This window comes from Podarcis pityusensis, assembly GCF_964106645.2.
Source record: "Podarcis pityusensis genome assembly, chromosome: 10".
NCBI classification, from domain to species: Eukaryota; Metazoa; Chordata; class Lepidosauria; order Squamata; family Lacertidae; genus Podarcis; species Podarcis pityusensis.
Window position 1 is genome coordinate 15,322,623 of NC_138035.1, and position 71,932 is coordinate 15,394,554.

Sequence of the window (71,932 nt, forward strand, 5' to 3'; positions counted from 1 at the left end):
GTTTTGTAAATAGATTGAAGCAAAGAAGTTAAAAGCTAAAGTCTTTGAAAGCTTTTGATAAAGGATTAAATTCCCACCAGACAAAAATATATAACCCCTCTTGGAAGCAGGAGAAGAGAGGGGAAGTTTTATGGATCTAGCAGAAATGCTATAAGAAGTCGGGTGTATATAAATAATCAACCGTTAATGGGAAATAAGGTTAAAGAATATGTTATTTATAATATGACAGAAAATAGAGAAAGATGGAAAGGATTTGCTGAAACAAGTACTAGAAGCAGGATACAAGAAGGGAGGTGTGAGGAAGTCGAGGAAACAAGGGAATGAAGGACAGAGTATGGAAAAGGAGGGATGTTTTTAAATTGTTTTTGTCTTGCTTTGTTCATGTGTTTAGTTCAATGGGTTTAGGGTGGGTTTGTATTGTTTATATATTGTATTGTTTTTCTCTTTCTTTTTTCTTTTTTTCTTTTTTCTCTCTTTTCTCTACTTTTTTGTAACTTTTAAAAGCAATAAATATTATTTTTTTAAAAAATTAATACACTGAATGGCAGTGAGTCTTCCCCCGTCCCAACTGGGCTTTCTTTGTGGTGGCACCTTGGTTGTGAAATCCATTCTCTAGAGAGGCTTGTCTTCGTTTTCAGGATGCAGAAATATTTTTATTTTTAATTTTAATTTCAGGGGCTCTTAATGGGTATCCCCCCCACCTCCCACAGGAGTGTCTTTTCATGTTTCAGTTTTTCTTTAAGTGAACCTGTGTTTGTTTGCTGTAATTCAGTCCTTACCAACCTGGTATCTCACAGACATTTTGGACTATAACTCCCATCAACTCCAGCCAGTTTCATGAAGGTTGCTTGAAGTTCCCCAACTCTTTGTGGAATCAGTGGGGGTTTAAAGAATGGGGTGCAAACTTCTTGAATGTAATGGATGGAGAAATAAAGAAGTGCAGGCAATGTCAACTGCTCTCCTGACAGAGCTGAGGAAGGATTCTGATTCTTCTATAACTAGGACTTGCTCTTCGAAAGAATGGTGAAGACCCTGTAGATGCCTAAATCTCCCCCTCTGCTCCAGCGTACACTTTCAACCCTACCACGTTCGTGGTTTCCATGGCAACTTTCCATCTGTTTTTGACTGTTTTCACAGGCTTTTTAAATTAAAGCTTAACTATGTCAGTGTTCCCAGATTAGCTTTGTCTTTGAATAAACCATATGCCTCTTCGACAAAGCCCGCTATGCCAATAACATGGAGAGGAAATGTTTAAAGTTGGTTTTTCACACATCTCCTCTGATTAAAAACAAAGCGTCTGGGCGAGGGGAAAGATGGGAATGTTTGTACAAAGATCCATTTGTCATCAACCAATAAAGCTCTCATGCCCTGCACATAATTGATCATTGTATCGGCTAAACACGACAAGGGAAGGAGAGAATCGCGGAACAAGCAGACCTCCAGTTGTCCGAAACTTTGCATTTCCTGAAAATCAAAGTGAAGTGACAGTTGTTAGGAGAGTCCTAGAGGTCTCTTGGAATAGTGATTGACTTCCACTGCTTTGGGAACTGTAGTTCTGCGAGGGGGATTGGGGCCTCTCAGCACCCTTAACAAACTACAGTTCCCAGGGTTATTTGGGGGGGGAGGAGAGGGGAAATCAAGGCTGTTTAAAGTGGTGTGATATTGCTTTAAATGTCTAGTGCAGATGGGGGCCAACATTTCTCAGTATTCTATTGGTATAAAGTTCACTTCAGCATGTATTTCCATCCATGTTCTTGATTTGCATATATTTGCATGCGTTTTTGCAACGAACTGATAATAACTCCCCCCCTCCCCCCAAAAAGAAACTTCAGAATCTTTCCAGTGTCCCCTGGAATCTACTTTATCCATCAGTTCACCTTTCAGATCCCAATTCAAATCTCCTGGTAGCAGCCAAGAATGCGCAAAGAAGAGAGACTATCAAAACATTGTGGATGGTAAATGATTAATCGCAAAATGAAAAATAACAGATGTTATAATTAGTGTCTTTGGCCTGATGCTCACAGAGAAAAAACAACAACCAGAGTCGATGGTTCTGCCCACTTCTTTTATGATATACTGGGGATATTCTTGGATTGAAATTCCTTGGAAATATTGTATTACTCCATGCCTTGGCCTCCCATGCCTGGCCTAATAATACATTAGTTTATACCTCAAGGATTCTTTCCATCTTGACATTAGTCAAGATGATCTCTTAGCTTCGCGTGGTGACGAAGGTAAAAGTAATCAAAACCTACAATGAATAAATAAGCCATTAATAAAGGATGGCATAAACTTACAAAAGAGCAGGTATGTTAATGGCAAGAGAGAAATCATGTCGCCAAGTGAGCTTCATTGCTGAACAGGGATTTGAACTCTGGTTCTCCTTAGTTCAAGACCGATACCCTATCCACAATACCACCCTTACTTAATGATTCTATAATAATAATAATATTTATTTATTTATGCATGCATGCATGCATGCTCTCCCGGCCAGAACCGGGCTCAGGGCAGCTAACATCAAAATATAGAATACATTAAGACATAAAATTCAACAATCAACTGAAATACAGCTTAAAATCAGATTAAAATAAAAATAAATTACTCTTTAACCATTTCTGCTATATGGTGTAATCACATTGCACGTGCATTTTACTTGCGCAAATTCAGTTACGGTGGTGACCCTCCCAGCTATGGTTGTAAAAGAGGAAGGGGAGAGACGAAGGCATTAAGTTGAGTGAGGCATCGACCCCAGATAGCTGGGTAGGCATGGAGCGGTGGCAGAATTTTGGAGAATGCAGCTGTATTTAACACATAGCCTGCCCTTGGTTGGAAATCCTGGGTGCCAGGACACACGTTTGGGAAAAGTACTCTTTGGTGAGAGAACCCCAGCAGAGATTTAGCATGGCAAAACATGCAGCAAAGAGAAAAGCGTTGAAATATAGGCTGTAAAATGTGCCCTCACCAGTGAACCCCAGCATATCCCACCTCCCTAGCACACAGATAGACTGCATGTTTAGCAAGTTATGAAATGGTTTACTTACAAAACTCTTCAAAGGTCAAATTCATGTGCTTCTCCATGCAGCAGTGAGGGGGGAAATTGCGCAGGCAGTAAAATGTTGCTGGTTACAACATGGTAAAAGTTCCTAAACTATTAGTATAGGAAAATGTTGGTTTCAGACTCTGTTGTTCTCTCAGACAAAAGAGGCTGGTTAAGGAGCATGGCTGGAAGGAGCAGCTCGGAGCTCCTCACGTACCAAATTAACACGTAGACTGAGCAGAACAAAAGTCTTGGTTGCCCATTTCCCCCTAGGGTGAGGGGAAACGATACAGGCTAAGCAAAAACAGAATCCCTAACCATGTAGGGAAAGGCGACAAACCAGCACATGGTGCACAGGCAAGCTCTGTACAGATATTTGATGGAACTCATAGAAATTGAGGTGTGAGTGCATCAGGGCCAGCCCACCCATTAGCCTCAATGAATTAGCCTCAGGCACTGAAGGAGGAAGAGGAGTGCGGGGGGAGCGCACCGCCCCCGACAGTGCAATCCCGGTGGGGTGCCATTGCGGCTGCCCCCCCGCCAGCGCTGGGCGCCATGCCTCCGCAGGCGGCATGCCATGCCCCTGCGGGTGGTGCACCACACCCCCTGGACATGCGTCAGCCATGCCCCTGCCTGCTCTCCGCTCCCAGTGCCGGAGCATGAAGCTCCGCCACCAACCTCAGGCAGGAGACTGGGGACAGCAGATTTGGGCCCCTGAGGAGCACACAGTGAACCGCCTTCCTGTGCTTGTCACCTGCCCCTGTTGCCTGGGAAGAGAAGGGCCTCTGCTGCTGCCACCTCTGTCCTCCTTTTTGCTCTTCCACCACCTTCAGCACACCAGGGCTTCCTTGGACCGCCTCTGGGCACCCCAGGCAGTAGAGAAAGAGAAGGAGGAGGTGGTGGCAGCAGGCATATTCAAGCTGGAAGATGTCTTGGGCCAGCCTCTGTGTGTGTGTGTGTGTGTGTGTGTGTGTGTGTGTGTGTGTGTCCCTTTCCCTCCATCTCACACACTCCTGGTATCCTGTTTGTCACCTGAACAGGGCTCTCAAGCGTATAGCAATCAAGTACAGTGGTACCTCAGGTTACAAACACTTCAGGTTACAGACTCCGCTAACCCAGAAATAACCTTTGGGTTAAGACCTTTGCTTCAGGATGAGAACAGAAATCGTGCAGCAGCGGCACAGCAGCAGCGGGAGGCCCCATTACCTAAAGTGGTACCTCAAGTTAAGAACAGTTTCAGGTTAAGAACAGACCTCCAGAACAAATTAAGTACTTAACCCAAGGTAAAACTGTATACAGAAAGCCAGTAGCACAAATGCTCGTGTGATTCAGATTCTCTGAGTAAAATGCTGCAGGCTCCCAAGCGCAGGATCTCTCCAAATTTGGTCAGACAGAGACGGCTAGTCAGGTCAGTAGTTAAGACATGAAGCTCAAGTTGCCACCAATCAGCTCAAAGCTACGTTTCAGTTTCTCATTTTCCTCCTAGACATTATTTATAATAATCAGGCCAAAGACAACAACTGCTATATTTTTCCAAGAGGTCTGCCCAAGGCCAATATCTAAAACGCTGTGTGGAAGGCAAATCTCTAAAGACCTAAGGAAGGAAGCTGAAAAAGGCCAAAGGAGAGCGAGAGAGAGAAAGACGGAACAAGACATTTAAGATACAGGGTAAACCTGCACAATTTTGAAGTGCGAGACGAGGAATCGGTGGCCCTTCAGATACTGCTGGACTACAACTCCCATCATCACTGACCATTGGCCATGCTGGCTGCAGCTGATGGGAGTTGGAGTCCTCCATATCTGGAGAGCACCATGTTGTCAATACCGGAATCTATCCCAGCCTGACAACATAGACTGTCAGGAACTTCTTCCCACAGTGCATAGTTAAATTCTGGCACTGGTGAGAGACTTGTGACCCTCCAAGGATTGTTGAACTACATCTCCCATCATCCCTGACATTGGGTGTTGCTGGTTCAGGGTGATGGGATTTGGAGTCCAGCAGCATCTGGGGGTGGGAATCACAGATTCTTCATCCCTGTTTGAAACCCACTAAGCTGGACATACCCCACTCCAGCTATAGAAAGCGGCCTTCTACCAGTCCATATAACCCAGTATTGTCTGCTCTGACTGGTATCACTTTGTCAGGGTCCATTTAAACTGGGCATCACATGGCAGAACAGGAGAAGGCTGGCAGGTGGTGTCTGGCTGTGTGCAGAGTGAGGCAATGCCCCCCTCTGTCCTAATGAACCAGCCTCCGCTTCCTCTGCTGTGTCCGCATTTGCAACTTGTGTTTTGCAGTCGCGCCCCCATCCCAAGGATACAAAAGATTTCAGGTTCTTTGTTTGGATTCTATTAATTGGGAGCTTTGCTGTTCTGAAAAGCTGCTCCAGAAATAACTTGGCAGCCAAGGCAGCAGGTTGAATAAGCCCCTCGGAGGCACTTAAGAACGGCTGCTGATGCAAGAGGCCTCTTAATTGATCCGAATCCATCCAACGTTTGAAATGCACAGGGCAGCTGCGGCCTTGCAGTTTGTGTTCGGAAGAGAAGGAGCAAAGAGAAATTACCGTTTCAGAGGGGAAGGCTCAACCTTGGCTTCTCTAATTGCCCTGACTTGGGGTGCAGGACAGGAGGTGGAAATGACACAAAAACCCTCCAAAAGCTTCTAGATTCAGGTAGGTAGCATAGCTGTCAACTTTTCCCTTTTCTTGCGGGGAATCCTGTTCGGAATAAGGAATTTCCCTTAAAAAAAAGGGAACCGTTGACAGCTATGGTAGGTAGCCCTGTTGGTCTGATGCAGTCAAAGTATATATAAAAAATTAAAAAATGGTCCAGTAGCACCTTAGAGAACAGAAGTCACTCAGTCGTCAACAGGTTTACCATACCCATTGAGTCAATCACCCATCTCCTACTACCCTCCTGAGAAAAACCCCACCCTCCCTCTAGATATAAGGGTCTGGTGACTTCTGTTTCAGTGTATCTGAAGAAGTCTGCATGCACACAAAAGCTTACACCCAGAACAAACTCAGTTGGTCTCTAAGGTGCTACTAGACTATTTCTTTATTTCTTTATATATTCCTCCAAAAAGGTTTTGCAAAGGTGGGGCTAAAGTACATGCCTCAGTATTAACCTTTAGATTGACTGAATAACATTAAAAACAGCCGAAACACCAACTTTCAAGCAGGCAGAACAAAGTTACACTGCATGATGGGCTGATCTGTAAAATGCACACTTCCCTTAACTGTGTAAATGTTCACAATCTTGGTTCGCAGTAGATAAATGAATGAAATAGGTGTGAGGAATCTGGTGCTTTCCAGATGTTGCTGGATTCATAATGTTTTGGGTTGGGTGGGGGTCAAACTGAAAGTTGCCCTGAATTCCTTCCAATTCGTGGGGTCCTGTAACCATGGGGGGGGGTGTTACTGAACTAGTCAGACAAGTTTCCTTGAAAGACAGCAACTTTAGCCGGCCACTTAAGTGTTCTCTTTTGAGCATCTCAAAGGAACGAGCTAGGTTGCAAGAGCTACAATGAGAGATCTGGAGGGTGGCAACACGAGAACGGAGACTTTTCTGCAGTGGCTCCCCTGCATTTTTGAAATGCTCTCCCCAGGGAGTCTCATCTGGCACCTTCATTACATATCTTTAGGCACCAGGGAAGAACATTCCTCTTCTTCATGGCCTTTTTAAACTGTGAGGGGGGTATTGTTTTGTTTTTAATTATGTAGTGCATTTTAATGTTTTTATACTGTAAACTGCCCTGTGATCCTCAGATGAAGGATGATATATGAATGTAACAACACGACCATCTCCACTTTGTGTTCAATAAGTTCAGGTGCAAGCTAATAAATTCTGTACTGCTCCGTCCGATGGGATTTTGGCAGCAGGCACTGAGGGACCCCCCCAAATCCTGAAGCCATCATTGCCAGGAATAAACCTTTCAGACTTAAAAAGGAAAGAAAGAATTTATATAGAATGGCACTTTCGTTTCACTTTTTTAAAAGCACACACATTATGGGGATCCCTTCAAGATGTTTGCAGTGAGTGTCGGCAGCCAGAAGGGAAAGGAACCTACGATGAGATACTTCCCTTTGAAATCCAAGTAGTTGCAGGCCACCGGATCTGGAACGCAGCAAGGAAAATGTCAAACTGAAACTGAATGACTGTGATGATTATAAGTAGAGTAATAGGCCTGGATGCAAGTGAAGTAATCATATTAGTCAGTGTTCATAAGAAACAACATATGTATATATTTCCTCCAAGGCTAGTGGGAGGGGATGAGAATGTCAAAAGCGCTAAGCAATTTTATGCCACTTTTGATATTTGATCAGACACTGATCTTCCAAAGCTCATGGGTGGAAAAGGCCCAGATCTGCCGTCATTGACATATTTCTGGCCCAGTCTTCCTCCAATGACTTTCAGGGTGGTGCACATATAGTATTTGTCAGCATTTTGGCCTCCGGACACTAGTTGCAAAGAGAGGGTGGAAACCACCATCGTGCCCAGTTTCTGCCCACCATAAACAGAGTTCCAATGTCATACTGAAGATCAGGAGGCAGGCAAGGAGCCGCCTTCCAGATGTTGCTCCTTCCATCAGCTCCAGCCAACACAACCAATCGTCAGGGATGATGGGATCTGTAGTCCAGCAATGTGTGGAGGGTCACAGGTTCCCAGCCCCTGATTTGTCAGTTGAGGGGATTGGTCTGAACGTCTTTGGGTCCCCTCCCAGCCTGCTCTATATCTGTAGGGTGGGATTCTGTAGGAAACTGTGGTGGTGATTGGTGTCACCTGAGCCAATGGCAGGTTGATTCGTTTTGCCCCCTCCTTAGGCAACACGGCATTAACTGTAGGCTGCTTGCTTCTTTGTGCTAAATCCCTTGTGTGAACTGCTTCTGCTTTAACACTAACACCGAGGTGGTAAACACAAAGGCCACCATCCTATGTTCAGTTTATGCACACTTAAATCCCATCAAAATGGGCTTAATGCATGTGTCTGATTGCTGAAGTCAGACCCTATTGATTTCAGCAGCACTTGCTTCCACTGAATGCCTGCAGGTCAACTCATTCATGGAGTTCTGCAGAAGTCCTGTTGTTCTCTGAAGAGCAAGGGAGCCCTCCGTGTGTGCCGTGGAGACCTGGCAAACACACTGCAGCATTGCCCTGCACAGAAGACAAAAGGAAGCTCCTGCACACATGGAGCATTTCGACAGTAACTTCAATAGGGTAACTGAAGACTCTTGAAAGCTACAGAGAGTTTATATTATGTGTGTGTCACAGATCCTCAGCTAATGCCATGGTAGCTAAAATTATGGTGAGTGCATGATATTCAGTTGACCTGAAGAGCTAGGATTAATCTGCTTAGCTTGGTTTCGTTCAGTTGACCTTTGTCCTATTGGGCCAGTTAATTTATTGCTACGAATGCCAAGAGTGGTTGATTTCTCTCCGTTTAACTTTCACGTGTGTTTGCTCTCTTCTGCTAATGGATAAAAATGTGTGCTCTTCTGTTTACGTTCGAGTCTGGATTTTAAATAATGTAATCCTTACTCCAGTTTTAATTTTTAAAAGCTTCTATTACAAGCTACCTAATGCGTCTGGAGAAGAACTGTTTTTCTTGAAAAGACCTTCCATGGCTCTGAAGACAGCCAATTGCTAGCACATTTCGGTTCGAAATGAAACAGAGACGCCATTGTCATGCTGCTGTTTCCTTGTTTTCAAAGGAAAAGAAGTGGAGCTTCGTTTGGGTCAAAAGCATTTGCAGCTTAACATCCTCCCTTAACTGCCATCTATTACCTGAAAGGGGTCTGCCAGCGATCCCAGCTCCAAAGTGCCTTGGCTTGCTCCAGGGACAGAGAGCACAAAAAACTCAAATAAATAACTCTGTTGAGCCAGCATAGACCTCCCACGTCATTCTTGCTGGCATCAGTTGCCCCCAGGGTGGGTGGTCCTCACCTCACACACGCTTGCTGCTTGTACGGCGATTCCAAAAAGGACAGACTTGGATCCTTTCAAAGAAAAAACGAGGGGAAGAGATGCATGATGGAATCGAGAAGGAGACAATATGCCAAAGGCAAACAGGTCTTGCCCTCCAGTAGAGATGAGGGAGAAATTCTACTCCGTTTGCGTGGAAAGGCAAATCCACACTTTCCAACTTAATACGCACAGCAACATGCAGCCATCCTTCCGATTTGTACTTCCACCAATTTCGCAGGCAGCTGCCCCGCTCAACTAACATGTACAGAAATGCAATATACTAAGGCAAAGCGTGCGTGAAACTGCATATGTTTGTGAAGATAACAATGGACGTGGGGAAATGTGCATATAGGGCAAAATTGCATACAATAACGTTTGCTAAATAAATGATCTGCACTTATTATTTGCCAAATTCTTCTCTGAGCACTTGTGATTCAGCGCTGCCCTCCTGCAATAATACTGATAAAAATTATATTTTCTAGCTCAATCAGTCTTCTCCGACCTGGTGCCCTGTAGAGGATAAAGCTATCAATGGCTACCAACCCTGATGGCTATACTCTACATAGCCCGGGGGCCGGATCCAGTCCAACCACCTTCTAAATCCAGCCTGTGGATGGTCCGGGAATCAGCGTGTTTTTACATGAGTAGAATGTGTCCTTTTATTTAAAATGCATCTCTGGGTTATTTGTGGGGCAAAGGAATTTGTTCACCCCCCCCCCCAATATATATAGATATAGATATAGATATAGATATAGATATAGATATAGATATAGATATAGATATAGATATAGAGATATAGATATAGATATAGATATAGATATAGATGATATAGATATAGATATAGATATAGATATAGATGATATAGATATAGATATAGATATAGATATAGATATAGATATAGATATAGATATAGATATAGATATAGATGATATAGATATAGATATAGATATAGATATAGATATAGATATAGATATAGATATAGATATAGATATAGATATAGATATAGATGATATAGATATAGATATAGATATAGATATAGATGATATAGATATAGATATAGATATAGATATAGATATAGATATAGATATAGATATAGATATAGATATAGATATATCGTATTTTTCGCTCTATAAGACGCACCAGACCACAAGGCGCACCTAGTTTTTGGAGGAGGAAAACAAGAAAAAAAATATTCTGAATCTCAGAAGCCAGAACAGCAAGAGGGATCGCTGTGCAGTGAAAGCAGCAATCCCTCTTGCTGTTCTGGCTTCTGTGATAGCTGCGCAGCCTGCATTCACTCCATAAGATGCACACACATTTCCCCTTACTTTTTAGGAGCGAAAAAGTGAGTCTTATAGAGCAAAAAATACGGTATATAGTCTGGCCCCCCACAAGGTCTGAGGGACAGTGGATCAGCCCCGTGCTGAAAGTTTGCTGACCCCTGCTCTACATCCACCATTGTAGACAGTGGCTGGAAACTTGGGGGGGGAGTGCTGTTGTGTTCACGTCCTGCTTGCATGCTTCCCACAGGCACCTGATTGTTCAGTGAGAAGAGGATGCTGGACTAGACGGGCCATTGGCCTGATCCAACAGGCTCTTCTTATGTGCTTAGATGTTTTGGAATACAACTCCCATCAGCTGCAGCTGCTTAAAAAAAAGGAGAGTCTACAAGCTCCTTGGGAGTCCATTCAACTGTCAAACAGCTCTGACTCTCGGAAAGCTCTTCCTGATTTTTAGTCATAATTTCCTTTCTTGTAACTTGAAGTCGTTGGTTCGAGTCCTACCCTCCGGAGCAGGAGAAAACAAGCTTGCTTCCTCTTCCATGTGAGATATTTGAAGATGGCTATCATATCTCCTCTCAGTCTCCTCTTTTCCAGGCTAAACATACCCAGCTCCTTCAACCATTCCTCATAAGGCTTGGTTTCCAGACCCTTGATCATCTTGGTCGCCCTCCTCTCCACACATTCCAGCTTGTCAGCATCCTTCTTAAATTGTGGTGCCCAGAACTGGACACAGTATTCCAGGTGTGGTCTGACCAAGGCAGAATAGAGTGGGAGTATTCAATTTCTTTCATTCCACCTGCACCAGTAGTACTTGTATAGTAGCCTTAACCCTAATAATTACAGCCTGTTCCTCTTCTAATGTTCAGTTTCTGCAGTCCTGTCTTTTTCGGGGGGGGGGGAGGAGGGGGGATTCTGCCAAGGAATGGAGCCTGCCCAGGCAGCTGTCAGATTAAGTGGTATTAAGTCAGCGAAGGTCCTGTGTTCATTTGGAGGACAGTGGCAAAGTTACGAAGCACATCAGTTGTGGTTCTTCCTTCCCTCAGGTGCAAGAGCTCTCCGATAAAGGTCATTCCCTAGAAGGAAGTATTTCTCAGAAAAAGACTGAGCACAGATTTCCCAGGAAAGCATTCTCTAGGAATGGATCATAGGTACACACAGCCCAGCCAAAGGCACTGTGGGGCATTGCTCCGAGTCTTTTAAAGGCTGACTGACACAGACTGAACGAAAAAGCCCATGTAAAGGGAGCTCAGTCTCCACCAACACCTCAGCCTCCGGATATTAATAAGAGAGATGGTCTGTGTGGCAGGAGCGAAGCTTTTGCAGTAGATATGTTACTGGTCATATTTCCTTGCTTCTTTTCAGAAACTCCCCAGTGCTGCAAACAGTGAATGTTCTGTTTAATTGTGCTGTTTAAAGGTAAAGGGACCCCTGACCATTAGGTCCATTCGTGGCAGACTCTGGGGTTGCGGCACTCATCTCGCTTTACTGGCCAAGGGAGCCTGCGTACAGCTTCCGGGTCATGTGGCCAGCATGACTAAACCGCTTCTGGCGAACCAGAGCAGCACACGGAAACGGTGTTTACCTTCCCGCCGGAGCGGTACCTATTTATCTACTTGCACTTTGACGTGCTCTCGAACTGCTAGGGAACTGGAGCTCGCCCTGTCGCGGGGATTCAAACCACTGACCTTCTGATCGGCAAGTCCTAGGCTCTGTGGTTTAGCCCACAGCGCCACCCGCGTCCCTTTATTTACCATATAAAAGCCAAAGTTTCTAAAAAGAGACTCTCTCTCTCTCTCTCTCTCTCTCTCTCTCTCTCTGTGTGTGTGTGTGTGTGTGTATTTTAAAAGCATACAATAGATAGGATCAATCAAAAATTATTCTAAGAACAGGGAAACCTTATTAAAATGTCTGCTGAAATAGAGAGGACTTTGCCTTTGTCTTGCGCCTGAAGTTCAACTGGAAGAGAGGCTTGTCTAACAAGGATTCTCTGCTGTAGATATGCTGAGCACCTCTCTCTTGTACTTCCTCACACATATTCCAAAACCAGAAGTCCACTGGACTGAACATGATTACTATTGCTACTACTATTGTTATTGTTGTGGATTCAGTATTATTTTGATATTTCGAGCGGGGCGGAAAATGTTTCATCATTGCTGGTTCATTTGGGGGTTGTGTTTTGCAGAAACTGCTTCCTTTTTTTTTTTAATTGCTATTCTTTTGTTTTTAATTTCTCCCAACCCCTAAAGTAAGCTGTCCTTGAGAGAGATCTGCTCAGAAAGGCAGCCTGAAAAGTCTTTAGATAAATGCAAAAGAATTATTTATTAAATTTATTCATTTCTGCCTCCAAAGGAAAAGTCGGTGAGTGACTTAAAACACTAATGTACCACAAAAAACCCCCACAATGAATCCATTGGAATGCCACCAATTTAACAAGTTGGATTCTACTTCAACGCTGGCAAAGGGATGACGTCCTTCTCTGATGCTGTTGGCCACTGACTAGCTTATTTGGCTCAGGACAAGCATCACAGTACACACAGCTCTCTCCTCTTAACACCTGGCCGCTGCTCCCCCAGCCCAGCCCACCCTCCAGAATTCTCCACCAGAGGCAACTGCCTCACTTTGCCAAATGGGGGGGGGGGCTTGCCCTGTGCCCACATTCCAGGGCTGGAAGGAGCAAGCAGGGAGCGTGGCAAGAGGAAGAGGCAAGCAAATCCCCAAAGCTTTGTACGAGAGGACCCAAACTGGCTTGCTGTAAACCCAGAAAGCAGAAAGGTGCATAGAGGATTTGGTAGCTGTGACAAGCAGCCTTGCCCGCAATCCACTTTGCATCAGGGAAGTGGTCCCGCCGCACATGCCATCCTCCTTAAACGAAGCTGTGGGGAGTGGCCATCAGGAGTTTTGGAGCATAATGGGGGCATCATTTGGCAATGACCCATGGCTCTGTTTCTTCCTAACATCTGAATCAGGAGCTTGAATCCTGGAAAGATGGCGGCTCTGTGGTTAGGTGGTTCCCACCTCTGGAATACAGGCCAGCTGCCTGTTGTGGAAGGGGCTGCACTCCCTCTAAAGCAGCCGTTCTCGGACTTCCGGGGTGGCGCCATCGGTAATGGCGGACTCCCTCTGATCCGGAGGGACTGGCTCCACGGAAAACGGGTCTGTTCCGCTACGGCGAAGCGGGGACCCTTCAAAAAATCACAGGCGGAGGAAGCCTGTGACCATGGGACTCGGCGGGCACCTTTTGCCCCCCCCCAATCCGTAAAGGAACCCAACTACGGGCTCCGGAGCGAAGAGGGGTTAGTGGTGCGATGCTGAGAGTCAACTGCTTCTTCCGTGGAGCGAAGCCGCACAACTGTTGCCGGAGAGCGCTACCTTTTTCCTGGGACAATTCGGTTACAAAAACAACTACCCATGAGCAGATCAAATTTGGACAACTGGACTTTAAACAACGATCTGTGAGTAGAAGGGAAAATTGGATTAGAAATTCTTCTTAATTTGGCACTGAAGCGGGAAGGTCTAAACAGGAAGTCAGCCTTCCGTTTCTTGTAGATAGATTAAAGCAAAGACATGGCAAACTAGAGTTCAGAAAATCGTTTGTAAAGGATCAACTTTCATCATCTAAAACTACTGAACCCCTTTCGGAAGCAGGAGAAGAGGGGGGATTTTTTCCGGATGGTTTAAACTTGCAGGAGAGAGTGTAAAGAAAAGTAATTTTCCACCGTCTTGAACCTGGGAGCGGGATGTCAGGACAGACGTTTTTAGGAAGTTCATTGACTATAGACAAATGTTTTTGACAGATAGTTAAAAGAAGAGAAACATAGTGATTCCATTGTTCTCTTTCGCATTTTAAAGGAACAAATACTGACAAAATATCTGAAAAAGGAAACTTTGTTGTTAGATCCGTTGTTAAAAAAAAGAAAAGAAAGTTCTTCCCCTAGAGGGAGCTTGTGAAACTGTTATTAAACTTGAACTGGGGAGCTTCGCAGCTGCAAACAGATTAAGATTGTGGGAACAGACTTCTGACCTTGTATAACAATGTATTCAGATGCTCTGGTGCGTGCTTTCTGTAAGACAAGTGCTTTATTGGAAGTTACATGAGAAGACGGATTTGATGACTGTTGCGATCAGAAATTTTGGACAGGTAGTGGGTATCTATATAGAACCCACCCAGGAATCAACTCAGGAGTGTGCTCTGACAGATCAGATGAGGGAGGAGATCGTTGTTGGACCTCGGGTGGCAGAGATGGAGGGAGCTGTGGCCCAGCAGGAACATGAGTTGTTGGATTTGACAAATGAACTTGGTAAAAGTCAGATTTGGAGAGATAGAGTTTTGTTGGGCTTGGAGATGGGGGGCTGGATAGACCCCCCTATGCAGGGATGTCTTGACTTTCCAAGTCTGGCAATGGGCCGTGAGGAGTTTGGGATTGTGGGGGTCCTCAACTTTGGAGGGACTTTGAAACATGCTTTTAAATACCACATGGAGTTCAGTGTGGATTATGGAAAAGGGGCTGATCTGTCGAGAAGGGACAAAAATACTGTCAAGTTGGAGTTTCCACGAGTGAAAGGACCAGGAGACAAAGTAAAGTACAGGTATAAATATGAAGAAGATCTGCAGAAGGGACATGGAAGAGACTTAAGGGCCTCAGACATAAGATTACCAGGTTGATGAGCTGAATGGATGAGACAGAAAGGACTGACAAAACCCGGGAGGAAGAGACGTTGGAGGAAGATTGGAAGAAAGTTTTTTTTAAAAATTCTATTTAGGATTGTTTTGTAAAATTAATGAGTATTAGAAAAATGTTGGAACGAAACTATTTGGCTTTAGCAGAAATGTTAAAAAGAACTATGCAAGAATATGTTATGGTTATGAGAAATTGGTATAAATAAGATTTAAGTTTTAAGTTTTAGGGTCTTTTATAGTAAGATAAGGTTAAAATAGATTAAGGTAATTTAATGACAGAATATTATGAAAAATGGGAAGGATTTGCTGTTATAATTAATAACTGGAATACAAAAAAGGGAGGTTTGAGGAGGTCGATGAAATAAGGCAATCACAGTTAAGGATTTGGGAATATTGGATCTGTTTTTAATTGTTTGTGGTTTACTTTTGTTTTTTGGATTTTGATGTGTTTTGTCTTTGTTTTTTTTTCCTCTTTTTTATTTTTATTGATTTGTATGGTTTGACTGCTGTTTGCTTTTCCCTTGTTTTTTTCTTCTTTGTTTCTTTGTGTTTTTTTTTTTGTAACTTTAAAATGCTTAATAAATATCATTTAAAAAAATAAAAATAAAGCAGCCGTTCTCAACCTGTGGGTCCCCAGATGTTGTTGGACTACAACTCCCACCATCCCTAACCACTGGTCATGCTGGCTAGGGATGATGGGAGTTGTAGTTCAACAACATCTGGGGGATCCACAGGTTGAGAAAGGCTGCTCTAAAGGAACTCGTGCATAGCTTGGGAGACTCCTAGATACATCTTTGTCATTGGAGACACAAGTGATCTCTGCAGCTGGGATGTTTGATACGTGAGCTGTAACTGGGATAACGTGCCACCATAAGCCACTTCTCACCACTTTACTCCATGCACTGGTAAACTCGAGATATGGGGCTGCCCTGGAGCCTGGTCCAGACACTCCAACTATTGCAGAATGCAGCAGCTAGACTGCATGCGGTGCCCCTGTTAAAAAATCTACACTGGCTTCCCAGATGCTGCCAAGTTCAAGGCTCTTGTGTTGATGGACCACTTGGGGTCCAGGATACCTTAAGTCCCACCTGAGCCTTTCCATCCCAGCTTCATCACAGAGATCACCCAGAGATGCACTCTGTTGCATTTCTTGATTGTTGCTGGTCCAATGCTGTACTCTTCCACTAGAGATTTGACAGGCTCCCTCACTTTCGACTTCCAGGCATCTCCTAAAGACCTTCTTATGCCAACAGGCCTAGGCAGCTGTTTTTAAAAAACTGTTCTTGACTAGCCGGTCATTTTAATGATTATTTTGTACTCTTAAAATGGTGTTTCGTGTTTTATTGGATACATAGCTTTGTATACCACCTTGATATAAAATATTGGCGGTATACAAATACTTCTTTAAAATAAAAGGGGTCCTCTCATGACTGCTAGATAGGGCTTTATGCTCTAAGCAATGGCTGGGGAAAGGGGTTGGAAGAGTCAGGAAGCCCCCCCCCCCCGGCACCTCTGGCGAATGGAAGGATCCTAGCAAAGGTAAAGTACACCCTCTTGTGGCACTGCTTATGTGAACATGTTGCTCTGTTGTACATAAGCTTTCCGAGTGACTTGCCCATCATTTGGGAACTTTCCCGCAGAGACAACCTATTATTAATGCATACAAGTTGAGTGACACTTGCTTCCTGCCGATCTACTCCTTCCACTTAAGGGATGAAAAAAGGCTATGGTGAATCTTGCCTGCATGTCGGAACTTCAAATTAACCCTCTCCATTCCCATAAAAAAAAAGGTTGAGAGCAATCAGCTATTCTTTTGAGGGTTGGTTATTATTAAAGATTAAATACTCAGCAGAATCATCAGACAGAAGACTGATAAAAAATGTGTACCTGATCATTCATTCGAGAGTAAGATCATTTAGTCTGGCTGTGTACTTGCAGTGCAACACCGTATTTTATTTTGCCAGTCAACGTGGAGATCTATTCCACCAATGATCTAGCCCCATTCAAATGTCCCCTAGAATTTTAAGGGTTTAAATTGGAGAGGGAAATAGGGGGATACAAGCCCTGCCTCCAATGCCCACCCCATCTGACCATCAATCTGAGGAACAATACTGAGACAATATATATGGGCCATTTGTCTGACTTGGAGTAAGGCAGTTTTGTAGGTTCCTATACACACTCCTGGAATCTTCCTTCACCCTGAGTGCAAAAGGAAGCATCTTTCTACAGGGCTGGGTCAATTGTATAGTCCCCAATCTCTCTCCCCCCCCCCCCCCACACGCAGGGGTCTGTGCTGTTATTGTTCCTACTCAGCCTACCCTGTTGCAAGCCTACCCAGACACCTTATTTTATCATGTAGAGCAGTGTTCCCCAAACTTGGGCGTGCAGCTGTTTTTGGACTACAACTCCCATCATGCCTAGCTAGCAGGACCAGTGGTCAGGGATGATGGGAAGTGTAGTCCAGAAACAGCTGCACACCCAAGTTTGGAAAACCCTGATGTAATGCCTAGTTTCCCATTTTATTCTATGCCTTTGACTTAACTATTGAACAACTGGGCTCTCTTGTCTTTGCATAAAGTGGAAAGTCAGGAACTCTTTTGATAATATGGCAATAGGCTGGAGTTAGCAAATATGATCCCTTCAGGCATTCAATTTTTTACTTTTCTTAACTGTAAAGGTAAAGGGAGCCCTGACCAATAGGTCCAGTCATGGCCGACTCTGGGGTTGCAGTGCTCATCTCGTTTATTGGCCAAGGGAGCCAGCGTACAGCTTCCAGGTCATGTGGCCAGCATGACTAAGCCGCTTCTGGTGAACCAGAGCAGCACACTGTTTACCTTCCCGCAGGAGCAGTACCTATTTATCTACTTGCACTTTGATGTGCTTTCAAACTGCTAGGTTGGCAGGAGAAGGAACCAAGCAACGGGAGCTCACCCCATCGCGGGGATTCAAACCGCTGACCTTCTGATTGGCAAGTCCTAGGCTCTGTGATTTAACCCACAGCCCCACCCGCATCCGTTCTTAACTGTAAACTGGCTCAACTGACCCAAACGGAGGGTCCCTGTGGGGTGACCTCCACTGAGGAGCTGCCTGGCCTTGAAGCAAGTTTTTCTAGTATATGTGCTGCCAAAGCAAGCACAGAAGCAAGTTTTCCCAACCCGTCAATAAATACCAAAGGGGCAGCAGAGAGATGTGTGTCCTGTCTGGAGGTGTTATGACATGTAGAGCCAAGGCCCTGAAACAAATAGGAAAAGCAACAGACGACTACTAAGGACCCTCAAGAATCCTACATTTTTGGAGAGAATTCTGAAGAAGAGGAGAGAGACTACCCTTTACTCCACCCTTCCCTACAACCTGGCTATGCTAGCTGGGGCTGACTTGAGGTTGGGAATCCAACATCTGGAACACCACAGGTTCCTATCCCCTGCCTTGATGGGAAATTCACTTTTTCCTCTTTTCTGCTGTTTTTACACAAACTCTGCACCTTTCCTTCTGCTACCCAGGAAGTACACATTTCTAAGTGTAGTAGGATTGATCTGCCGAACTAGGTGTTGAGCTGAACAAGCCATTAGGAAGCTTAGCCTTGATTATTCTCAATTCCTTGGCTGCACATCTCTATGCATGGATAAAAAAGGTAAAGGGACCCCTGACAGTTCAGTCCAGTCACAGACGACTCTAGGGTTGCGGCGCTCATCTAGCTTTACTGGCCGAGGGAGCCGACGTTTGTCTGCAGTTTTTCCGGGTCATGTGGCCAGCATGACTAAGCCGCTTCTGGTGAACCAGAGCAGTGCATGGAAACACCGTTTACCTTCTTGCCAGAGCAACAACTATTAATCTACTTGTACTTTGGCTTGCTTTAGAACTGCTAGGTTGGCAGGAACTGGGACCGAGCAACAGGAGCTCACCCCATCGCGCGGATTCGAACCGCCAACCTTCCAATTGGCAAGCCCAAGGCTCAGTGGTTTAGACCACAGAGCCACCCGCGTCCCTCTCTATGCATGAATAGCTGCCATCAAAACCTTCCTCTTATTATTATTATTATTAATAATAATAATAATAATAATAATACACAAACGGTGCTATCCTAGTGCACAGAACACTTAATCAGACGAAAGCTAGTATTTAATTTGTATCTTTGACGCCAGTTATAAAAAGCCTGTTACAGCAGCTAGAAGAAGAAGAAGAAGAAGAAGAGTTTGGATTTGATATCCCGCCTTTCACTCCCCTTCAGGAGTCTCAAAGCGGCTAACATTCTCCTATTCCCTTCCTCCCCCACAACAAACACTCTGTGAGGTGAGTGGGGCTGAGAGACTTCAAAGAAGTGTGACTGGCCCAAGGTCACCCAGCAGCTGCATGTGGAGGAGCGGAGACGCGAACCCGGTTACCCAGATTACGAGTCTACCGCTCTTAACCACTATACCACACTGTCTCTCAAGCTAACATTTAGACGCTTGAGACATACTTATATTTGCGTTGTTTTATTAGAAAAAATACTCAGGCAGGGTCTACAATCATCTGTCAATTAAGAATGGTATACAATGAATGCAAAAAGAAATAAAATTAAAAAATACAAATACAAACTATATCTGAAAACACCTATTTGGCAATTTTATAACTTTTTTTTTTAAAAAAAGAATCAAAGTAATTGCAGATGACCATATAAGTTTAAGCGGTAACTGAAGTGCTCAAGCAAAATTAAAAAATAAGAAATAAAAATAACGAACTGCATTTTTTTTAAAATAGTAACATTGCTACAGATCTTTATGAAATACCATTATTAAACGACTATTCCAGAACCATTCCATGTTAGTGGTGCCTATAATCCACACATTGATGAGGAATTCAAATGTATATAGACCATTCTAGACTCAATGGGAGCCAAACAAGCATCTCATCTTCATTATGGTATTGGAAAAGCCAAGTTCTCCAAGCAGAGAGTCTAGAGTTTTGTTTTTTGCTATTTAATAATAAAAAAATTAGTGTAAAAACAGCTGGTATTTATATTCACTGTAGTAATGCAAAAAAAACAACAAAAAAAACACCCTCCTAAACATGGAGGGTTAATCATGCAGTTTGACTGCATATAGCCACCATATAATATATTTTTTTTACATTTGTTCCTTCCAACAAGCAAGGAAAAGAATGATTTCATATCCCTTACCAGCAATGAGCGCTGTAAAAATCCGAAGGATTTCTGGAAGGATGTTCAATGTGTTTTTTGTTTTTACAACAGTAGTATATAGGCTCTTAGAAATCCAAGAGACATTTTTTTTAATTATTGTTAGGAAAGGTGCTTGCTTTTAAACAAATTCTTCTGGCAGCACTAATGAATTACAATATCCTTCCATATTATTTCTACCATAATATATACATCTCAACTTCCATGCCTCTAGAAAAAACATCTACAATACATTTCATAATATAAAAATATATTACAAATCTGCAAAATTATTTTACAAGCAATGTCCCATTATCTATCTATTTCTCTCTCTCTCTCTTTTGTCTCTATAAGACGAACATGGTAACACATATTTTTCTATTCCTGTAGGTTAAAAGAAGTCCATAATTTCTTGCTTAGTAAAGCCAGGAAGCAATTTAATTTTCTTTTCATAGCCAACTTTGGTGCATAAACGATTGTATTTTTAAATGCTTCTTTTTTAAAAAATACAATTTTTTTACAACTAGAAAAATTTAGGCCAAAAGGAGGGGGAAGGAGAAGGGAGATTTCTTTAGTAGCAAAGAGGAGTTTTAAAGGCCAAGTAGTAAACAAAACAACATTGCTACCTTCTTCTGTAGAGGTTATTAAAGTTAAGTCTTACTAACATAGAGTAATAGTCCTTATGGAGAGGATCAGATATACAGCAACACTTAACACCGACCTGTTCCTCTTGAACGTATATTCCACCAGAAATGAAAATATGCCACCACCATTTTGCTTAAACATGATACCACCACTTGTTATGCGACGACAAGTTCACGAAAGTGACAATGGATTACTTCGCACCATACTCTTGAGAGAAGAGTTCCCTCTCTAGTGTGTATTTATTTCATTTACCAAATGACAAGATCCCAAGAAGCTTGCTTACAAAAAAACCCAACAACCACCACTACAGGGAGGCTTGTACAGGGCAATGTATTAATTGCCAGTTTGTCTGATACAGGGGGGTGGGGTGGGAGAGGTTGCTAAAATAAAAGCTGCAAGCATGCAAAGCCTTTGAGAACACCCACTATACTGCCAGTATATTTTGCTTTCCTCATCTCCCATCGTACAGATATATAGGATCTGTTCCATGTATATAATATATTCCATAGATGCACCGAATTCATTCACAGAATGGTTTGCCAAGCGTAAATAGTTGGTGGCAGCCGGGCGCAGGGGAAGAACATAAGGTGGAGGGGCTTGACTAATGTGCATTTTCAATTCTAATTCCACCGTCAGTGAATAAGATGATAGATGAGGTGCCCGCGCTGAGCTCGCTTTTACCTCTTCAACCTCTTCTGTGGCATTGTTCTAGGGAGGAAAAGGAAACATTGCATTGGTGGCTTCCCCAAAAAACGTCAAGGAAACTTAACATGCACTGGTTAACGGGTTCACAAATGACACTCTCTTCAATGGCTGTGTCTGCGTGCCACGTTAAATCGCATTCAGCCTGATGTGTGCAAGCTGGAATCATCCATGTGAGCCCTGGGCATGAAAGGCCCGCTTCCTTTTTTCCTGGTCCCATGCAACCAGGAGAAAGGCTTCAGAAATCTTCATTTTGCTTCCCCTGGAACTCAGTTTGCCCTTACGTATGAATTGGGGCTTGTGGTTTTATCACTAATTATTGTGGGTCGTTTTGAAGCCAACCACAGTACGTGATAAACCACAATCCCAAGTTTGGACAAGCAGCCAAGTTTAAGGGAAACTCGGAACAGCAAAGAGCCTCCAGAGTCCATTCTCCAGCTGTGCAGAAATGTCGCACTCTGGTACTAGACAGCTCTTCAGACATGGATGTGTCATGTGAAAATGTTTAATGTGGTTCAGAAATTATGAGCAGTGGCCCCTTAGAAAATGTGCACACTACCCAAATAAAGATCAGGAGTCACAACCTCAATTTTGCAACAGGATTCTCTTTTTCGTTTTTCACGTGGCAGCAATTCATGGCCAGCACAGAATCTCCAGTACATGTCTTCGGTCATGTGTGTTCCCGTTTTATTTCTGATGCTCACCATATTTTTTTTTAATCAAAAGTGAACTTTACCTTGGTTGCGGGAGCCAAAATGTTAAGAAAACACTGTAAACATTTCAAAAAAATATTAGCAAATGTATTTTATGAAGACTGAAAAAGCTGGCAGCAACAACAAAAAGTTTCATTATCCAAGAGTGAGTACATTAACTTGGAAATCTTAATGGCAAGAATCCAGAGAGTCTAGTGCAGGCATAGGCAAAATCGGCCCTCCAGATGTCTTGAGACTACAACTCCCATCATCCCCGACCACTGGTCCTGTTAGCTAGGAATCATGGGAGTTGTAGTCCCAAAACATCTGGAGAGCCGAGTTTGCCTATACCTGGTCTAGTGCACACAGTGTTTCAGTGCTACATTGGGTTTGGGTGATTTTTCCAATTCAGTGGCAGCCCTACACCACATGGGGTGCTGATGCAGGGGGCCCTCCAAGCTGCTGGGAAGCTCTTCAGGAGTTTTAAGAAACTGATACGGGGAGGGTGAGGGGTTGGGTCCTAACCATTTATTGTAATGCCATTTATTTCAAAGCAAGTGTGGTTTGGATTGCAGTTTAAATCTCCTCAAAACAGCTTGAACACATTTCACCACTGCATCATGTACATCTGAAAACCCACAGGGCCAGTGTAACAGGGTAAAACACTCGTGACTGACTGCTTTGTGTTTATATCAGTCATGATTACTTGTGTTGCATAGCGCATTTGATAGCAGCGTGCACTTCCCCAAGGCAAAACTGAAGCTGATTAATCGAAAATATGAGAAATAAAAGGTAAGTGGAAAGGCTTACTGGACATCAACACCCCAACTCACGTGTTCCCCACCTGGCTTGGGGTCCCATACAAATGTCCATTAAAGTATATAGCCTCATATATCAAATTGCGTCAGGGGGAAAGGTGTGGTATAATGATTCGTAAACACATGAAGCTTCCTGATATAGCATCAAGCTACCCTTAAGCTCTAGTGCTGGGCTTGATTGAGTTCTTTAAGGATGGCGTTCTTCCCATGCCTACTAACTGACTCACTGGGGGTTGAACCAAGGGCTTCCAGTATTCAAAAGAAGAAAAAGAAGAAGAAAGGAAGAAGGTATGCTCTTCTGTTAAGCAGTTCCTGCTCTTAATCTTTGATTGACAACAGCAGTTTAAAAAGTGCAGGAACACAGAGGTTTCCTATGACAGGAGAAAGTTTTGTTTTGAATATGCACCATATATTCAATACAACAGTTTTCTTTTAAAACATTTCAGAGTATCTTTGGAGGGGGGGAAATGTACAGAAGATTTAGTGGTGGGCACCTTTAGGCATTAATATAAAGGAAGCAAATCTGCTTTTAAGAAGCAGATTTAGATAGAGAATCAAATCTCAAGCAGCACCTGATGCTCAAAAACAGGTTACAAGAGCTGACCACCCCCTCTCCCCAAAGTGGAAAGAAAGTTATTTTCAAATTTAAAAATTGCACTGAGCACAGATTTCAGAGTAATACCACGTGTATTACAGGCCAAGAGTAATTAGCATATATTTATTAAAATATATATGAGAAGATAAATTTGGACTTTTAAAAGTTGGTATACAAAAATTGGTATACAAACCAGCATGATCTTAACAGAAGTGATCTTTCAGGATTCCACTGTGTGTACCTCCTTTACTAGACTTTCTGTACACCAAGCACAAAAAAGTAAAATACACTTGGTAAATATACACATTCCCTTTTCCTGTCACTACAGTTTAAGAACTGTTAAAATGATCTCAAACCTCAAAACTTAACTTTTTGATGCTGTTTTTGTTGGAAGTTGATGTATTGGTGTATCAAATGCTATTTACTTTCTCTAACTTCTGGCAATAAAACTAAGGTGAAATTAAGAATACTTCGAGGTCTACTTGACTGACTAAAAAGAAACTGAAGACATATGCAGGCATTGAATATTTTTCAATTCTTTTTAGTTGTGTTTTTTATGTTTTATCACTGCTGGGTCTTCCACCCATGGCTCCTTCAGTAGGAAAGTAAGGATATAAATCAAATTAATCAAATGATAAATAAAACTTAAGCTACCAGCATTACTATTTTTGGCATCAGCTTCAAAAAGTCAAGCGAGGCTTAAGGTCATAATGAGAAGAGAACAATCAAAAATTTAGAAGTTACCTGTATATGTTTGGGTCCAGAAGCAAGGCAGCATCTTTTGGTAGTTTTGATAAATGAACTACTTTAGTTTTTAACTGATGTCGCTCACTTTCATTTACCCACACATCAGGAAGACTATGAATTACAAAAAAATTAAAAAAAGTCAACCTTTTCCCCCAAACATAGATGTTCTAAATGACATTTAAAAACAAAATTCTCACCAATGAATGTGAACTACCGTCAGATTAGACAATGAACATGGTCTATGAGTGGAATGGTTTTCAGTAGTAATAGCCTTGCTTAGCTTACACATGAACTAAGGGAACCAATGTTGGATAACCACTCAATGACAATGACAACATGCATATTCTCAGGATTCTACTTAATGCAAAGTGATGGCAGCATTGCCCACGAGGAGGCACTGTATACACCTGATGAAACAGCCATGGACCATTAGAAATTACCAAAAGGATCAGAGTATAGGGCTTTCCTGTTCTCCTTGTCATCCGAAAGATGAGAATACTACTAGATCCTGCACATGACTCTCATAGGTTTTTGAGATGCTAAGCCATAAAGTAGAAATGTTTTAACTTCTTTTGGCAATGAAAATCCTAGCCTGTGCAAGAGCATGGATTCAACCATCAGCATCCATTATAATTCAACTTACCGGTATATCATGATGAGACAACCAATGCAACTACTCTTGGTTTAAGAAGTGCCTCTTCCTCATAGGGGCCATACTTCCATTTGCACACCACAAAAAACTAGCTTTAAACAGAAATAAAAGCTGTCCTGCATCCAATAAGCACAAATAGCTTAGAATATTGCATATAAAATGAATTGCAGTTTCAACAAGTCAGGAGAATTGTAAGGAAATTGCAATCTTCCCAGGCCAGTGTTTTTCATAATGATAGCAAAACACGTGAAACAGCAACGGACGAAGATGCACTAATATACAGTTGACTCTTCAGTGCATGCATGCATGAGCAATCCCACAGCAAAATCTGCTGGGATGATAGACTTGGGATGCAGCAGACCTCTGGCTCAAGTTGGCATCCCCAACCTCAGCTCAGCTGAAGAGACACTGGCATAGTTTGCCAATTTCTAAGTTGCTTCCAGTTTTTAGTCCCCCCAAAGTGGTGTTTCAGGGGCTGGGCTGGATCCTAAGCCTGTTCATGTGAACTGGCAATATGGCATAGAACTCTTTTTCCCCTCTGCCAAGCTTAAGTAGTGCAGCAGCAGCCAGCCCACTGCTAAATGGAGTTTGAATCTGGTGTAGCTTACACCAGCTTGCTTTGCGGCATCTCTTGTGCATAGGCTTGCTCCCATACTCACATATCCTCTGGTGTCCAGTGAAGTAGCAGCTTTATCTTTCCAGACTCCTCTTTTCTCTTAGCTATTACCTAAAAGCAACAGTCAAAATTATTGGGCTAAAATTTGTTGACTGGCACTCATAACCACACATGGAAAGTTTCTTATCACTCTGCAAACAACACTGTACAACTGGAATAAATTAGGCAAATTGAATCAATAAGAACAGAAGTATAGACTGTGCACACACTTTTAATATCTGTAGGCCTGGTATTGTTTTCAAGTCTCTTCATCATGTGAAATACTTGCAGGGGGGAATACATAGGTAAAGGGAAGGGAGGACAGAGCTGTGTCAGGAAATCAAACCTCATGAGGAACAGTTGAGGGAACTGAGTACGTTTAGCATGAGAAAGAGGAGACTAAGAGGAGATATGATAGCCATTTTCAAATTATCTTAAGAGCTGAGACATGGAAGAGGGAACAGGCTTGTTTTCTCCTGCTCCAGAGGGTAAGCACTCGAACCAATGGCTTCAAGTTACAAGAAAGGAGATTCTGACTAAACATCAGGAAGAACTTTCTAACAGTAAGAACTGTTCAACAGTGGAACAGACTCCCTCAGGAGGTTGTGGACTTCCTTGGAGGATTTTAAGCAGAGGCTGGATGTCCAGCTGCCATGGATGCTTTAGTTGAGAGTCCTGCACTGCAGTGGGGTTGGACTGGATTCCTCTAGAGGTCCCTTCCAACTCTACAATTCTATAACCTTTTACCAGAAAATATTCTTTATAATTAATGTTAACTACAAACTTGAAAATGGCAAGGAAGTTATTTATTACATTATTGCAGCCAATTCCTGGGTGCATATGGTGGTGCTGGGCACCACTACTAGCTTCTGCCTTCAGTCTAATGCATTCCAATATTAACACAATGTGGTGTGTTTGTGTTTGTATACGATATATGTATGGGAGTCTTAGACACAAATGAGACGTTACAAAGGAACATGACCCTTGTGGTCCCTTACTAGCGCTACAGCTATTATTCTATGGGGACACTGCTAGACAGCATTTCCTCAGAAAAATAATAGTTGAAAAGACATGTAACATGTCAGTATTGCATTGCTTTCCTACTGCTGCACCAAGGAAATGGTAACACAAGACCATGTGCTTTTATTCCCAATGTTTTTATGCAGTTTGCCTTTTAAATTTCTGTCCAAAGCTTGCTGGTTGTAAGGGATGCACGAGTGCAGAATTGAGAGGGAAGGTGTTTGTCTCATCTCTAGAAGCATGGGGAGACAGCCACAAAACTCTTGTGGAAGAAGAATCACCTCCTTTAGTGAAGCTCTAGAACATTCCTGGAACTGACTCTGAACTGGCTCAAGGGGGAGGTGGGACTGCAAACATCATGAAGAAGAACTGGAGTTCTCCTATGCAAAAGAAACTGTTCAATTTTAAAGCACAGATCTATAAAAGGTCCGCTCCAACTGGGAATTAAGGTTAGACCTAAGTACCGGTAAATGGAATTCTGCTGACCTCTTCTGGAGAAGAGCAGAAATGCAAATGCAGAAACTATAAGAGAGCAGGCATTTTAATTTTTATTTTGAAGTCTGTCATTCTGTTTGTTATATGGCTTAGACCCAGTTATCCTTGTTGACATAATTCTTTCCCCCAAGTTTGTCGTGGTGCACCTCCAAGTTTCCTTTGCAACTGCTACTGCTCTGATCAGGGGAAGTGAACCTCAGACCCAGGAGTCAAATGCAGCCATTCTAAAAGGCTTTCAATGTGTCCCTCCAGACTCTCCCCAGGACATGTCTCTCCCCATCCCACACATCTCACCAGCCATGCTCTGCACCATCCTCAAGTACTTTTGCCTGTCTGGAATGTGTCCTTAAACCATTGGTTAATGGGACCTGGCTAGTGGTCCCCATTGTTATCTCCCCCACCCTCACTTGGGCCAAGTTTGACAGGTAGGTAGACTTGTCAATCACTTGCCATCATAATGACACCAAGTGATCCCCTTTTTCCCTGAACAGTCTGAAATGTAGAGCCCACAAAGCGTGTTTCAAAGTGCTCTGCAAGTCCTAAACTGATCATAGTCTTACAAAGCCTTTTGCACAGGGCTTCTCAAAAAACACAAATCATGTGACTTGCAGTGTCGGCAAATCCCTTTCAGATAAGCCAGGTTTTTAATGAAAACATATGATGTCCACTGCAGGGCAGGTGAGTTTGGTACCTTCACTGCCTAAACCAGGCACCCCCAACCTTCAGCCCTCCAGATGTTTTGGCCTACAACTCCCATGATCCCTAGCTAACAGGACCAGTGGTCAGGGTTGATGGGAACTGTAGTCCAAAACATCTGGAGGGCCAAAGGTTGGGGGTGCCTGGCCTAAACATCTGTCGTTTGCCAGGATAGAGATCAGTGCTCCATGCACCTATGCCATGCAATCCCTGTAAATTTGTCAACAAAGGAATAAGGTCCTCACTGAAAACGATTCCCCGCTCCTGCTCTATTTCCATGTTCTGAAGGCTTGGAACGCGCTGAGGGATCACATACTTAACTCCTCCATTCCCAGATGTCCTCTAACCTCAAGCACTCTTCAGTAATAACTCACATGAAAAAGGAAAGGAGGTACAAAGGGCTGCACTGCTGTAATTGAAGCCACAGCCCCACTGTTGCAATGCTCCGGCTGGTTCATGAAGGCTACTCGCTCACAACTCAGCTGCAACTTCTGTGATGGGAGCTTTTTCTAGTCATGAAGACTCCTGAGTGATTTAGAGCAATGGAAGGTCAGGATTCTGTGTGGTGCAGAGGAGCCTCGGCAAATAGAAAAGGGCTCCCCCCAGTTACAGCTGAACTCATAAGCATCCAGCAGGAGCAGTATAACACAGGGAACAGAGCTAAAGCTTTGTCCCACTGCTACTTTGTAATTTCTTTCCCTCTTCAAATGCAAGCAATGACAGAAGACTATAGTTTCTATGATGTCCATGTTTGGCAAACTGAGAATAGCATTAACCACAGTATGCGAAATTGAGACATCACAGGCAACTGGGTTTGAAGGAAACCTAGAGACCTGAGAAAGCAAAGTTCAAAATCTCGTTTAGCCATGACTCCCATTTAGTGACTTTGGGTCTAAGTCAGTTCCTCTCAGCCTAACCTATTTCACAGGATTGCTGTCAAGAAGTGCAAAATATAACCTCCTGCAAAGTGTCTTACTACCATTCCTGTATAAGGAACATTTTGAGCAATCAAAATGCTGTGAAAATGTAATCTGCCATGAACATGTGGACATGCACATATCTAAGCAGTATTTAAAAGCTGAACATCTTATTAAGGTAAGTACGGAAGAATACTTACAGTACTGTGAAATACGACACTGTGGCCTTTTCCTAAACTTTCTATGTGAGCAGAAAGGTTGAAGCAGATAGCTCGATGTCGTATGGCGTCCAGAGTCTGCGCATCAAAGAAGTCATGTGGTCTTGCTAAAAAAAGAAAAAAAGCCTTCAAAACTAATGGAAGAGAATGTTAAGTATTCAAATATTCAAGCTACAAGGGTCGTATTCTATCATGAACAAAGTTTACCAGTTAAAAATAAATTCTGATCAGCTTCGGAACAACTCCCTAAACCAACTGAAATGTTCAATACATTTGCTTTTGGGATGGGCAAGCATCTTATAGATGTCATCCTATTTGAACTGTGCTTCTCTCTAAATCTATTCTGTCCAAACTTAACACAACCAACACTAAGGAAAATGGTGCTTATAAACTGAAGACAGGCAGTCCCTGTATCTGCACTTCAGTAGCAGTGAGATAGCCTTTGGAAATGAGCAATTTCTTCAGGATAGTACATTCAACTGAAGGTTCTGTCTTATATACAGACTCTTTCAGAAGGTTACAGAAGAACAAAATCATACTAGAATTGCTTCAATTATATTAACTCAAAAGAGCAATAATAACCAAATACTCAGTACAAAAGGTTTTTATTCACATGCAAGCCTTGCCTGCAGGGCATTATATAAATTTAAATTTCTCTATTAAAATTAATATGATGGCTGCCCTTTTGAATTATAAACTTAAAAAGCAGGAAAGCAAAGTAGGCAAAATCAATGTATTTTATGAGCATTATGATGGGGAAAATTTCTTAATCATTTACACCTGGTGGAATCTTGTTAACAATATCTAATCAGCATCAGTTCTTAAAGAAAAGAAAAAGTTATTGACCAATCTCAGAACAGTTGTAATTTGCACAATAAAGACATCAGCAAAGATATACAAGTCATTCATATCCCAAATTCCACTTAAAGCAAAGCAAAACCAAAAGTAACAAAAAACAGGTTTATCACATATACAACCAGCAACATTCTGATTTGCGTAACATTCCAGTATTCTCTCTGCTTCGGGGGCAAACTTAGCAATGAATCTTATAATATATTTCAGATGATATTGTAATAAAAATGTGACCAACAAACCGGCAGATTCATCCAAGAAAATTATAGTTGCTTAAACAGAACACCCCCCTAGAGTATCTTACAATTTACAAAACAGAATACTGTGAACTAAGTCTTCTACATCACATGATACACATAAACAAAAGCAAAATAAGTACCATATTTTTCCGTGTATAAGATGCCCCCATGTATAAGACGCCCCCTATTTTTGTGTACTCCAAATTAAGGAAAACACCCCTCAGCACTACCAGTGTATCAGACGAGCCCCAATTTTAAACCTGAGTTTTTGGTTAAAAAACCTAGGCTTATACATGGAAAAATACGGGATGTGCCAGTTCTTTTCATAAAAACAAGCCTTAAACTTACAGTTTTAGCTGAGGAAGAATCAACATCCTTCTAGGCCTACGAAATCATTAGTTGGCAGTCTATACGAATCAGTGTAATTTGCTTTCATTCATTTTGTACTAAAAGTTATTATTATGGACCACATAATTGTGTTCCACTGACTAAGAGAAAACTTTTGAGCAACCTTGGGAAATGAAATCTTAAAAGATCTAGACAAATCTTTAAATATACATACCTCAAAAACAAGCAATTTAGAACAGTTTAAGATTAAACTTAGATGAGTTCTTACCTATATATAATGTTAACTGCCAAATCTTCGGAACATTTCATTTTAGATGTATAAAAATTATACATCACTAGGAGTGTTTTTAATTATGCAAGTTCTGCCTGAAATACCTTCCATTCACATTATGCTAGTTTGCTTAAAATGCTAGAAATTGAAAATATTCTGAATAGATGGAATAAAAACTGCAGATGACTACTTCAGCACTGTTCAACTGCTACTGATATTCTACTTCAACAGGCTGTACCAATGTCTTAGCGCAATTAAAACAGTTCTCCAAACCATGGTCTGGGAAATCAGAAACTGGAATCACACACTTCTCTTCTTCCCTCCACTTTTAAGTTTAGCTCCAACCATAGTTTGCTGTGACATCAAAACCGGCAAACCATAATTAGTGCTTACCACCCGGACAATTAGAAACCACAATTCAAACTGAAGTTTCATCTTCTGGTTTGGAGGTAGGACAAGCAATTTTAGGCACTACAATTATGCTCAGTGCTAAACTGCAAAAAGAAAGTGAAGAAGATTGTGTGAAGGGGGTAGAGCAGGCCTCTGAATTGAATCTTAGTACTGAGAACAAGAGAATCCGAGGACAGAAATAAGACTGAGCAAATAGGCTTAAAAACTTTCAGGGAAGCAAACATCCATGTGACTGCTTATGTAATTGGGTTATGAAGGTATCTACAGCAAGAAAAAGGAAAAAATACATTTGATTCAACTTTATACATTCACTATACAAGCGAACACATAAATATATTTACTGACTCATTTACTGCAACAGTAAGGGAAACAAAGACGTAAAACTGGGGAATCAAGTTTCAATTCTCTGGATACTACTAATGTAAACACTGGAAACTAATTCTAAACCTTTTGCTTGAGATAGCCTTGATTTTTTGAAATAGGTAGCTTTAAACCCTTATTCATCACCTTGTAGTTTTTTTTAAAGCAAGCTACAGCTTGTTGTTTAGCAAGCTTCCCTCATATTTTCAACAACCGCAAGAGTGGCAAGCTTGCTTTCTCAACCATGCTGCACATCAAGTACTGCTGGTTTATATAACATAACTATGCAATAGTTCAATGCCAAGAAGTCAAAACTCGTATAATGAAATTAATCGAAACTATAGGAACAAACTTTACTCTGCAGTTTTGTTTGCAACAGAAGCAACACTTGAAATTATAATTAACAAGAAATTAATAGGTTCTGCAGTAAAATGAAGTGCTGCAATTGTATTTCCCATATTATTATTTTTTTAAGTACCTTCCATTTCAGCAAATAAGCTATGGTAGTTTCAGTATTACTAAAATTCCAGCAGAAAAAAAATGGTAAAATTCTTCTGCAAAGGAGGACAGAACTGCACTTTACTATGTTTGTAAACCTAAAATTTTAAGTCTTAGTCAGGGTGATGGTTCATCACTATCAAGTTTCATCTAAAGTCAAATGCAAAAAAAAAAAAAAAAAAAAAAAAAGGAAAGAAGGTTCCGGTGGCCTCCAAACTTGGGCTAGAGATTGGCCTGAAGCTGCAACTGGTGCAAAATGCAGTGGCTCAGCTGTTCACTGGAGCAGGATATCGCTGGCAATTTACCCCACAGTTGAAGAATTGCACTGGCTGCCAATTAGCCACTGGTGCTGCTTTTGGCATATAAAATCCTGTATGGCTTGGGACCAGGATACCTGAAAGATCATCTCACCCCTTATATACCCAACTGATCACTGCACACTGCAGGTGAGGGCCTCCTGCTAATACCATCTCATCAGGAGGTCTGTTCCACACAATGTAGGAATCCGGCCTTTAGTGTTGTGGCACAACCCCACCCCCGGAATTCCCTCCCCTTAAATAGTAGACAGGCGCCGTCTCAGTCTTTACAGTGCCTACTGAAGACAACAAGACTTTTAAGTTAAGCTCTTTCCCAGTCTGCATCTTGTATTGGAATTGTTTTTTAAGGTAGTGTTTCTCAAATTTCTGTCCCCAGCTGTTGCTGGACTGCAATTCCCATCTAGCTATGGATGATGGGATGTTTAGTCCAACAACAGCTTGGGACCCTGGATTGAGAAACACTGTTTCAAGGGGTATTTATTGTTGCTTGCCACCCTGGGCTGCTATGGGAGGAAGAGCAGGATATGCCTTCAATAAATAAAATATACTGTAAAGGAGAAAATGGAACACGATGTAGTGGTGCAGTTGATTGTGTATCACATTCAGCTGGTAAAAGTGGATGACATATGCTTTCTCTTTTTAAAAATGCTTGATTTAACGAGTTTGATCACATATACATATATACTGCTTTCAGTCAAATGTGCAAACTCAGTTCCAATGCTGCCATATATTACGTTGACATTAGGGGATAGGAAAACCCTACTTGTGGCACTGATTTGTGATGGTCAGCTAATGCATGCAAATCATCACTTGAAGCTGCAGGTGAAGAATGCCGAACATATGAACCGGCCCCACAGCCTGACAGTTTGTCCAGAGACCATGTTACAATTATTTAGGTCTAGCTTTCCCCAACTGGGTGCCCTTCAGGTGTCACTGAGCATAACCCCCATCAACTCTATCTAGCCAGTGCAGCCCTGTTTGTGGCTTGTGCTAATGGGAGTTGTAGTTCAAAATGCCTGGAGGACATAAGAATGGGAAAAGTTGAAATGAGCACAAATAGGAAGAAGAGCCATTTTAGTTTTTAATTTATGACGTAGTAGTATTAAATTAGTTCCCAAAATAGATTAACCATGTTGGGATTCTGAATAAAGGAGGAGCCCATAAGAACATTTATTCAAGCTTAGTTCTGTTTTTGTTTTTTAAAGGAAGATGAACCAAACAAGAAGGGATGGAGCTGATTGGAAGGTGTTTGGCTGCAATGGTACTCCTGATTGAGGCTGCTTCATCTCCCTCCCTTCCCAGGTTATGTAGGGCTTGCACCTTGGCACAAGAGCACAAGGGTTCTCGTTTTGCCACTCTCAGCTAAGGATGAACAGTCACTGGGAGACAGGAACAACAGTGGGAGCGTGAGAAGACAGAAGGCTGGGTTATTGTGAGTCAGAAGGGTTTCCACCAGTTAATGCATTTAAACTGGGCTTCAGGTGCATGAGTTTGGGAGTGCTCTCCCCACCTCCCATTGAGTTTCACATGCCTTGAGGATCACTGAGAATATGGATTGGTACAGGCACAATGGTGAACTTGTCTTGTCTATGGCTAAGACAGCAAGAGCATGGAGGCACAGTATTGTGCTCCCTACCATCAGCTCCCTGTCCAGAATGAATTCCCCATGCCCCTTTCTTGCTAGTTTTAACCATGCTTAAACTTTACATCAGCACTGGCCTTATCTATTTGCGGCTCAGTCTTTTAGCAGTGGTTAAATGTTCCCCAACATAGTGTGGCATCAGCCCTATAAGAGAGCAGAGTCCAAAATCTTCACACATCCAACCTCCTTAAACCTAACAATACTGTGAAGTCAGTGGCACATAAAGTATGGTACAGCTACCATCTATGAAATTGTGGTGCACCCAATTTCTGGACTTAGACAATATTATGATTATAGACACACATTAGTCTAGATAACTGCTCCGAGTCCAGAAAAGAACAGATCCCTTCTGTTTTTCAGGAGGCCCACAGAATGTTCCCCTCTACTGTGAAGTACTTGCATCTATTCTGGCTGGCCGGGTTGTGGAAATGGACCAGCTGATATAAGCATCTTTATCACCCTGTACCTTACATAAAAGATCTTAAATCAAAAGTTGAAAACAATGGAATTTATAGGCTAGCAAAAAACCAATAACTAAAAAGTAGACAAGTAGTCAAGAAAGGCAGTTTTTAAAGTTTATGCTGCTTATTACAGAACTGTAGAAGTTTCATGTGCTTACGTAAAGAGCGCCTCCGCTTGTTCTTTAACTTCCTTCTTTTGTTCATTCCAGCTTTAGAAGGAGATTCTTCTTTAGCCTTTGGCTGGTTGGTAACTTTTGAAGAATTCTGCTGGCTGAAGTGTGTTGGCACGTGACGAGCCAACCCACTCTGAGAGGCAAAGCTCGCATTGCACCCTCCAACGACACACTACGAAATACAAAATCAGAAATGCTCAATTAAGACATCATAAGGAAGCTACCGATTCATTCTCACTTTGCACTGCTGCTCCTTTAACAAAGGAACAACAAATTCAGGCAACATATTAAAAACTGCTTATTTCAAAAAGAATTTCCTCTTCCCTGGATGTCCCTAATGCAGATCTCTGTGTGTTAACAAGGAATGATAGTTGAATCAAAGCTGACCTCCAAATACTCGAGCACTCAATCCATTCCAATTATACCATGCAAACATACGCCTTGTTCTAATTTTAAAAATCCTGAAATCACATCACATGCAAGGGAAAATTTTCTTGCTACACAACCACCACCCATTCCTATGAGTATTTCACATGGGTAAAATACTTGTTCTCCTGACCAAGAAAGAAACCTTAAAGAAAACTATTATAGAAAATTTTATTACAATCAATTTAAGGCTCCTTTCTACACATTTCCTTCAGTACTGTGGTTAAAGTGGATTAGGTGGTAATGTTCCAAACAAGCAACATGAGCCAGCTCCAACAATATGCATCAAAAATTGCAGACATTACAAAGACCAGTATGAGCGAACAGACTACGTCAAGCAGTCTGCTGTTCAAGGATATTGAGGGCATGTTGCCCTTGAATAGCATCAAGCTGCTGAGAAGAAACGTCAATACAGTAGATAAGTAAAAGCTGCTACGCATATCCTTACTACTCCCTGAAGGTTTCTCAGTAAGGGATATTTTGAATTCTCATCTGTGCTGAAATGTTTTCTTTGGATAGAAGCATGTACTTTGTAACCCAGTTTATCAAAATATAATTTTGTCTGCTTGGGTTCCAAAAGTGACATTGTTAGGAGAACTTCAAATCTAGTATCATACTTAGTATTATACCAGCCCCCACACCCTAACCTGCTCCTAACTTTATATGCATTTAATATACCATCTCACACACAAGCTAAGTTTATATATCCTGATCAGAGGACCCCAACGATAGAAGATGAAAGCCACAATAGCATGTGCTATCTACCTACTAACTGAAAATCATTTTATACTGAAAACTAAATCAAGGCTGAAGGTTTTGCTAAGCCGAATTTTCCTGTAGCTTAGTTTTGGGGTATCGTCCAACATTACAGATTTCCTAGCACAAGCATTTTCAGCTGTGCAAAGGAACTTCCCCTCCCCCAAAATCTGTTATGGGTTTCCCAACAACCCTCCAGAACAGATTCAGGGGGCATGTGGGGAGAAGGAAGGGAAGTACCATTGTACATCCCAAAGTGCCTGAACTAGCAAAACTGTTTAGCTGGATACTGCCCTTAGCCTACAGCAGCATATTTTTGCTCCTCCCAAACTGGATATTGATGTTTTTAGACCTGAAGGTTAACAAAACACCACCCCAAATTGGTTTGGACAATAATCTTTTGGCTTAAAACACAAATATGAATGAATCTTGTGGGCATGCACATAGCTCCTTCACTGCTCCCTTTGTGGAGGAAGCCAACAATTCCATCAACCACATTTTCATACCACTTCACTATTAAGAAAACCTTGAAGAGGTTCAATATTTGAAAAAATATACATTAAAAGCATTCCAAAAAGAGTAGAAATATCAGGAAGTTCAAGAATACTTTCTCATTTCATTTGAATCAGAAAACTGTATTTAACAGCTCCACATCAAGCCAAACTATTAAGACAACTTCAAACCATGACTTCATATCCAAAACCCTTAACCATAGTTGCCTTGTTCAAATTAAACAGGAAGCAGTACTTAACAGAAGACTTCTTGGTTTGCTCACTTGCTCATGTGAACAAAAGAAGAAATGGGCTGTGGCCAAAAGACTTGTTCGTATCTTTGCTTATCAAGCCAATATGATCATCAAAACATGGTTGCTTGTGAAGATGAGTGTCTGCATTTAAGACGTATCTTTTACAAAGCTCTCGCTTTAAGTTAGACAGCTAAACACAAACATCTTTACATTCTTAGAACATTTTTGTAAAAAAAAACACCCACCATTGTACGCTTATCCTAAATTGAACACTTAATCTAAATGAGAACAAGAGTAAGTCTGAAAGTGGGTTCAATTCCTGTTCTAGAAATGGCATCTGAGTAATCTAGTCTGACTGAATAATCCCCAAACTGCAAAATCACATGAGTTAAGTGGCCTGATTAGATAGGCTGCAAATGAGTGGCTGCATGTGGTGCCCATGGTAGTGATACACACAGCTACTGGGAAATGTAGTCATGAAATAAAAAAGGATAAAGATCTTCTGAAATGTGTCTTTTCCACCCTCAGGGCTATCTGCACAGGCAGAACTGCATGAATAGGACTACGTAGGGAGAACTGGGCAATTAAATTTAAGAGAAATTAAGACTGTAGAAGAGATATTGGTTCTACTCGAATCAAACCAAAATAGAAACTTTTCATGGAATCAAATGGTCGGAAGGATCTGGTTCAGAATATCATGGGCTGGGGTGAGGATTTGGATGTTGACTGCCCTCAAACTGAGATCAGAAGTTGATGAGTACACAGGCAATCGACAGCCACCAAATTTAAACTAGTTAGGATTATTAGGAGTTACCGACAATATTCCAAAAGCCATCTTACCTTAAATGGTTTGTCACCACTGTGCGTCAGCATATGCCGCTGCAACCAGCTCTGACTTGTTGACGGGGTGTTATAGACTTTGCAGCCTTTCCATAAGCAGACAAATACCTAGTAAAAGAAAACACAACCATTAAGGTAGGGTGAATGTTCACCTATTGCATGATTTTAATATCCAAACTCAAGTACACTCCCAGTTCAACTGTTAAAACTCTCAAGTGAAGTGTGAAATTGTTTCCTCTAATGTTTTCTACAGCTGTAATTCAATTTGGTGTTAGAAAACATGATAGATTTCTGTTGGGAAAGAATGTGCATTTTTTTTGAAAAAACACTTTTGAGCTAAGAGAACAGAAAACATGCAAACAGAAGAGAACCACCAGCAGGTTATAAAGACTAAGGATGCTGGTAAATTTTTAGTTTGAGGACTGGACAATCACAATCCAAGGAAGTGACACAGTACACTATCAACAGCTTTATTAAAAAGACACGTAAAACCCTCTAGAGCTGATTTTGAGGGTGCACAAAGGGCTGCATGGGGGACAAAAGGAAGACTGAGATCCAAGCTAAGTCTGTTCCAACAATGTATGGACAGCATACAACTCAGTTCCTTATGAAAGGCTTTTGAGGAAGTTTGGTAACTTGAGTTCATGAAAACTGATGCCGTAATAAATCATTAGTATTTAAGGTGTCACAGGATTGATGGTTTTTGTTGCAAGAGACTAATACTTGTGTCAGCCACATGGCTAAATCATGATACATGGAATGAACTCCTTTAAAATGGGAAGAATATAAAAATCAAAATCAAGAAATTAACATCGGGACCCTAAATATTCATCATTAGAGGAAGCAAATATTTGTGGTGGTCATTACCTCTAAAATTCAATTAGCAATTATGTGAAAAATCATGGGATTAAGGACAACTTTAAAAAGATATAAATCATGGGTGGCTAGCCCTAGAGTGAAGGGTACGTAATAATCACCCTTTTTTTTTTTGAGCCAAGGGCATCAAGACTCTCAGGGCCACATCAAAGTGAAAGTGCCTCCCCTTTTAATAATAATAATAATAATAATAATAATAATAATAATAATAAATTTTATTTATATCCCGCCCTCCCCAGCCAAAGCCAGGCTCAGGGCGGCTAACAACAATCAAATAATCAAATAATCCAACATTCTAAAACATTTCATTATAAAAATTAATTAAAATCAAATTAATGGCAACCGTTAAGCAAACTTCTGTGCAGGTTGCCAGAGGAGGGAGTCAGGCTGGGCCCTGACCAAAGGCCTGGTGGAACAACTCTGTCTTGCAGGCCTTGCGGAAAGATGTCAGGTCCAGCAGGGCCCTAGTCTCTTGTGACAGAGCGTTCCACCAGATTGGAGCCGCAGCCGAGAAAGCCCTGGCTCTAGTTGAGGCCAGCCTAACCTCTCTGAGGCCTGGGACCTTCAGGATGTTTTTATTTGCAGACCGTAGGTTCCTCTGTGGGGCATACCAGGAGAGGCGGTCCCGTAGGGACCTTAAAAAAGGAAACTGGGGGTGGGGAGTCCTTAGAGAGCACAAAATCCTTTTAGCATCACAGAATCAACAGCAGGGGACTTGCAGGAGAGGTCTATCAAAAATTCACACACAAGTGTATGTGTGTGTGTAAATGTATATGTATGACAAATTTTGGGAGGCCATATACAGCCTGCTGATTAGCCACCTCTTAACTAAATTAAGCAAACACAGGTCTGTTGCTGGTTACCATGAAAGATACTGAAAAAACCTGTGTGCCCATATTTAGGCAGTACCTTGCTAGCTGTAAGATGATCCTGGGGTGGGGGCAGAACTCTACGAAGAACACACAATTCCTGGACCCAGAAACCATCAAGCTACAACTTTCAGACTTACCAGGATTCAGCTTCAGTTAGGTAAGACTGCTGATCTGGCTAAGAATGGCATGACTTACATTCTTAACAGCAGTCCTGAGAAAGGGATACAGTGTATTTCATAGAACTGTGGGATACTTGGGGTGTATTTAGGGAGAAACGTTCTTTTCTATTTGATAACAGTCTCCTTGTTCCATCACAGAAACTGCAGATAGCTACCATTTTATTTGTGTGGAGACCTCTGCCATTGGTGCGGCTGAAGTCCAAAAGCCTTATACTAGAAAAGGATTCTATGCTTTAATTATTCAGGTTATGAAGACAGCTGTTTTTCCTCTTTTAAAGTGAGCGTTTTGCTTTTCATTTATTCTTCCACTTCTATGTATGCTATGTTGAAAACAGGTTGCCTCGTCTCCAAACTCCAAGTTACAAAACCAAAGTCTAAACTGCTGATGCAAAAGAAGAAAAGCTACATTAAGGAACACAAACTAACTTGAAAGAGAACCAGTCCTAAACACTACTCCCGGCCTTCTCTTTATCAAGCTGCAAAATTCCAAATTAGATAAGTCACCTCTTAACTTCAGACATCTACAAATCTTCCTTGCTAGCGACAAGTGTCAGTTTATATCTCTTCTCCCAATTCTCTCATTCAGTGGTCTGGAGGCAGCAAGAAACAACAGCAGGCATTTCTCCAAGTGTTTCTTACTTTCCACACACCAAAGTGAGAGTGAGAAAAATAAAGAGTCGGTGGAAGAAGACTGAAAAAGTTTAAAGACTATTTACAGAAATACTGTAAAATTAATGAATGTTAGAAAAATGTTGGAATGAAGATATATGGCTTTAGTAGAAATGTTACAAGGAATTAATTATGAATAGATTAATAGAGTATTAAAGGGAAAAATAAGGTTAGAATCTGTTAAGATAATTAAAAGATAGAAAGCAGAGGCAGATGGAAAGGAATTGCTGAAACAATTAACAGAAGTGGAATACAAAAAGGGAGGTGTGAGGAGGTCATTGAAATAAGTGAATGAAATATAAGATATTGAAATTGTTTGATGTGTTTTAAATTGTTTTTGTTTTGTTAGTTTAATGTGTTTAATGTGTTAGTGTTATGTAGTGTTTTTGTATTGTATTGTATTGTTTTTGTAGTGTTTAAATTGTTGGAAAAGTAATAAATATTATTTTCAAAAAAAAAGAGAGTGAGAAAAATCCCCACCTCTCTCAAAAAGACAGGAAGCTGAATAAAGGCAAGATGGAGGCAATGCTGATGGACGGCTGGCATTTCCAGGAATTGGGAATTCAGCCTGCTCTAGACAAAATGGCACTCCCTCTGAAGGAAGAGGTCTGTCATCTGGTGGTCTCCTGGATCCAGCATTGTCACTAGAGGACCAGGTGGCTTCCAAAAACGATTGGCATTTTATTGAGCAGCAGCAGTTATTAACTCTCAATGCACACAGTACAAATATCATGGAAGAGCAATGAAAAAGTAAACCAACCCCTCCTCGCTGGCCGTCTACATGTATGGAGCGAATGTGGTCTGCCAGATCTGGGCTTGAGTTGAAGCAAGAATGGCACTGGTCCCAACAGCAGTTATAAGCAATACTTTTTGCTGATGAAGCTGTAACTCCTTGTCCATTCATCATAACTGGAGTTGAGCGTCCACTGGAAATTGTGCTGTCTACATCCATTATGGTACTGCTGATGCTACAGGAAGGGAAGAGAGAGAAATGAGTTAATTATGAACCTTCTTGTGTTTTCAAGCAGATTTATATTTCAATATAAATGGCAACACTCGAAATCCCAGCATGCAAATTAACAAATCTCAATACACAAATAAATGAGGCAAATGTTGGTTCTGACTCAATATGGGCCAAAACTAGTTGTGATTCATTAAAACTGCTCAAAAGTCCCCATTTCACTACTCCCTGGCTCCATGTCAGGAGTTAGCAAACCTTGGCTTGTCATTACATGCAAACCCAAGATCATGGCTTGTTTTGCTTCACACAGACCAGGAGTGTAACAAAGGAACTCCATGCAGGTGGGTTGGCATAGAAGGGATGGAGTAGTTCTATGCCCAGCATAGAAACAAAATGGGCTGCCAGAGGAAGGGAGCCCTCCTCTGAACACAGAAAATGATATTTTTTGCCCTTTCTCTGCTGGTCTCCAATAGGCTATTAAAAACTGTTGGGATTCTTTGCAAAACTGATGTACACATAATATACATCACAGCCATTTCTGGAAATATGTAAACAACTGCACACTGGCTCAGTCTTTGAGCACATAGAAAAGAACGACTGTGATTGCAGGCAATGGCCAGTTCCCCGTTCTTCCCTCTTCTGGGTCCAAAAGGACCCACATGTCAGTTATCACACAACATTAGAACATGCCTAAAATGTTCACCACCTGTACTAAGACCCAGCATGGGTTTCTGAAAAAGAAGTCAAGCCAGGCGGATCTCTTAATTTATTTATTTATTTTTTTAGTTGCAAGCATGGTGAATCATGGGAATGCTGTGGACTTAGAGTATCAAAGTAAGTCTTTGACAAATTCCCCAATGATATTCTTGTAAGAAGCTAGTAAAATGTGTACTGGACGATATAACTGTTAGGTGGATTTGTAGCTGGTTGACTGACTGAACACAAAGAGTGCTTGCTAACAGTTCATTGTCATCTGGGAAATAAGTAAAAAGTGGAGTGCTGCAGGGTTCTATCCCATGCCCATTTTTGTTCAACATCTTTATAAATTACTTGGATGGAGGTATTGAGGGGAACCTTGTCAAATTTGCAGGTGACACTAAACTGGGAGAGATAGCTAATGCCGCTGAAGACACAATCGGGATTCAAAATGACCTTAGCAGATTGGAGAACTGCTCCCCAACTAACAAAGTGAATTTCACTAGAGACAAATGTAAAGTTCTACACTCAGGAAGGAAGAACTAGCTGCACAAATATAAGATGGGGGGACACCTAGATGGCCAGTACTACATGTGAAATGGATGTAGGAGTTCTCAGTAGCTTAGCATGAGTCAACAGTTGATGCAGCAGGAGGGGAAAGCTAATGCTATTCTAGGCTGCATCAACAGGTATCTCTAAGCAACCAAATACCATTCCAGGCACTTCAGAAATCGTATTAATTTAACTTAGGCTGGACTAAAATTGCAGAAACACTTAACAGAGAGTAAACACTACTATCACCATGGAGCTTACTTCCAAGTACAAAGAAACAGGACTGTACTGCAGGTGCCTTCTTGTGCACCTTCTCCCCACCCCCTTATGCAAGACTGTAAAAGCTTTTGGGCATGTTTTGGTGATTGTTGCTTTTATGCTTTATATCACATAACACCTTGCTTTATTTTGGACACATAAGAAATAAGAAACAGTATTGCTACATCTACTGTATTTTATTCTATTAAAGATCTGCAGTTCATTCCTTCAAGGGATGAGATTTCATCATTATTACTAGCAATCCCTTTTGGCAAATGTAATGAAAAGGCCTGCCATCTAAAAATCTGCCTGTATTGCATTTGTTAAAATTGTAATGGCTAGGTCAGTCAAAAACAAATACAAAAATATTCAATGTACAGTGGTACCTCTGGATGTAAACGGGATCCGTTCCAGAGCCCTGTTCGCATCCTGAAGCGAATGCAACCCGCATCTGCGTGGGTCGTCATTTTGAGCGTCTGCACATGCGGCGAAACCCGGAAGTAACGTGCTCCGTTACTTCCGGGTCGCCGCAGAGCGCAACCCAAAAATGCTCAACCTGAAACTACTTCAACCCGAGGTATGACTGTAGTGTTCATCAAATAAATGCTGTGACAGCTGATTAGACAAAACATTGCAAAACAATGCCAGATAAATACAAAAAACCTAAATAACCTTTAAGTATTTTTGTGCTCTGCCTTTAAACCTTCCTTCCTAAAGTGTTTGACCAGGACAGCTTTCCCTAAGGCACACTTCAGATCTAACAGATGGATCATTACACCAGCGGCCCTGGAGGTCAACATGCAGGCTGGATTTGTTCATAGAACTGTTATTTCTGAGGTGCAAACCTTCCATTGGGCACACACACAACTATTTGCAACCAAAGTGTATCTTGGCTGGTTAGGGGGAGCCAACACAGAATTGCACTAACCTAATTCAAAGCTGATGTAGATTTTGGGATTCACAAAATATCTGCCTATACTAAGAAGCATATGGTCTCCCTTAGCCCAGTTCTGTACATGCTCCAATGGGGTCAAGGGGCAGCATACAGACCTCCGCTTCAGATCTACCATCCACTTGCAATCACCGTAATGCTGACAAAGGTATGGACTTTTTTTGTATTATTGATGTCTGCTAGGATTCAGGTGGATTTGTAGCTGGTTCCGCATCCTCCTGGAAAAAAGTAACAAGTGGGGTGCCGCAGGATTCTGTCCTGAGCTCATTGCTAGTTTGTCTTTATAAATTACTTAGGCAGGCATGGCCAAACCTGGCCCTCCAGCTGTTTTGGGAATACCCATCATCCCTGACCGCTGGTCCTGTTAGCTAGGGGTGATGGGAGTTGTAGTCCCAAAACAGCTGGAGGGCCAAGTTTGGCCATGCTTGAACTAAGGGAGTGCTCATCAAATCTGCAGATGACACCAAACTGGGAGGGATAGCTAATGCCGTAGAAGACAGAATTGGGATTCAAGGAGACCTTAACAGATTGGAGAACTGAGCCCAAACAAACAAATGAATTTCAATAGGGACAAATGTCAGGTTCTACACTTAGGCAGGAAGAACAAGCTGCACTATTATAAGATGGGGACACTTGGCTTGCCAGTTCTACACATGAAAAGGATCTAGAGAGTCTGAGAGATCTGCACTGGCTGCCAATTTGCTACAAGGCCAAGTTCAAAGTTTTGATACTAACATATACAGCCCTATACAGCTTGGGAACAGCTTATTTGAATGATTGCCCTATCTTTTGCATACCCAGCAGGTCAGTACACTCCTTCAAGTTCCAAAGATATTAGTAGCCCTTCTATGGAAACCTGAAGTATGGTTTTCAGCGTAGATGCCCCATTCTGTAGAACAGCATGCCTACTGGGGCAATTATCTGCATTTTCAAAAAACAACTGAAGACATGTTTGTTCTGACAAGCTTGCCCAGCTGGATGAATTCGTCTCTGGCGCATGTGTCCATTTTGTATTGTTTGAAATTCATTTTGATTTTATTTGTGCTGATTAGTTGCTGTTGTATCAGATTCCATAGAACGCCTTGGAACATATGTGGAAGGCAATGAACAACAACACATAGAGCACTATTGTACTCCCCCCCCCCCAGCTCAAGTCCTAGACATTAGTCACTGCTCAGACAGAGCCCCTCAAAGACAGGGCACAGCTCAGGTTAAGTTCCCCACTAATCTGAGCTAAGACTGGTACTATCATAGGACATGTGCGGAGGGTGTAGCTTACAAGCAGCATATAAAATAATCTATCTAAAAGTTTTAATTCAGTCTAGTAGTGGAATAGCTTTCCCAAACACAGCTGGGAATTCACACTTAGAAACTGCCCTGTACCCACCCACCCCCTGGTAAGGGTCAGCTCAGCAGTTTATAGCATAACAGCAGCTAAACTATAATATTCCACACACTTGTTTTGTAGAGCCCAAGGCTCAGGAGCTTCTCTTCAAAGCCATCCTTTGGGAGTTCTGCTTACTTTCTTCTGGTGTCCAGTGCTTAAATGACAACCAGATGAAATGTCAAGGGAGTGGTCAAATGCACACCAAAAATAAGTTATTAGGGAGGAAAGAAAAAAGAAACAAGACTGTTTTGGAGCTGTATTAGAATCCAGGATTCCATTCCCATTTGGTCCCACTTTAAGATTTAACTGCATTTTAAGTAAAGCTCTCCAAACAGCAATTGACAAACTTGTCTGCGACCCTTCAGTTCTAAGACTTCCAAGGCAGTAAACAAATAAAACTCATAAAATGCGTACAATTAAATTCAACCTGATATAAGAAAACAAATGGAGGAAATCAACAGTACAACCAGGATCACCTCAACTCCAGTCAACCTAACAAACTTCAGAAAATATGTGGGTCTCGGATTATTGCCTTTGAAGACGACCTGTGCTGGTTCATGTGGAAGGAAGCAGCACAACAGATACGTAGAGCACAAGCCATTTAAGACTTCAGAGGTTCGCACCAAATTTCTGGTTTCAGCTGTTCCCAGAAACAGACAAATAGTTCAGGATAGCTGTTCAAGGACAGGGTAGAGATTAGAGATCCTATTAGCCAGTCCCAGCTGGGTTTTGAACTGAGTGAAGTTTCCAACCACTTGTCTTTTCTGGTATAATGTACACAATCAGATAGTGAGTTAAGAAAATCTTGGAGCTTGACTTGTACACTAATGAAGACAGTTATCTCCTCCCTTGGTAACAGCCAATCCTCTCCGCATTCCTTTGAATGTTCCCTTTGAAGGGAAGCAAAGAATTTGTCCTCCCACCATCTCCACACTGTTGACAGCATTTGCAGGCCTCTATGAATTTGGATTTTGCTTATTCATGGCCAGTGACAACCACTGCCCTCCCTTCAGTTCTCCCTTTGCTCTTAGGAATTGGAGAAAACAGCAAGAATAATTCCAACCACTTTCCCCCTTCTCCAAAGCAGAGTGCAAAATTACAGAAAACATTCTGTCCTCTCCTATACATGTCACATAATTCATAGGAGTGGCACATGTTTAATTCACTTCACACTGGTCCTTTCCAGAAACTGTGTGTCTATATTGATGTTTTTACAGTGTGAAGCTAAATGTAAATGTTATTGAGAAAGGAACAAGGTTTGAGGAGATAACAGCCTCTGCTGAAGACATCAGATTGCTGCAAGCTGATGGCACCAGAGCTTCTTTGCACTCCATGGTCTCTAAACCAGTTAGCCAAAAGGATTAAGGTTGGTTAAGACAGCAGCTTACATTCATGTCACTCTGCTCAAGCACTCAAATGTAGATTCAAAAAGGATGAACATTACTTCTTAGCTGGTAGAGCATGAAACTCTTAGGTTCATGGGTTTGAGCCCCATGGTAGGTGAAAGATTCCTGCATTGCAGAGGGTTTGACTCACTAGACAGTTCTGATTCTTACATATAAGTACATTTCACATATGTGTCATCAAAAAAGCCCCAAAACTTTTCCCCACCTGGTCATATGCATAGACATATTCATCACAAATGTGTACACCTCAGAACGCTCAAAGTTCCCTCATATTGCTATTACATATCCTCAGATAGCTCAGTTTTGCAGATCATAAGACTCAATCTCAGGGTCAAGGGTTCGAACCTCACATTGGGCAAAAGATTACTGCATTGTAGAGAGTTGAACTAGATGGCCCTCGTGGTCCCTTCCAACTCTAAAATTCCGTGATTCTAATAATTCATTATCATGTGGTAATGAACACCACTGTGAAAATCACAGGTTTACAAACTGAAGAGACAAAGTTCTTTTAGTCTTAAATCTATTTTATGCTCCTGTATATACTTAGCTCTTAGCTAACTGGTCTTTGGGTTTTTTGGATTAGTACATATGACATTTGCTTTATATGAGTACTGTTGAACATACAAGAAAAAGCATTTAAAAACTACATAAAACATGAGTTTTATGCTAAATCTTCATCGTCAAATAAATTAAGGTTCCGATTCTTCAAATGGACAATTTGAAGCACAAGAAAGATACTTTGGTGTAGGAAATGTCAGGCCAATCTGTATACATTTTCATTGAAAACTAAAGCTGGTACTAACAATGGAAGTTAAAAAATAAAAAAATTACTTTCTACTTCAGTATACCGTACTTTCCATCTATAAGAGGCCCCCATGTATAAGATGCCCTTATTTAGGGAGGCCTCAAATTTAAGAAAATGAGCAAGGGTGGGGGGGAGAGTGCCGAACCAACTATCACTCACCCAACTAGCAAACGCTAACAATCTCAAGCAATGCAAGCCAAATTGCCAAAGCAGCAGCCAATCCAAAGCAGCCCTTGCCACATCCACAAATAATCCACCCAATTGACAAAGCAGCAGCCAATACAAAGCAGCCCTTGCAGCAGACACCATTCACCCACCCAATCGCTAGATCCTGCTGGTGGATACAACCAATCACCCGTTCCCCCTCTGTACTACCTACGTATAAGACGAACTCCACCCATTTTAAACTTTATTTTGGAGTAAAAAAAAAAAACCTTGTCTAATACACGGAAAAGTACATTATTTAAGTATCTTGCTTCATTATCTATATTCCTGACATTTTAAAGGCAATTTATTCATTGTTCACTGTTAAGAATAAGTAAGTTTTTGCTGCATGACTGACACTGGTCCCCAAATGGTAGATTCCCCGACTCCCTCACTCCACAGAGAAAGTAACAGTAGCATCAGGAGAAAAGTTAATTAAAATAAATGTGACACCACTCATGTAGTCGATGTCTTTTCTAAGGGAGAACATGAACCTTTGACCACTCTTGCTACATACAAGGTCTGAGAGCAACAGCAGTATCTCTAAAGGCCCTTGAATGAGAACGACTAAGGTATAAATCCATTCCCAGTTCTTCCATGAATGCACTGGGGCAACGATTGCCATTTATTACTGTGAAGATGCAATGGATAAGGATTGTATGCCATTTTAACCACAGATAGAGAAATGATAGTACAGTAGCCTCTGCAAATGATTATGGTAACTCATAATCATTTTAGGCTCAGTTGTGCTAAGTTATGTTTTTGTATTTGGAATCAGTTCACTTACAGGAAAACATTCAGCTCAAACCAAAAAGTTTCAGGGAGGCCCAGAAGTAAAGTGGGCCTACAGGGAAGATTAGTTCAGAGAATACAAACCAATGATTCTTATTCAAGCAGTCTGAACTGCTTCAGGGAACTCCAAGCTATACTGCAGCATAACCTAAGTTTCCCCAAAACGTAGTAAGCTGTTTTTGACGGGGTTGTGGCACATATAAAGGCTAAAAGATTCAGAGCCATGTATACTACTTTTATCTGAAATACTGAGACACCAAGCTGCCACACATCAGAGCTTTCAATGTCTATAATAAAGTTAACTTTCATGACTTCCGGGTTGGCGCCATCGCCGAATGGCGGACTCCCTCCGAGCTCCGGAGGGAGCCTGCTCGGCAGGGGCTGGGTCCTACCGCACCGGCGATGCGGGGACCCTTAAAAACCACGGCCACGAGGGCCGTGGACATGGAGACTCGGCTGGCACCGTCAGCGCCCTCCCGACTCGTGAAGGAGCCTTTTTAAAGGCTACGGATCGGGTGCCGGGGAGAAGCGTGGTGCTTTGAGTCCTCTGCTATCCCTGCCGAGCGCAGCCGCATGCCATCCGGCGGAGAGCGCTGACTTCTTCCATTGAAAATTCGGACTTTTTAACAACAACCCGTGAGTAATTTGGAAACTGGGTTTAAAAGGAGGGGAAAAAAAAGAATTTCCTTTCGATTTGGACATGAGCGGGGGGGGATCCAAAAAGGAAGTCAGTCCCCCCCCCCTATTGTAAACCTTCTAAGACAAGGACGGGGAAACCAAGGTCCAAAAAGATTTGTATTGCTGATAAAAACTAAGAATTCCACGATGGGAAATTATAAGAACTGTGCTGGAGGACGAATTGAGGGAGAAGAAACGTAACCCCCCCCCCCCCTGGGAACCGGGGTGATTGAAGAGAGAGCCTGGTGAAAAGAGTCGGAGATTTTGACAGCTGTCAAAGTAGCTGTCAAAGTCGGAAAGCAGAGAGGATTTTATTATGAGAACTTTGCTGGCTAAATTTGTTACAATTTGCTACAACTTTTTAAAACTTGGATACAAAATGGCGAAAACATGGATAACAATCGGACTTTTGGACTAGAGAAAACAAAGTTACAACAATCCCCCTAGAGGAGTTTCGGGACATTACAAAGATGGTCGTAAGTGGAAAAATACCATTGGAATTTTATAGAACTGGTTATCTTCTGGGAAAGCTGCAAAACGGAAATAATATTTTGTCTACAGGGTGTACAGCTAAAGGAGACAATAGAATTTTCTATTGAAGAAAGGAAGGGACTGAACGCAAGTTTTTGTTCCTGAATAACAATAATCCCTGCAGACTTACTAAGCTTCTGAATTAGAACGTTTCAGCAGCGGAACAAGAGGAAACTGGACTACAATTTGGAAAGAACAATGGGGGGAGCTTTATTAAAGATCTGAAGCTAAGTGTTTTAAAAAAATAATTATGAAAGGAAAAAAAACAAAAAAAAAACCAGCAAGGAGTTGGGGAAAATAGGCGATTTATGGATTGTAAGAATTCCAGGCGGATAACATGGTTTGGTGGTCAGGGGGAAATTAAACCGGGGACAGAGGGGGAGAACTAAAATCCAAAGGCTTGTCAATTTCTTTTTTTGAACTGGTTTTGTTCCATCTATTATATCTTTTATTTCTTATTTCTGATATTTCTATTATGTGGGGTGTCTTTATTATTAAAAAAAAAAGGGAAATTGTGGAATAAAAATGGGGTGGGCCCTGGGAAAGAAATTTTTGGCTTTTTATTAAGGGTATTGATGAGGAGTGTAGAAATTTTAAATTCGAACAATGGTCTAAACAAATAAAGTTTTTAATCAGAATTGAGAGCTTGTGGAGCCAACAATATGAAACAGGAATATGATAGGGGTGGGGGAAGGGGGGAGTCCCAGAAAGTGGATATATGAAAATAAGGTTCTGAATGTATTTTAACTTTTTACTTTCTGTATTTTTGAAAATTTTAATAAACATTATTTAAAAAAAAAAAATAAAGTTAACTTTCATTAAGATCTAGAAGTGGAAATTAGATTATTAATGAAGAGCAAGTGAAGCTCAGAAGGCATGTGGGTAAGCTACTTACATTAATAACTTACCCTCTGCATCTGAGTTTTTTTTTTTTAATTTGTAGTTTCAAAAAAGTTTAATGCTTTTTTTAAAGGCACATGTTTGTACATGCACTTGAAGTATACATAAAACACATGAAGAAGCCTTCATTTTTACAGCAATCTCCATCTGCTAGTCTGTAACCACTGTACATTCGTACCTTGGATCTCGAATGCCTTGTGACTCGAACGTTTTGGCTCCTGAATGCCGCAAACCTGTAAGTGAGCGCTCTGGTTTGCAAACGTTCTTTGGAACCCAAACATCCGACACGGATTCCGATTAACTGCAGAAAGCTCCTGCAGTCAATCGGAAGCCGCGCCTTGGTTGTCGAACGTTTTCGGAAGTCGAACCGACTGTATGACTGTCATACCGTAGAACATAATGAAAACTTTAAGAAGTTAAAGACAGATGAGGAAAAACAGATGGAACAGCACATGGAGTTTTTTTTTAACTTTATCACAACAAATGTTCAATGAAGATTGGAATATGTGCAGGAATATGTGCAGGATAAAGATGAGCTGCTGAATGCCATGTTGAGTTTCTCACAGTTATAAAGCAAAACCCACCTAGCTGTCAGCTGCATCAAAAATGGCTCACGTATAAAGGCACAGGGATATGAGGAACGTCAAAAGATCGGGATGAGTACACCAAGCATATTTAATCTGCTGAACATTCATTATGTGATTTGTTGCCCTATGGGGCTTTTATGAAGTCATAAATGTGTGTTTAAAGCACATTAAACAAGCAAGCTGTTTTAGCAGATTTTAGTGCCCACTTAGTAGCTGCTTCTTATAAAAAAAAAAAATTATACCTTAAAACGGATTGCTGATACTACACTTGATCTTAGCCAAAAGGCCGAGAAGCGGTTAAATTTATACCTTAAAACGGATTGCTGACTTTAGATAAATGCAGCATTAAAAACTTCCAAAGGCAATTGCTGACTCCATATCACCCAGGGAAGAATGCAACATTTATAATCAGAACATTAACCAAAATGAAAATAGAAAAAATAATGATGGAATTTAACTTGGCTCAATTTTTTAGTATTTGGGATCAATATTAAAGTTCTGTATTTAAGATGAGGTATTATTAATTTTAACAGAATAGGACATGCTCTTCTGCTTTCAGCAACTCCATTCCTGGGAAATACTGGAAATTGCCTCCACTACTGGCACTGACCAGATATAGTGCCTCAGCCATCCTGAGCTATCACACAAACGTGGCAAGAAGAGACAAGTGTTCCCAAATGCAGTATTGAGCAGTAAGTCATCAATGCCCCCAAGGAGCTGCTACCCTCCACTCTTATTTAGACCAAGGGGCACATCATGCATTATATTTCCATCAGAGAGAGCTGAAGTACACAAGAGTAAATTTTGAAAGATTTCCAACTTACAGAAATGTGAAGGTGGGAAAAATTCAAGGGAGGGGGAACCATCTTGTGAACTGCCCTGAGATCTTCAGATGAAGGGTGTATATAAAAATTTAATAAATCACCATCACCACTATCACCCCTGCCCCATCCCCAAGGGCTTTTTCTTTCATTCAGTATTTGCAAATGGTAAAACTGGAAATTTGAGGGGAAATATTAAATACTTTTCCTTTTGAATAACAAAATGCTTTTGAGACACAGTTTTACTTATTCAGAATGTGCTCTATGTATTACTACTATATTTATTACCCACCTTTCATCCAAGGGTTTCAGGGTGGGATACAACAACTGAAACTTAGTGTGGGAAATGGTTTAAAACAACCTACATCACAGAAATAAGGTAGGTCCTAAAAAATATACATCTCAAGTGACAAATGTGTAAAGAAATGTGCAAAACAGCAAGAACTAAGATGTGCGTTCTCAGCAGTTTGTACTGCTCTTTCTGTCTACTATTGGGTATATCCACAATTTGGAATTTACAAACCAATGTCATTGAAGCAGTTGTGCTTTGAAGCAGCAGTCCTATGCAAGCTAACCAGGAGGTATATTCACCATTAAATAGAGTGGGCTCTACTTCTGAGTAAATATGAAAAGGATTCCTCTGCAAAATTCATAAATACTGAAAACAGTAAGTACATAGCTATGCACTAAGTAAGTTTGCATTTTATATTGTAACAATATTAAAAGGAAAACTTGCTTACACTTCAACTTCCCCCAAGGATTTCCATGTCCCCACCTCGATGTAGCCCAACAAAAAAGGGGGGTTCCTGTTGCAGGCACCCCAGTGATGAGCCAAAGCACCTATCCCTGTACTCACAATGACACTGTTAACTTAATTTCTATGTACTAATTGATTGGGGAAACAGGGAAAACTTTAAAAAATGATTGTGGAATTATACTTTATCAGCATTATCTAAGATAAGCTTTAGTATCTCATAATAAATTCCTCCTTTACTCAACAATTCAATGTGATTTTATCATTTTATAGATGGAATCTAGAGGCTAGCAAATTCTGGCTTGCAGGGACTTGGGCCAAGTAATTTTTTTAAGGAACTTTAATATTTCAGGACTATATTATTTTTTAAATGCAAACTATTTTGCATCTAATAAGCTTCAAGTTTTCTTCTAGTCAGCAACTGTCTCCTAGGAACTGAACTAGCCTTAAGAATTCAAATACTGGCTCAACACTGCAAGTTGCATGTTTGCATGAAATCGATCTGCCTTCAGTTACTAGTCATTTAATAGAGTGACTGAATAAAAAACAGGTGTAAGTTAAAATAGTATAGTCACTAGAACTAGTTTAACAAAATCCCAACAGATTGTAACTATCTGCTGCATACACTTGTGAGAACACAACTAAGAACCATTGGTCATGCAGAAGCTTGTTGTGCCAATATAAGCATTTCTTACACACATACCCTTTTGTTCAGAAGCACAACTGGGTTTTCATAAGCTGCATAAACCCACTTGTGTTAGTAAATTTTACAAGATATGCTTGTTAGTTACACGGCTGATACACACAATTAGGTGTTTGCTGCTCCCTTAAAGGGCGAGTAAAGGAGAAGAGGAACCAGTGCAAACCATTCCCCCACTTCCCAAGCTAAGCTGCTTTTTGAGGAGGACTTTAGAGAGGAGTGTAAAAAAACGTAAAAAGCTCCAGAGCTAAGACAGCCATGTTTGCTAGAACAGGGTGTGGTAAAAAAGGTAGGAGTTGGGGGGGGGGGAATGAGGGGAGAGATTACAACAAGATGAGCGTCTAAGACTCTCTAAACCAACTCCTCCCAAACCAGCAATGGATTACATGGGGCCTGGCTTCTAGCCAGATGGGGGAAAGGAGGATTTGTGTAGTAACAGGCCACAACCATCCCAACAAACAGAAAAACCAAAGAAAGTTCCTCTCACTGACAGATGAGGATATGCAATACATAAAGTCCCAGTTGCCTTGGAAGAACAGGAAAAGGCGTTTTAGGGTGGAGTCTTGTTGGTGCTACCTTACTATGGGCACACATGAAACCTTTTAATACTTTTGACACACCTGGGGCGGCAAGTAGCAATTCTTTTGCAGGAATTAGTCTACATCAGTGTTTCCCAAACTTGGGTCTCCAGCTGTTTTTGGATTACAACTCTCATCATGCCTAGCAAAGCAGTGGTCAGGGATGATGGGAACTGTGGTCCTAAAAGAGCTAGAGACCCAACTTTGGGCAACACTGCTGTACATGCCTAGGAAGAAAAAGAGGGGGGGGTGAAAAGCCCCCTCCCTGTCCAAGATGGAGGAGCCATGCTCAGGCCAAGGGCAAGTCCTGCCAAGTGAAGCAGCAGCAACTTAACTTCTGGAACTTTTGAACCTGGAACAAAGATGGGAGACGATGCAGATTGGAAGGGGGCATCGCCAAAAACGGAGCGGGGTGGGGTGGAAGCGGAAAGATGCTGAGGGTTGGCGTTGGGCCGGGGGCGCAATCCGTTTTTAAGAGAGTTTGCGTCCTGATTTTTAAAGGCTAAATTAACATTTCAAGGGGCTGGGGCACACACCAACACCCTGCCCCGGCCTTTACCACGAGTCCCCACTGTGATAACTTGCACCCCGGGGGCCCCTAAACTTGAGAGAGGCGCACCCTCTCGCCCCAACCGACCTGTCTTCGGAGTCCATGCGGCTGAGCGGCTCCCCGTCGGAGGAGATCTCGAGGCTGCCCCTCCGGCCTGTCGACGAGGCGCTGCAGGTGCTGCTGCCGCCGCTCCCTCCTCCTCCACCTCCTCCGCTCCCGGTGCTGTAACCTTCGTCTCCTCCGCCCGCGCTGGAGCTGCTGTTGCACCCGCCGCCGCCGCTCGGGCCTCCGCCTCCAGCCGCCGCTCCGGCCGCTGCCGGGCCTCCGCCTCCTCCGCTGCTCCCGGGCCCGTCGCCGCCGCCTCCGCCCGCGCTCCCTCCGCCTCCTGCTCCTCCTCCCGGGCCGGCCTTGGCGTCGGCCTCGCTGCCTCCGGGGCTGAGCGAGCGGGTCTCGTCGCTGCAGCAGCCGCTGGAGGAGGAGGAGGAGGACCCGGCGCTGCTGCCGGCCTCGGCCTCCTCGTCGTCGTCGTCCTCGTCGTCCTCCTCCTCGTCGTCGCCCTCGTCTTCGTCGTCGCCGTCGCCCGCCTGGCTGGCGCTCTGAGGGCTCGGCTCCGACATGCTCTCCGCGCCTTCGCCGCCGCTCAGGAGGGGCTGAGGCGGCGGCAGCAGCAGCGGCGGCGACGGCGACGGCTCGGCCTCCATCTCGGCCGAAGGGGAGGCTTCGCTCTCGGCCTCCTCAGCGCCCGATGAAGAGGGAGGGGGAGGCGGCGGCGGCGGCGGCACCCCCAGCGGGGGAGGCTCCGCCATGTCGCTCAGCTCGGCCGCCATGGCGCGTCGGGAGTCTCAGCGTTGCTCGGCCCTCCGCTCTCCTCTCGCGCCTACGCAGCCCGACGCTCGCTCGCTAGCTGACGGGGCTGACGGACCGATTCACCGGCCAGATGCCGCCGCGGGCGAGGGGAGGGAGGAGGAGGAGGAGGAAGGGAAGTGGGAGGAGCTTCCGCTGCGGTGGTGGTGGCGGCGCCAGGCACGCGCGCGCCCCGCTCGCTACGGCAGCCGCCTGCGGACAAAAGCGCGAAGCGGGCTCCGAGGACGCAACCGCAGGAGGACGGGGTGGGCGGGAGGAGGAGGGGTTGCCGGGCGAAGGGATTGGCTGAGATGGAACCGGGGGTGCGGCGGGGGAGGGGAGCCCGTGCTGGTACCTCTCGTCAGAGTGATGCTGCGCAGGGAGCCGGGTTCAAATCCCTCCCTTTAATCCCCGGGAAGCTGGATATGGGTATCTGTGTGAGCCCCAGCCTACCTCGCAAGGGAGTTGTGTTTTTTTTCCGTTTCATATAATATTTATTTATTTCATGCAATTTAATACCCGGCTCGGTTGTTTGTTTGTTTGTTTTAAAAAAACTACACACACACACAGACCTGAAAGGTCACGCTGTAAAATGATAAATAAGTGCATATCTCTTTCCTCTTGGTTGTAATGTATTCGGTCGGGGAGGTCATTGTCTGTATGTTTCTTTGGCTGCGAGTAAAGCAACTAAGAAATGTAATAAATAATAATGGTAATGATAAAATGTGGGGAATTCATGGCCCTACTTCAAAACATACAAAACTTAAAATACTAGCATTAAGATCACCTCGATTTTATTTTATTTTAATGCATTTTATTCTTGCAAATGTAACAGGGGTGGTGATGGGAAGAATCATCATAATCTGACATATGCTATAAAAATAATGGTATTCCAACCGTCTTCAGTCAGTGCGTAGTGGTTAAGAGCGGTAGACTCATAATCTGGGGAACCGGGTTCGCGTCTCTGCTCCTCCACATGCAGCTGCTGGGTGACCTTGGGCCAGTCACACTTCTCTGAAGTCTCTCAGCCCCACTCACCTCACAGAGTGTTTGTTGTGGGGGAGGAAGTCAAAGGAGAATGTTAGCTGCTTTGAGACTCCTTCGGGTAGTGATAAAGCAGGGTATCAAATCCAAGCTCCTCTTCACTTGAGTTCCCTGGGAAGAGGGATTGATTGGTTCTAGTACTCTGAGAATTTCAGCTTCAGGATGGGGTGTCTCCTAACGGGATGAATGCTCTAGACTCTGAATTTCTTGCAGCAAGCAGCAAGTTGGATTAGACAACCCATCCCACTCCTCCACAGGGCCAGCCCAAGCCATTTCCAACAGGGGGTTCTGCAGGTGCAGCTTGAAGACTTCCAGCGAGGGAAAGCACATACACACACACACACACACACACACACACACTCCGGTTAATTGTTGAACTGCCCTTACTGTAAAGAGGTTCTTCCTAATGTTCAACTAAAATCTGCTCTGCTTTCACTCAAGCCCATTAGATCTAGTCATGCCCATTGGGACAGCAGAGGAAAAGTCTCACCCATTTGGGAGGACGGCATCTATACATTTGAAGCAGCACCATAACACTTTAAACAAAGAATCATGGGGACTGTAGTTGCTGGGACGTAGTAACAGGGTCAGTGCTGTTGCGCTGAGGGTCCTGCTTGTGGGCTTCCTCTAGGCATCTGCTTGGCCGCTGTGGTTGCAGGATCCTGAAGTTGAGGGCTTCCATGTGCCTTTGGCCTGACCCAGCCAACAGCACTCTTCTTAGGAAAGGGAGCAGCAGCTGGTGGAGAAGGACGAAGTTAAGGAAGAAGGTGGAACCAATGGTGATTAATTGTTAACATCCAGACAAGAAGAGATTTGGAATGGGAAGGTAATCTCCCTGGAAATACACTTCCATGGGGTTAACTGCAGGCGAGGGAGAAATCATACTTTATTGCTCCCTCTCTCCCACATCCACCAGCAAAAGAGAACAACTGGGGCATCTTAAAACTGTTCTCAGCGAAAGTCAACCTAGCGTAAAACTTCAAGCTGGGGAATCGGAGTAAGTGCTCAGCTTTCCAAAGCGCTTTCCCAGTTTTGAAAGGAAAGGAGCAAATATATGCAGCCCACAATAAAGTCATTCCCAAAAATGAGTTGACATCGCAAACTCATCCATTCTCCAGGACGGCAGAGACATCAGTGGCCCTAAAACCAACTGGCTACCCTCATCTGAGGGGCTGATAGAAAGTGTGCAGCTGCTGTTCTAAAAGCTGGTTTGTGTGTTTCAATACAAACAAGCTAGAAACCGATACTTTGACTGTACAAACTTCAAGCAGCAGCAGCAGCAGCAGCAGCAGCAGCAGCTGTGGAGCAGAACTAAGCCAGCACAATCTGATTTGAAATAGCTGAGAAGTATGCCATTAGAACTATGAAATTTGATCACAGGAACATTATCGTGAGCCAGGCCATTGGTCCATCCATCTAGCTCAGTATTGTCTACAACAGAGATGGGGGCGCCAGCTGCCCTCCAGAAGTTGCTGGACTACAACTCCCATCATCCCTCATGATTGACCATGCTGGCTGAGGCTGATGAGAGTTGGAGTCCATCAACATCTGGAGGGCCATGGGTTTCCCACTCCTGGTCTGCACTAACCTGTAGTAATACACACATATAAATCTGTCACCTTGAGCCAATTACAACCTCTCGCCCTAACCTACCTCACAATATTGTTGTAAATCAAAAATGTGTGAGGGAAGGGATCATGTACAACACCTTCAACAGATAAATGGAACTGATTTTTTAGCTGTAAGCTGCCTTGAGTCCCTATCAGGGAAAAAGGTTGGTAACAAACAACAACAGTGAGAATTATCAGGAATTTACCAGAGAGTAAATCCTATTCAACTCAGTGGGAGTGAGTAAAAATGCTTAGGATGGCAGTGTAAGGCTGCACAGTCTTTACCCAGTTGCCTGGGAGTAAGCTCCATTGAATACAATGGGACTTACTTGAGAGTGCACAATGTAAGGCTCCATCTGCACTAAAGGAATAAGCACTCCACACATTTCCTAAGAAATGGCCAGCTGCTGAAGCATTGCAATTAAAGAATCTAAGGTGGATTGGTGACCTTTTCCTTCAGAATTAGGAAGGGCTTCATATGCCAGCTTCACCATTTCCTCCATTGGGTGCAGGCATTTTATTTCCAGCATAAACAGGACTCTGTTTTTGTACCTACACACCCCACCACTTGTAACTGTTCTCTGAGATGGGATGGGGGGGGAGGAGAACCGGGACATTCTGGGATCAAATCAGAAACTGGGACGAATTCTGTAATTCTGGGATTGTCCCTGGAAAATTGGGACCCTTGGGGGGTATATGTCAATAGGCAGGGAGTTCCAAAGTGCAAGTGCTGCAAGACCAGATCAATTTCTTACAAATGTGGAACAAGTATTACATGGCACATTAAAGGTAAAGGGACCCCTGACCATTAGGTCCAGTTGTGACCGACTCTGGGGTTGCGGCGCTCATCTCGCTTTATTGGCCGAGGGAGCCAGCGTACAGCTTCCGGGTCATGTGGCCAGCATGACTAAGCCGCTTCTGGCGAACCAGAGCAGCACACAGAAACGCCGTTTACCTTCCCGCCGGAGCGGTACCTATTTATCTACTTGCACTTTGAGGTGCTTTCAAACTGCTAGGTTGGCAGGAGCAGGGACTGAACAACGGGAGCTCACCCCGTTGCGGGGATTCAAACCGCCGACCTTCTGATTGGCAAGTCCTAGGCTCTGTGGTTTAACCCACAGCGCCACCCGCGTTAGATAGTGCCAGTTCCATAGGTCGAAGTGGCTGCGTCGGCACATGTGGGGGCAAGGCGATCCTGCAAGTAAACTGGTCCCAAGTTGTTAAGGGCTTTATATACTGAGAGTAAGACCTTGAAGCAGCACAGGTCTCTGAGCAGAGGCGTTCTATGCTGAAAGGGTCTCAGGTAAATGGAACATATCCTGTCTAGACTGATACTAACGCCTACAGACAACTCTCTTTCCTGTCTCTTGCTGGTGCAACAAATAGGTCATTCTACACCATATCCGTGGAGCCTTCTAGAATATTCTGTGCTGCATGTGGTTCTGCAGCCATCACCCCCTACACGTTAATTGGATCCCGTACAGAGTCTCAGTGGTGTCAGGTTTCCCCCCCCCCCAGCCTGTTGAAATTGGCCCTTGTCAGCAGCCTTGAACTCCCCGTGACCTCCATCACAGAAGCTTCGCTCTGTCTACACAGATTACTGTGCAAAACTCATGACGGGTTTGGATTTTTTTCAACACGTCGTCCAATGCAGTGGGAGTGCCCCAAGAGCTTAAACCTCGAATATCTGGGAGCTGTTAAGAACAGAACGAAATATTCTAGTAAAGGAGGGAAATGAGGAGTCTAGATCAGTTACACTGCAACCTTAGCAATCTAGGGAAAGTTCGCACAATAGCGTTTCTGTACAATCATGTTCAATAACACGAAAACATAGTGAATGCTAATAGGTGCTCTGCGTGAGGGAAGGAGGACAATTGTTAAGGATCTTCTTTCTGAGAAGAGAAAAGGGGGAAAGCCTCAGAGCACATTTTTGTATAACAATGCCAAGATATTTTACAGCACAATCGCTAGACATGCCTGCTCAGGAATAAGCGCCACTGATTTCAATAGGACTCACTCCCAGCTAAGCGTGTATAAGATTTCATTCTTATTATGCTTTGCTTTCAAAAATAGCAGCTATTCTTCTTTCCATAATTTTGCTCTGACATTGTAAAAGCAATCTTTTTAAAAGTCTTTTTACCGCAAATACTCTCTTCAGATTCAAGGGAATTGTTAGCAGGAGCTAAGCCAGGAAGAGTTGCAAAGTAATGAACTCTGAATTTTTCCAGCTGCTCTGCCCCATGCTCTGTCTTGGAGTCTTATTAAACTGCTGATGCTTTTAGGCAGCTGCTCAAGAGGCTGCAACTGTTTTTTTGGATGGGGATGCCAAGGTACATGTTCTGCAGCAAGTCTCCACCACCCTGGCAGCTTTTGTCCAGGAGGCAGATATTCATGTATGTTCATTCATACATGTATGTTCATATGTACATCACACTGAATTGCCCCAACATCCCTGCTGCCTTTCTACCTGAACAATGGCTATTCTCCTCCAGAAAGGTGCTGGTCTCCTTGGTCTGCTGCCTAACTCACTTGTTACCTTGACGCTCCATCAGTAGACCAGTGAGACTTCCTGATGTTCACAGGATATTTTTATTCGTTTACTATGTTTGCTGTGAAAGTTCCTGGCATTTTGTGTAGCTGATACTTGTACAAAACGTTTGTATATAGCAATACGAATGAGGATGCTCTGCTTGGTTGTTAATTCTGCTTTAAAGAATGTAGAAATAATGATGATGATGATGATGATGATGAATTATTTATTATTTATACGCTGCCCATCTGGGCAGCTTCCCACAAAAGATTAAAAATACATTAAAACATCAGTCTTTAAAAACTTCCCTAAACAGGGCTGCTTTCAGATGTCTTCTAAATGTCAGATAGTTGTTTATTTCCTTGACATTTGATGGGAGGCCGTTCCACAGGGTGGGCACCACCACTGAGAAGGCCCTCTGCCTAGTTCCCTGTAACCTTGCTTCTCGCAGTGAGGGAACCGCCAGAAGACCCTTGGAGCTGGACCTCAGTGTCCAGGTTGAATGATGGGGGTGGAGACACTTCTTCAGTATTCTGTTGGTTATTTGTTGTTGATTTCTCCCATGCCTTTGCCTAGCTGAAAATGTTTCCCTTAGCTTATTTAATTTGCCTATGATTGTATTTTGTGCTTTGACATGAAAATTGCAGTTTAATTTTCCTTTGCCGATTCTGGGGTCTGTCCGACTTAGGAGACATGTCTTGTCTTCTATTGATACTGCCTTAAGGTCTGTGTGGCGGCCTTTACTTTTGAGCTTGAACCTTCATCTGGTTTTATGAGGCCTCAGCATTCCTTGGGAAACAGAGTTCCTTAATTTAGCGTGCAAAGGTCTGATCTGTGGTATTATTTGGTTATTTGCTGTTTATTTCCGTATTTGGTATTTTGCGTATTTGCTGTTTATTTCAGATGCTTTAAAGCTATGTTGTAAACCGCTGGGAGTTTTGCTTAAATATAAGCAGCATATAAATTGTCCCAGTAAATAGAAATTCAAGTTGCATGATGTCAGAATCTAGTTGGACACTGAGAAGTGGTGGGAGGAACAAGCTGGGGAACCCCCAAGGAAGAAGGTTCAGGGCCTGGGGAGGGACAGCAATGAGTGGTCAGAGGGAGAAGAGGGGGCAGACTCTGGGGGAGGTGTCGGAAGCTGAAGAGGTAACAGGGTTTAGTGAGCTGGGAGCGTCTGTGGCAGAGAGAGGTCCAGAATCAAAGACAGAAGTTGAAGCAGGAGAGGAGGGAGGCCAAAAGGCAGAGATGAGTCAGATGAGACAAGGGTGTCTTCCCCTCCTGCTTCAACAAACTCTCCTCCTCCCTGGGTTCCAAGGACCAGGAGAGGTATGAAGTGGGAGGAAGAAAAGCAGTTGCGTGGTGAGTCCCACCCCCCCACCGTTGAAAAAGTGACACAATTATTAAGGTTAATGGGCTAAACAAGGCCACAAATTTATTGGTTACAGGTGATGAGCTGTATTGGCTTAGGCATTGGTCCTAACCGACTATATCCGACTTCAGCCCGTCTGCTAGAAGTCCGGGAAGGGTTAACCACCAGTAGGGGGAGTCCTGCTGATGCACATCAACTAGGAACTCCCCCGGGGTCACCGATAGGGGGCGTGCCTTAGGCCCTCACCTCCCCAGGCTTCAGACAGGGCCACGCCCCCAGAATCCTTTATCGGACTACCCTTCAATATGCGGGGTAGGTGATGGCGCTACCTCCCCTCTTCCATCTACAGAACTGTACCAATGCCTAACCACCAACACCAAGAAAGTTGTGATGATTTGCTACAAGGTAGGCGAAAACCAAGTGGCTGGTGCCAATTTGCCAAGTGGAAAAATTCCTACCAGGCCCCTCAACGGAGACCAACCGCGGTCCATAGCAAGGTCAAGGAACAAAAACCTTATAGGGCGGGAGGGTGGGGAAAGCAGGAACAGCTGGTAGTCGGCAAAGAGGGAGATCCCCAGCCTCCTCCTGCTTTAAATAAGGCAGGCCACACCCCCAGAACCAGCCGATTGGCTGGCCAGGAGGTGACGCAGCCGGGAATCCCCCCAATCATGCGGGGGCTGGGTTCCAACCGCCACGGTGTGATGGGGCCATGAAGCCTGTAACCCCACCTCCTCCGAAGGGCGGAAGTGGCTATGTAGTCTCAGATTGCTTGGGAAAGACCTGAGCTGTGAGCTGCTGCCCCCCACCATTCCCATGTGTCCAGCCAGTCCATGACACTGGTCTTATTTCTCTGAGGCTGTGTTTTGATGTGTTCAGACTCTTCTATCCCAGAACGACAAAGAGCATAGGGTAGAAAGAGAGAGAGAGAGAAAAGGAAGGAGTGAGGTTTCTTAACAGATTATGATGATTCCTAGTTGCTAAAGTGAAATGAATAATCCTTTAGACTCAAGATGGGCTTAAGAATGAAAGACAAAATACTCCTCCTCCTGTATGGCTGTCAGGATCTGGGTGGTATGATAAATGGCTTAAGATGTCTGAGGCAGGGTAAATTGCCCTAAAAATACCCTGTTAGTATGCTTCTTTCTGATAGCTGTTGGATGTTAAAAAAATAATAAATGGTGGTGGGAAAGTGGAGTTTGTCCTAAATCTCCTAGAAATGGCTTCTACAAATGCATCTTCATTCTGCTGTCCAAAAAGAGGGAAGGGAAAGAGATTAACAGATATTTTCTAGTGGGAGCCTCAGGTCATCAAAACTTCTTGATTAGTCACTGTGGGGAAGGGAGGAGTGAGGTTTTGTTGTCCATATAATGGGTTAACATTTCTGGAAGGAATTTTATGTTATTTTAACTTTAAATTTACAAGGGACAAAAGATCGCAAAGATTTACAGTCAATGAGGCAGCAGTCAATGGAAGTATTGTAGCTTGCTTGAACATGCCCAACTCAACCCTTCCCCGGAACAGACTGCAATCCTTATTGCAAAAGCTGGATTGTGGGGCTATTCCATAACACCTTTCTAGAAGTGTTTTCTCCACCTGAAGAGCTGCTCACCACATAAACACCACACATTTAAAAGCACATGCCCCGTCCCAAGAATCCTGGGAACCGTAGTTTACCCACCACACACCTACAATTCCCAGCTGTAGTTCAACAAACTACAGCTCCCAGGATTATTTGAGGAAAGTTGTGTGCTTTTAGTATATGGTGTGTTCTCAGCTGAAGAGCATAGCTGAAAAGTGAGGCACTTCCAAGTGTCCAGTTTATTAACCACCCCTCTAGATTTGTTTGTGGGTAGGTATACAGTGGTACCTCGGGTTAAGTACTTAATTCGTTCCGGAGGTCCGTTCTTAACCTTAAACTGTTCTTAACCTGAAGCACCACTTTAGCTAATGGGGCCTCCTGCTGCCGGCGTGCAGTCGCTGCGCAATTTCTGTTCTCATCCTGAAGCAAAGTTCTTAACCTGAGGTAATATTTCTGGGTTAGCGGAGTCTGTAACCTGAAGCGTACGTAAACCAAGGTACCACTGTACTATTTAATTCATCCTGACTTGTTTGCAGGGAGGCTAGATGACACTGCATCAAAGCAAGCGTTACTTCACACTTTCCACTGCACCTCCCCATCACTTTTCTTGTCGATCTTTTGAGGAAGCCGGTTTGTTACGTGAGACCTCGCTAGTAAGTCACACGAAGGAAGTGGAGTTAACTCTTTATTAGAAAAAAATAGGATCTGCACAGGAGTGTCAGGTGTAATGAGCACGGCAACTCCTCTTCTTTGATAAGTCTTGCCCCTATGAAGCAGCTGCGGAGACTGAAGTTCCTCACAGCTATCTAAGTTTCCTTCTCTTCAGCTCCCCCCCCCAGCAATGAGAGACTGCACCTGCATGGCTGTCTTTGCTCCTCTCACTTCATGCCTCTTCTGGTGCTCATGGCAGCAAGATTTGGCTGCTAAGTTCACTTCCCTTCTGGGTGTGTATCTTGTTCGTTGCCTCAACTAGGAACAGAGGAAGCTGCCTTAGGCTGAGACAGACCATTGGTCCAACTAGCTCAGTACCGTTCACACTGACTGGCAGCAGCTCTCAGGGTTTCAGACTAGGGAGCTTTTCCCGGTCTTACCTGGAGATGGGAGCTTCTGCATGCCAGGCACACTGCTGAGCTATGGCCTGGCCCAATAGCAAAATGTCCTGGGGCAGCCCTATCTCAACAAAGTAAAGGTAAAGGGACCCCTGACCATTAGGTCCAGTCGCGGACGACTCTGGGGTTGCGGCGTTCATCTTGCTTTATTGGCCAAGGGAGCTGGCGTACAGCTTCCGGGTCATGTGGCCAGCATGGCTAAGCCACTTCTGGCGAACCAGAGCAGCGCACTGAAACGCCGTTTACCTTCCCACCGGAGCAGTACCTATTTATCTACTTGCACTTTGACGTGCTTTCGAACTGCTAGGTTGGTAGGAGCAGGGACTGAGTAACGGGAGCTCACGCCATCACGGGGATTCGAACCGCCGACCTTCTGATCGGCAAGTCCTAGGCTCTGTGGTTTAACCCACAGCGGCACCCGTGTCCCTATCTCGACAAACCTTGCCATAAAAAAACCTGGGCAGAAACGTGTCCTCTAAAAAAAAACCCAGCGAAAATGTTCAAAAATGGGTCAAAGGAGCGCAGGAAGAAATCCACTTTCCCGCTTTCCCAGCCCTCCTTCCAAAATGGTCATTTCTGAGCAGTGACAAAACACAACCTCTTTTGTCAGCTGCTTGCGTTCCTGGCTGACAGTCCTCTGGGGTTCCATTGTGCCGCCTCCTCAGGCTGTTGTTGGAGCAGCTCCTGGGAGCCAATCTCCATTCCTATGCAAGGTGCCATCCTGTCAATCACCAGCTTTCATTTCTCAAACTCCTGGACAATAGCAAACAGCGGGAGGACAAAAAGCTGTTGGGGAGGGAGGAGGAGAAGGGGTCGGAAGCAGAGCGCTGGAAGGAAGCAGCTGCAATTGCTGTTGAAAACCAACCTCCGTCCTTACGGCCCTTTCAGCTTCGATTTCTTCAACGGAGCAACTCCTCTCCCCCTCACTTCCAAAACTCCAGCCGCCCCATCACTTCCCCACCTTTGGTTCTGGTGTCGCTAATCTCCCTGGCGTCCCAAACTGGAAACAGGCCTCTCCTGTGCAACGGGTCACCAGCAGACCGTAACTTGCAAATAAAACTTTCTGGAAAGCAGCCTTCCAAGGACTGCTAAGACAAGCCAGAGAATAATACGGATAAAAAGTCATGGGGTTGCAAATTTAGAGCAACGGAGGGTCTAAATCCAGTGCAATTTCCTCCTAGCGTAAGGAGTGTGCACGCAGGAAATTAAACAAGCCTGGTTAGGTGCAGGAGTGGGGAATAAGGGACCTTCAACTTGTACAAATGAAAGGGTTTTTGCATCTTTCAGAGAAGGCAGCTCTGCAGTGCTTGCCAGAGGTGGCAAAGTTTAATATGGCACTGTGGGGCAGCCTTCTCTTGCCCACTCGACTATGGCTCAAATGGGGGATTCCTTCCCAACCTAAAGTATCTTATCCCCCACCCCCAGTGCAATCCAATACATGGCTACAGGAAGGTAAGACCCACTGAATTCAAGGGGGGGGGGCTTACTCCCAGGTAAATGGATAGAAGAGTGCAGGCCCCTTATTTTCCTTTTTCCGTACATGAAGCAGCATCCCCCCCCCATAGCTGTCAACTTTTTCCTTTTCTTGCGAGGAATCCTATTCAGAATAAGGGAATTTCCCTTAAAAAAAGGGAAACGTTGACAGCTATGCCCCCTCCCACCCATGGCTTCTGTAAAGACACACCTTTTTGCTCAGGATTTGCTTGCCCCCTAAGATCACACCTTTTTTTTATTTAAGTCCCCATTACGATGTTTTATGGTATGCCTTTATACATCTGTTTTACTGGCTTTATGCATTTTTAAAAGGACACTATTTATAGTTCTCATGTTGTACACAGGGCTTTTTTTTCTTCTCCAGCTGGAGCTCAGGTCTGGCACCTATCAGGTGGGTTCCATTGCCATTTGAAGAGAACAAGGGAGAAGAGAAGTTCATGGTGAGCTCCAGCACCTCTTTTTCTATAAAAATGGCACTGGTTGTACACCAGTTTAAAAAAATTAAAATTTTAAACGGCTTAAGGTAAAGGGACCCCTGACCATTAGGTCCAGTCGTGGCCGACTCTGGGGTTGCGGTGCTCATCTCGCTTTATTGGCCGAGGGAGCCGGCATACAGCTTCCGGGTCATGTGGCCAGCATGACTAAGCCGCTTCTGGCGAACCAGAGCAGCGCATGGGAACGCCGTTTACCTTCCCGCCGGAGCAGTACCTATTCATCTACTTGCACTTTGACGTGCTTTCAAACTGCTAGGTTGGCAGGAGCAGGGACTGAGCAACGGGAGCTCACCCCATTGCGGGGACCCAAACCGCCGACCGTGGTTTAACCCACAGCCTTAAATAAGAAACACTGTGTTTGGTTTGTCTTCTTTTCCTAATACTTTTAAAACAAGGTGGTCTCAGCATCTTGTGAAACAGGCTTTGCAGGAGAAATGCTTCCTACAGCTACTGTTTATATAGTGCCACCAAGCAGTGCTAGCTGTTGATAGACAGAAAACACCCAGATCTTGCTGGAGAACTGAGTAGGGAAGTTGTGGCCTTCCAGACATTGCTGAATTTCATCTCCCATCAGCCCCAGCCAGCAAGGCCAGTGGTTTTTGGATACATCATAACAATGTCCCAATGGGAAAATCTCTGGAAGAACAATTGGAAATTTACTACCTGTTATGCCATCAGGGAGGGACGCGGGTAGCGCTGTGGGTTAAACCACAGAGCCTAGGACTTGCCGATCAGAAGGTCGGTGGTTCGAATCCCCATGATGGGGTGAGCTCCCGTTGCTCAGTCCCTGCTCCTGCCCACCTAGCAGTTCAAAAGCATGTCGAAGTGTAAGTAGATAAATAGGTACCGCTCCGGCAGGAAGGTAAATGGCATTTCCTATGCTGAATTAGCCTATCCGAAAAATTAAAGAACAAACCAAGGAAAGAATATATTTCAAAATGGGAAGCATTTAAAATATACTTGAAAATTAATAATACTGACTTAAAATCCGTAGCGGCATTTGAATAATACCAGCAATATCGTTCACTAGTTATATGATATAACATATTCTGAAGTGATTTGAGATAATAGCAATAACAAGTATTGACAGCAAAGAATGGTAATTTGATTTATGGAGTAGATGGGAAGTCAGACTTAAAAGGAAGAGACCATTACAGTTTATGGATTATGAAATTTATATTAATCCTTTATGTAAGATGTGACTGATGATATTCTTATTATGATGTAATTTGTCTTTTGTTGTTATGTGTTGAGCAAATAAAATAAAGAATTATTAAAAAAAGAAAAAAGGGAATGAGGTTTCTTTCTTTCTTTTTATTAAGGGGCCTTGCTTGTGTGAGGGATATGAAAAGAGCACGTTCACCAGCCTTCTCAGAACAATGGCTCCAGATGGAAGATGTAATTGATTTTGAAGAGCATGAACATCTGTAGAGCATGTGTCCCACTATCCCAATGGGTCGCTCATTTGGAAAAGAAAACCCCCTTCTCCTTGTGTATATGGTGTGCAGAAACCAAGGAAACAGTCAGTCACTTCCTTACAGTAAAGACAATCCTGCACTTGCATGCACAGAGGGGCACAGAGTAAGTGCTTTCTTACTCTCCAAAGCCTGGCTTGACTGCCGATAGGTATGTTCAAGAACACTCAAAAGGAAAGGGATTTCAAGCGGGTGAAATAAGCCGAGGGGACAGCTTCTGTGCAGCAGCCAGACTGGTGACTGGGAACGGCCGCCGAGACCATATAACACCGGTCTTGAAAGACCTACATTGGCTCCCAGTACGTTTCCGAGCACAATTCAAAGTGTTGGTGCTGACCTTTAAAGCCCTAAACGGCCTAGGTCCAGTATATCTGAAGGAGCATCTCCACCTCCATCGTTCTACCCGGACACTGAGGTCCAGCACCGAGGGCCTTCTGGCGGTTCCCTCACTACGAGAAGCCAAGTTACAGGGAACCAGGCAGAGGGCCTTCTCGGTAGTGGCGCCCTCCCTGTGGAACGCCCTCCCACCAGATGTCAAAGAGAACAACAACTACCAGACTTTTAGAAGACATCTGAAGGCAGCCCTGTTTAGGGAAGCTTTTAATGTTTGATGTATCATTGTATTTTAATATTCTTTTGGAAGCCGCCCAGAGTGGCTGGGGAAACCCAGCCAGATGGGCGGGGTATAAATAATAAATTATTATTATTATTATTAAGCAACAAGCCAGCAATTTTTCACTGTAAATTGTTTTTGAGAGCATCAGCATGGGACTTTTAAGAATGCTTACAGAAACAGAGATGGTCGCAAACCATGCTGAATCCAAGGCAGCAGTTTTGCAAGAAAAGGCCACAGTTCATTCCAGTGAAGTGGCTTTTCTCGGGATTAACTGATGACCGATATCAAGGTGAACTACCAAGGGATCAGCAGAACCTCATTTAAATTGGCTAAGTGAAATCAATCGCACCCTGCTCTTGGAATTCATTAACTACAAATGCAACAAGCAACAAAATGTTGCAGTGTGGAGTGCTCCCTGCTTGGGATGCCAGATACACCTCCGCCTCACTGAGTGCATCTATTTTGCTTCTAGGCAGTCTTCCCTGCCACTCAATTTATTAGTTTGCATGATACCTCTCCATGCCCGGTGCCTTTATGGGCACAGAAGCAATGGCACTCAGAACCTGGAAATAGAGGGGACGGTCATCATTCTTCACTTCTTCATTTGGACGATTCAGTGATGCATTGTCTATTACTTACCATTTTTCCATTGGAGGAGTTGGCCAGGACTGCAGCCAAGAGTGGAAGTCATGAACTACAGAGCCTCCCATTCAACCCTTTCCAGCTATGATTGCATGATCTCAGACAAGCTGCGATTTCTCATTCACAGCCCTCCAAGCCTCTGAAATACAGTGGTACCTCGGGTTAAGAACTTAATTCGTTCTGGAGGTCTGTTTTTAATCTGAAACTGTTCTTAACCTGAGGTACCACTTTAGCTAATGGGGCCTCCCACTGCTGCAGTGCTACCACTGCACGATTTCTGTTCTCATCCTGAAGTTCTTAACCAGAGGTACTATTTCTGGATTAGCGGAGTCTGTAACCTATGGTTACCAGATTTTTTTCAGTGAATCCGGAGACACTTTTTTTTTTTTTTGAAGCTGAGTAGTAACAGGGAGTCAGTAGTGAGGATGGTGAGGCAAAAGACCCTGGGCCCAGGCACATATGCATATTGTATAAAGGTGCAAAGCTCTTCTTTTGCACCCTGTGAAACATAAATGCCCAGAGTTTTTAAAAAACTGAGCAATGCCCACCCTGCGACTCCCAAGCCCCCCCCCAAAAAACAGTCAAAACAAAGGGGGAAGGGGGCAGGAGATGGGGGGGGGGCTCAGGAGTCACAGTTGCCCAGTTTTTAAAAACCTCTGCGCATTTTTGTTTCACAGGGTGCGAAAAAAGGGCTTTGCACCTTGCCCGGCAGAGAAGCCACGTGCCTTGCACCCCACCTGGGGAATGGTGTGCCGCATGCCTGTGACTCCCAAGGCTTCCCTGATCTCCTGCCCTCTTCCCCCTTTGTTTTGACAGATTGGGGGAGGCTCAGGAGTCGCAGGCGGGCAGCCGTTGCCCAGGAGGTTATGCAACATAATAGTTATGCAACATCTGAGCTGTAAGATCTCCACAGCACTGTTCTCTATCTCTCTACTTTTGTATCAAGATCTTTCTGTGCTCATGGCCTTTTCTCTTCAAGCCTCACCACCCTCAGTGTTGCGCACAAGACACATCATTTGGGGACTTCCGGCGAGGAAAAATGGCGGGTGCCACAGCAGTGAGCAGCTCCTGAAGCCAGCCAGAGCCAACTGCACTACCAGGCTGGCTCCGGGCTGCTGAGGCTGCCACTGCCAGGTTTCCCAGGGACAGATCTGTAAATCTGGGGACATTCCGGGGACGGAATTTGTCCAGGGACAGATTTGCAAATCTGGCGAGTGTCCCTGGGAACCAGAACCCTACTATAACCTGAAGCGTCTGTAACCCAAGGTACCACTGTATGGGAATAGGATTGACCTGCCTTACTGGGTGGCTGTTAAAATGTTGCTTCAGATAATAAGTGAAGCACTTTGGATGACATAGTATTACTAGCCACCAGAGACTACATTATTTGTTTATAAGCACATACCTAAAATTACTATAAAAAAATAGAAATGGAGGGGTCCTGCCTGCAGACTTCTAATTTAATATACATGATTTAAAAAAAGAAAGAATGGAGAGGGAACAGGAAGATAAGTAAAATCAGATACTAATTCTTGCTAGGGTGGGAAGGTCCCAGAGGGAGCTGATACTGGAAGTTCCCGGTGGCAGTTTGTGGCAGCTGAGCCAATGGAAGGAGCCTTGCTGTTTCACTTCGCCCTCTAGTGCTGCCAGGTAAAAATGCTCCAATGAAGACAGTTCTGGGAGAGAAGCCAACAGCTCTTTAATAGGAGGCTTCAGATCAGAATCTCTTAATTATAATTCCCCTTGCCAAATTATTCCTGTTTTTGTATTTATTGCAACAGTATACTTATCAGGGGCACAATCTAGTGAAAATTCCATTGATTACAATTCAGTGCAAACTTACTGTAGATGTGCTTAAACCACGGGCTGAAATGGGCCTTGAGTTTTAAAGTTTGTGTGTGTGTGTGTGTGTATATCTCCAGCATCTGTATAAAGTCCAACACCTGCGATTCCAGTTCTCTTTATCAAGCATTTATATTTGATGAATCAGCTTATTTATTGCCTTTCACTACAGCCTTGATATCTATTGCGTCAATTTGACATATGCTTTTGTTTTCAATGTCCCAAAAATATTCATGGAAAACTATACTTTCAAAGCTAGACTGATTTTACCCTTTTGACTGTGTGTTCTTGCTCTGCCCACAAACTGCTGAAAATGTTTTGGTTTTGCGATTTTTTAAAGAAAATTAGTTTGATTCAGTACTGGTCATTTGCTCTGTATTTAATGATTTTATAATGCTTTAATTATCTTATTACACACCACCAATATATATATTTTTTAAATTCAGTTGGTGTCTTATAAAGACATCCTCCTGTCCTTGATAAAGGTAGAATGTCACATATTAAAGGAGACAGTAAAATATCCACCGGAACTAACACTGAGGGCCAATCCAAAGCTGTTACTTTTATTGTGCATTTGGCAAACTTTTAAAAATGTAGTCCTCAACTGGTGGAGGAAGCGGTCCTGATTTTCACTGGGACCCCAGCACACAGGGGAAAGAAACCCTTTGTGCCCCAAACAAGATTCAGGCGAAAACTGCCTCGACACAACAACTCATGTTAGGAAAGAAACTCCCATTGCTGCCACTTTCAACAGAAAGATTGGCACTTATGGTGCTCTATTAGTGGAAACTAAAGGGAAGAGTGAAGCATATAAAACTCCCCATTACAATGTACAGAGGGCTAACTATTCTGAAATGAGTAGTTCTGGGAATATCTGTGGCAGATACAGTACTGATTTATAAAACACTTCCACTGTTTAATATAATTAAAAAATATAAAAGTTTGATTTAGTCCACATGAGAATGTGAGAACAAAATAATTAATGTCATGTTTACTGTGGATGCATTAATTTGAGGGAGAGGGACCTTAATAATACAACCTGTAAACAAAGGCCTTATCAAGATTAACTGAGCCATTTAAGTGTCATGCACAAAATCTCTAAATCTATAGAGCTTAACCATACCATAAATGCTACTCTTCTGCTTTTAGACATGGAAACCGTGTTATGAAGGAGGGAGCCTTGTGACACTTCTTAATAATTCCAAAGTAATCCTGATCCTCTGATTCTATTCTCAGTCTAATGTGGACTGGAACTGCCCCATAACA

General features: G+C 43.1%; 1 protein-coding gene and 1 long non-coding RNA gene across 4 annotated transcripts; both read right to left on the reverse strand.

Moving 5' to 3' along the window:
- Positions 1-19,421: 19,421 nt before the first annotated feature.
- AEBP2 (AE binding protein 2) lies at positions 19,422-55,015 on the reverse strand. Of its 3 annotated transcripts, XM_081023035.1 has the most exons (9): positions 54,104-55,008; positions 40,665-40,872; positions 37,309-37,416; positions 34,527-34,713; positions 28,952-29,076; positions 25,628-25,695; positions 24,314-24,427; positions 23,763-23,827; positions 19,422-21,470 (listed from the first exon to the last, which is right to left on the reverse strand). In XM_081023035.1, the coding sequence occupies exons 1-8, from the start codon at positions 54,841-54,843 to the stop codon at positions 23,773-23,775; spliced, it is 1,605 nt and encodes a 534-aa protein (XP_080879161.1). In that variant the 5' UTR covers positions 54,844-55,008; the 3' UTR covers positions 19,422-21,470; positions 23,763-23,772. The 3 variants fall into 3 exon arrangements, with proteins under 3 accessions (XP_080879161.1, XP_080879162.1, XP_080879163.1); XM_081023036.1 differs by lacking the exon at positions 23,763-23,827 and having other exon boundaries at positions 54,104-55,005; XM_081023037.1 differs by lacking the exons at positions 19,422-21,470; positions 23,763-23,827; positions 24,314-24,427; positions 25,628-25,695 and having other exon boundaries at positions 28,948-31,351; positions 54,104-55,015.
- Positions 31,571-33,056, reverse strand: LOC308486482. Its single transcript, XR_013991073.1, has 2 exons — positions 32,390-33,056; positions 31,571-32,291 (listed from the first exon to the last, which is right to left on the reverse strand). It is a non-coding gene; the product is annotated as an uncharacterized lncRNA (long non-coding RNA).
- Positions 55,016-71,932: the final 16,917 nt, after the last annotated feature.

What these genes read in the sequence shown, in the direction of transcription:
- AEBP2 (XM_081023035.1), bottom strand. Translation starts at nt 54,843, where the DNA reads ATGGCGGCCGAGCTGAGCGACATGGCGGAGCCTCCCCCGCTGGGGGTG. An exon ending in CGCATGGACTCCGAAGACAG is followed by an intron (nt 40,873 to 54,103) that starts GTCGGTTGGGGC and finishes CCCTTCCTGTAG; the next exon opens with CATCAGCAGTACCATAATGG. An exon ending in GTGTCGTATTTCACAGTACT is followed by an intron (nt 25,696 to 28,951) that starts GTAAGTATTCTT and finishes TGTTGCTTTTAG; the next exon opens with GTAATAGCTAAGAGAAAAGA.